Source organism: Nerophis ophidion, linkage group LG25 (genome assembly GCF_033978795.1).
Source record: "Nerophis ophidion isolate RoL-2023_Sa linkage group LG25, RoL_Noph_v1.0, whole genome shotgun sequence".
NCBI lineage: Eukaryota > Metazoa > Chordata > Actinopteri > Syngnathiformes > Syngnathidae > Nerophis > Nerophis ophidion.
The window spans coordinates 21,821,552-21,878,198 of NC_084635.1; the positions used below are offsets into that span (position 1 = coordinate 21,821,552).

Here is a 56,647-nt window from a genome sequence, read left to right on the forward strand (position 1 = left end):
AATACCCTGCGTTGGTTTGGTCCAATATCAATCGAAAAATATTTATTTATACAGCCCTAAATCACAGGTGTCTCAAAGGGCTGCACAAGCCACAACGACATCCGCAATACAGAGCCCACATAAGGGCAAGGAAAAACTCACCCCAGTGGGACGTCGATAATAATGACTATGAGAAACCTTGGAGAGGACCGCATAAGTGGGAAATCCCTCCCCACACCCCGCCTTCCAGGGGAGACCGAAAGCAATGGATGTCGAGCGGGTCTAACATGATATTGTTAAAGTCCAGTCCATAGTGGATCCAACAGTTACCCAGCAGCTGGGTAGAAAACTACCCAAATTGGGTAAACTACGCAAATTATGTCGTTTTCTAACCAGCATTTTGTGTAAGGAACCGGCTCCTCTGTGTGCTTACTGTGTATTGGGACTTGTTATTGTCGTCTGTTTGGATTAATTTCCTCCAGATACTACGGCTTCTTCCCACTTCCAAAAACATGCACCTGGGGATAGGTTGATTTGCAACACTAAATTGGCCCCAAGTGTGTGAATGTGAGTGTGAATGTTGTCTGTCTATCTGTGTTGGCCCTTCAATGAGGTGGCGACTTTTCCAGGGTGTACCCCGCCTTCTGCCCGAGTGTAGCCGAGATAGGCACCAGCGACCCCCGCGACCCCAAAGGGAATAAGCGGTAGAAAATGGATGGATGGATGGATGGATGGATGGACAAGAATCTACCCAAAAACTTTTCACAATGGCATCGAAAATAGCGTCTAGATCTGGTGAAACACGCTGTGCCTGTCACTCACTCACATCAAACTCATCAAATCCGTCATTTGTCTGCCCTGTCTGTCTGTCAGTGCTCGATCATTGTTCTTTAAACCTGGCTGTTCTCTGTTCCCATGTAATGATTGTTTATTGGGCACTTCCTAGCTGCACTTATCGCTGTTCCTGTGCACTCCCCTAGCTGCACGTATTTATGTTTAGTTGTTAAATATTATTTTACTTGCCTCCCGCTGATGTCTTTGCATCTCTGGGGTAACGCTCTAAGCACAGCTTCCCGCCACTCGTTACAGAATAATAAAGCCAATGAATGACTTCATTCCGTCAGCCTGGTGATGACCCATGCTGTTGAGCAGAACACCACCATGGGCCACAAGACTGGACTGCTCTGTTCCTCCTCAAGCTCTCTCCCATCCATTCCTTTTGTCTATGGGCCACTCTGGGGATGTCTGCCATTCGCCCCATTAGGGCGGGGCAATGAGTTGCTGTGCTATGGAGGGCGCACAGCTACTTCCTGTGGTGGTGACCTCATCCACGACACCGCTCCCAACTCTTGTTCCTGTTCCAATGAGGTTGTTTACGGTGCCATCGGCATGCCCGCCTGCTGTGGTGACGTCATCGTTAGTGCCGCTACCGGCGCTATGTCCTGCACCTGTGATGTCGTTCACGGTGCTGTCAGGGTGCCCACCTGCTGTGGTGTCATCGTCCGAGATGCCGCGACTGGAGCTACGCCCCGCTCCGATGACAATATCCAAGATGCCGTTGCTCGTTCCTGTTCCAGCAAGGTCATCCAACGACTCTGCGGCCAGGACCCCCTGCCTCCGTGGTATCATCGCCCCATCTCCCTAAATCGTGCTTCCCGCGCTCAACCTCCACTGCGGCACAGGCACACTCGCTTACCTCCACACTAGCTTCGGCGTGCCCGTACTCATCTTCCTTGTCAGTGGCAGAGGTGTGTTCACCTTTCTCAGTAGTAGCAGAGGTGCGCACCCCGCATAAGTCTAACTTGGGGGCGTCCTGCACACCAGCAGCAGCAATGCCTATAGGACTTGTCTGTGGACTCCCCCGGCTGCTGGCTCTACCATCAGAAACTTGTCCGCATCTGTCTTACCAGTTGTGGCGATGTTATTCTTACTATCGACACTTGACTCTTTCCCGCTGGCTTCGGGGACAAATGGCTGTTGTTCCGGCTAAGGGCTGTGGGCGCACTAAGTCCTCCTGCCACAATCCCTTGATTACGGACTTGTATTTTGTCTTTTTTCCCCCTTATACGACTGAAATCTGTTTTGTTTAGTGGACCATCCTGTCATACTGTTTTGGACTTGTGTTTTTTTTTTCCCGTATGTGTGCTGTGTACGTTCCTGTCCAGTGTTCCAGTTTTGGCACTGAGTGCTGGCTCCCACGCCTGTCATTGAATGGCAACCGGGACACACCTGTTCCTGGTTGCCAGCCTCTTTGTCAGTCCTTGTTCATTGTTCTTTGTACGCAGTTGTTCTTTGTTCCCACATGAGTGATTACTTTGTTTTTTGTGCACTTCCTAGCTGCACTTATCGTTGATCCTGTGCACTTCCTAGCTGAACACATTTACATTTATCCATCCATCCATCTTCAACCGCTTATCTGGAATCGGGTGGCGGGACAACAGCTCCAGCAGAGACCCCCAGACTTCCCTCTCCAATTAGCAGCTTCCTCCTGGAGGATCCCGAAGCGTTCCCAGGCCAGAGAGGAGATGTAATCCCCCATCTGGTCCTTGGCCTGCCGCGGGGTCTCCTCCCAGTGGGACGTGCAACGAGGACCTCCCTAGAGAGACGCTCGTGAGGCATCCGCACGAGATGCCTGAACCACCTAAGCTGGCTCCTTTCCAAGCGAAGGAGCAGCGACTCTACTCCGAGTCTCTCTTGGGTGACTGAACTTCTCAACCTATCTCTAAGGGAGATGCCAGCCACCCTTCTGAGAAAACTCATTTCGGTCGCTTGTATCCGCAATCTTACTCTTTCGGTCATGACCCACATTAGATAACCATAGTTGAGAGTAGGAATGTAGACCGAGAGCTTTGCCTTCTGGCCCAGCTCTCATTTCGTCACAACAGTGCGGCAGAGAGACTGCAATACTGCCCAGCTGCTACGATTTTCCGTCTGATTTCCTTCTCCATCTTTCCCTCACTCGTGAACAAGACATTACGATATTTACGTTTAGTAATTGAATAATATTTTACCGACCTCCTGGCTGCAGTCGTTGCATATCAGGGGTCAAGCATGGATTCCGTTACAATTAGATTACTAAAAAAAATCTGCCCATGTTGCCAAATGTGTACCCCCTGCGACCGAATCAAATATACAAATGTGTCATGTCATCTCTTTATGATGACATGATGGTCTTAACCTATGTCTCTGCTCCAGGACCGCCATTGCAGAGTCGATTAAATTCACCTCCATCACAACCACCAATTTATTTTCCTCACCACACACCTCCGTTTGTCCTTGACCGTCATCTCCATCCCTCTACTTCACACCATCCCTCTTTCCCTCTGTTTGTCTGGTTGTCTTTTGCCTCTTGTCTCATCACATCTTTCTCCCCTCCTATATTTTCATCCATCACATTTTTCCTCTCAGTTGGTTTCCTCATATTTCCCCAAGGATTCTCTTGTCAGCCTGTCTTGTGTTTTTTCTCTACGGATGATGGGTTTGGAGTGGCGGATACTGGAGTATAATACTTACAAAAAAAAACAAAAAAAAGTGTTGGATGACATTGGCTCCTGTTCGGCGATAGATTCCAATAACCTCGACAAAGATATTACCAAACCCCGTTTCCATATGAGTTGGGAAATTGTGTTTGATGTAAATACAAACGGAATACAATGATTTGCAAATCATTTTCAACCCATATTCAGTTGAATATGCTACAAAGACAACATATTTAATGTTCAAACTGATAAATTTTTTTTTTTTTGCAAATAATCATTAACTTGAATATCCATAATATCATCAAAAGGTTCAGAGAATCTGGAGAAATCACTCCACGTATGCGGCATGACCGGAAACCAACGTTGAATGACCGTGACCTTCAATCCCTCACTGTATCCAAAACTGACATCAATCTCTAAAGGATATCACCACGTGGGTTCAGGAACACTTAAAAAAAAACACTGTCACTAAATACAGTTGTTCGCTACATCTGTAAATGCAAGTTAAAGCTCTACCATGCAAAGCGAAAACCATTTATCAACAATATCCAGAAACGCTGCCGGCTTCTCTGGGCCCGAGATCATCAAAGTGTTCTGTGGTCTGACGAGTCCACATTTCACATTCGTTTCTGGAAATATTCAACATTGTGTCATCCGGACCAAAGGGGAAGCGAACCATCCAGACTGTTATCGACGCAAAGTTCAAAAGCCAGCATCTGTGATGGTATGGGGGTGCATTAGTGCCCAAGGCATGGGTAACTTACACCTCTGTGAAGGCACCATTAATGCTGAAAGGTACATACAGGATTTGGAACAACATATGCTGCCATCTAAGCGCCGTCTTTTTCATGGACACCCCTGCTTATTTCAGCACGACAATGCCAAGCCCAATTCAGCACGTATTACAACAGCGTGGCTTCGTCAAAAAAGAGTGAGGGTACGTTCCTGGCCCGCCTGCAGTCCAGACCTGTCTCCCATCGAAGTGTGTGTGTGCGCATTATGAATACGACAGTGGAGTTTCCTCAGTTCCCAAACGTTTATTGAGTGTTGTTAAAAGAAAAGGTGATGTAACACAGTGGTGAACATGCCCTTTCCCAACTACTTTGACACATGTTGCAGCCATGAAATTCTAAGTTAATTATTATTTGAAAAAAATAAAAATAAAGTTAATCAGTTTGAACATCAAATATCTTGTCTTTGTAGTGCATTCAATTGAATATTGGTTGAAAAGGATTTGCAAATCATTAATCAATAATCACTTCCCCAACTTGACCCAATACTCAAAACACCTCTGTTGATCTAATTCTAACCAACGCTCCCCATAAGTACACTGGTACTGGCGTGTTTGTCAATGACTTGAGTGATCATTGTACAATTGCAGCTGTAAGAAACTGCAAGCTACCAAAATCAAAACCCATTATTACATGCAAAAGAGATATTAAAAATGTTTGCCTCCCAGCTTTTATATACGACTTAGCTGCCTTTGAGTGGAACAGAGTTGCTTTAATTGATGATATTGAGATAGCGTTAAAATACTTTTGTAACGAATTTCAACGTATAGTCAATAAACATGCTCCCTTTCGAAAATTTAGAGTTAAAGGTCGAAATAATCCCTGGTTTACCGCTGCAATTGGAAACCTTCTCAAAGAGAGAGATGTTGCTTGGGCCAGGGCTCGAAAATCAAAGACAGAGGTTGACTGGTTTAGCTTTCGCCAGCTTAGAAATAAATGTACTTCGCTTGTTAAGAGAGCCAAGTCTGATTTTTACCTGCATGAATGCAAAAAACATATAAATGACTCCAAAAAGTTTTGGCAAACCATAAAAGCTTCTTTAAATCATGTGAAAACAAATGACTTTCCATGTCCTTTGATTACTCAATCTGGTACTTTGTCTGGTAAGACAACTATATCAAATTGTTTTAATGAGTATTTTATTTCTGCTGGATTTTTGTTTGAGTCGTTGAATCCTCAATCGTCAAATGTTGGTTTAACTAATGTTAATATCCCAAATACACCACAGGCTGTAATTAGACGCAGCACCTGCACTTTTGACTTCACACCTGTATCAGTATCTGAGGTATACAATGCACTAAAGAGCCTGGACACAACTAAAGCAGCAGGACCTGACCAAATTGAACCCTTTTTCTTAAAATTGGCTGCTGATTTTATTGCTAAGCCTCTCTCGCATATTTTTAACCTCAGTCTAACAAGTAAAAGCATTCCAAAAATCGGAAAATCAGCCTTTGTTCTTCCCCTGCTAAAAGGGGGTGAACCCACAAATATAAATAATTACAGACCAATTTCTAAATTATGCATTTTAGCAAAATTGTTTGAGAAAATCATCAGTAACCAGCTAAATTATTTTTTAGAATTAAACAATATTTTATCCCCATTTCAATCTGGTTTTAGAAAACAGCAGAGCACTATTACAGCTGCTCTTAAGGTCCTCAATGATTTAATCAAGGCTGTGGACGGCAAAAAATACTGTGTCGCCCTTTTTATTGATTTGTCAAAAGCATTTGACACAGTAGACCACAGTCTGCTCATTGAAGCTCTCCATCACGTTGGATTATCTAAAAATGCAGCTGCTTGGTTCACAGACTATCTTTCCAGCAGAACACAACGTGCACAGGTGGCTGGGAGAACCTCTTCATTATTGGACATTACCAAAGGAGTTCCACAAGGCTCAGTGCTGGGGCCCATTTTATTTTCTATCTACTTAAATAATCTTTGCAATAATCTGTCAAATGCAATGTACCATTTTTATGCAGACGACACCATTATTTATTGCTGTTCAACCTCCATCACTCAGGCTTTTGAGTTTTTACAAGCTGCTTTTGATGTCATCCAGGCTCGCTTATTTGATCTTAAATTGGTTTTAAATACAGATAAAAGCAAGGTAATGGTTTTCTCTCATTCAAGGGTGCTACTGGAAAATATTCCAAATATTGTAACATCAAATGGAAACCCTATAGAGCAGGTCTTAAATTACAAGTACTTGGGTTTTACTCTTGATCAGGAGCTTTCATTTAAAGCCCATATTAACACTTTGGTCTCCAAGCTTAGGGTAAAGCTTGGTTTCCTTATTAGAAATAAAAACTGCTTCTCTCTTAAAGTCAGAAAGAAATTGGTGACAGCGACTATTTTGCCCGTAATTGATTATGGAGACATGCTTTATTTTAGTGCTTCATCTAAATGCCTCCAGTCCTTGGACACTGTTTTTCACTCAGCACTAAGATTTGTTACTGGCTGTCGTAGTCTCACCCACCACTGTCAACTGTATATGAAGTCAGACTTATCCTCATTGAGTGCACGCAGATACACACATTGGCTGACCATCATTTATAAAGCTCTTTTAGGTTTAATACCTCTATACTTGTGTACTTTGTTACAAAGAAAAAACAGCTCTTATGCGTTACGTTCTAACAATTTGTACGTTTTAACTGTTCCCCATGTACGAACTGAATTTGGCAAAAGAGCTTTTGGGATTGCTGCCCCTATGGCATGGAATGCATTGCAGACGAAACTGAAACTCACTGAACTAATTCCATTTGGAGCATTCCGTTCTGTCCTGAGGGACAGAGAGCAAGAGACTTTTGCTCAGTGCCTGTGTTTTTAAAAGGTGTAAATCTTTATTGTTTTACAGTTCTCTTTTATGTATTTTAAAATGTATGCCTTAATGTATTACTTTTTTGAAACTGCTCTGTGACATGTGCTGTTGACCTCTTGGCCAGGTCACCCTTGTGAAAGAGATCTTGATCTCAATGGCTTTCTTATCTGGTTAAATAAAGGTTCTAATCATTGTATTCCGTTTATATTTACATCTAACACAATTTCCCAACTCATATGGAAATGGGGTTTGTACTATCTTCGATACTAATCTTTTTTGAGTATGAATATTCAATATTCAAGGCAGGTGACATCGTCAAACTCCTCATTGGTGAATGAATCCCTGCATTACATAGTAAGGGAAATAAGTATGTCATTACTTGCTGATTTCTCTCGCAGCAAACTTATATGACAGTGACCGCGTTGGTAGACTGGCCCTGCCTGCAACTTGAGGGTTCTTAGTTCGATCCCCGGCTTCTCCAATCCTAGTCACGCTTGTGTCCTTGGGCAAGACAACCTTGCTCCTGATGGGTCGTGCATGGTTAGGGCCTTTGCACGGCCTGGCGGCTCCCGCCATCAGTGTGTGACTGGGTGAATGTGGAAATAGTGTCAAAGCGCTTTGATTACCCTGAAGGTAGAAAAGCTCTATACAAGTATAACCCACTTACCATTTAGTACAGTTCATATGTGACACAGTGAAATGATTAAAGACACATCCAAATAGAAATAGGGGGATTCATGCGCACCACATGCCTCAGTGTAGGAATCATGTCCATTGATTGGCAAATGCAATGTGCAGCGATAATGTGTTTAATTGTCGAATTGTCTTTATGCAACACACCTCGCACACTGACACGTTTGGAGCAAAACATTTTTTTAAGAAATATACAACTTTATTGCCGTTATTTGTCAGTGGGGGCGGCTTAACAGCTTAAAGGCGTTGGATTGGTGAGATATTTACATTCTGTAAGTATTCATCTTTACGCTTGGTGAGAGATTTAGCGCTCACATTTAGATTTGAATTTAAGATTTAGGTTTACATTTACCATTTAGGTTTAAATTAAACAATTAGGTTTAGATTTGACATTTAGCACTCACATTTAGGATTTAGTTTTAGATTTGCATTTAGTGCTCACATTTAGATAGAGGTTTGGATTTAGCATATAGGTGTCACGGCCAGGGCGCATCGGAATGCACCGGCTTCAGCACCTCGGCCACCTCCTCAGCTGCCCTCCTCGTCTCCGGCTTTGATGACGTCTGCTGCTTCCACACCTCAGACAATGTCTGCTGCTGTTTTCAAGCCTCTGACGTCATCCTCTTTGCTTCCAACGTCTCTTCCTCTCTTTCTGATTTCCCCTCCGTGTTTCATTGTCGTGTCGTTTCGATCCTATTGCAGACCTTCGTTCCCGTGTTTGACATTGCTGTGTGTCTCGTCATTCCTCGTCGTCGTTCCCCGGCTTCCCGGACTGCCTCTTGGATCTCGACCTCCCGCTTGGACACAAACTTCTCTCGCCCCTGCACTTCCTCGTCTCTTGTTCAACACTTGGTAAAACACACTTCAGCTGACCACACACATAGTCTTACGTTATAAAGTAGACACTCTTAGATTTTGTCACACTCCATTTCTTTAGTTTATTAAATAGTATTGTTTATTATTATTTATATATATATATATATATATATATATATATATATATATATATATATATATATTGACTATAGGCTTCAAGGTGGAAGAGGGGTTAGTGCGTCTGCCTAACAATACGCAGGTCCTGAGTAGTCCTGGGTTCAGTTCCAGGCTTGGGATCTTTCTGTGTGGAGTTTGCATGTTCTCCCTATGAATGTGTGGGTTCCCTCCGGGTAATTCCGGCTTCCTCCCACTTCCAAAGACATGCACCTGGGGATAGGTTGATTGGCGACACTAGATTGGCCCTAGCGTGTGAATGTGAGTGTGAATGTTGTCTGTCTATCTGTGTTGGCCCTGCGATGAGCTGGCAACGTGTCCAGGGTGTACCCTGCCTTCTGCCCGATTGTAGCTGAGATAGGCACCAGCGACCCCAAAGGGAATAAGCGGTAGAAAATGGAAGGATGGATATTAACTATACATATACAAACCCCGTTTCCATATGAGTTGGGAAATTGTGTTAGATGTAAATATAAACGAAATATAATGATTTGCAAATAATTTGCAACCCATATTCATTTGAATGCACAACAAGACAAGATATTTGATGTTCAAACTCATAAACTTAATTTTTTTTTGCAAATAATAATTAACTTAGAATTTCATGGCTGCAACATGTGCCAAAGTATTTGGGAAAGGGCATGTTCACCAATGTGTTACATCAACTTTTCTTTTAACAACACTCAATAAACGTTTGGGAACTGAGGAAACTAATTGTTGAAGCTTTGAAAGTGGAATTATTTCCCATTTTTGTTTTATGTAGAGTTTCAGACGTTCAACAGTCCGGGGTCTCTATGCTGTCGTATTTTACGCTTCATAATGCGCCACACATTTTCGATGGGAGACAGGTCTGGACTGCAGGCGGGCCAGGAAAGTACCCACACTCTTTTACTACAAAACCATGCTGTTTTAACACTTGTCTTGCTGAAATAAGCAGGGGCGTCCATGATAACGTTGCTTGGATGACAACATATGTTGCTCCAGAACCTGTATGGACCTTTCAGCATTAATGGTGTCTTCACAGATGTGTAAGTTACCCATGCCTTGGGTACTAATGCACCCCCATACCATCACAGATGCTGGCTTTTGAACTTTGCGCCTATGATAACTGGAATGGTTATTTTCCTCTTTGTTCTACAGGACACAACGTCGTCTGTTTCCAAATAAAATTTGAAATGTGGACTTGTCAGACCACAGAACACCTTTCCACTTTGCATCTGTACATATTAGGGGAGCTCGGGCCCAGCCAAGCCGGCGGCGTCTCAGGATATTGTTGATAAATGGGTTTGGCTCTGCATGATTGATTGATTGATTGATTGATACTTTTATTAGTAGTTTGCACAGTACAGTACATATTCCGTACAATTGACCACTAAATGGTAACACCCGAATAAGTTTTTCAACTTGTTTAAGTCGGGGTCCACGTTAATCAATTCATGATAGAGCTTTAACTTGCACTTACAGATGTAGAGACCAACTGTAGTTACTGAAAGTGGTTTTATGAAGTGTTCCTGAGCCCATATGGTGATATCCTTTATGCACTGATGTCGGTTTTTGATGCAGTACCGCCTGAGGGATCAAAGGTCTGTAATATCATCGCTTACAAGCAGTGATTTCTCCAGATTCTCTGAACTTTTTGATGATTTTACGGACCGTAGATGGTAAAATCCCTAAATTCCTTGCAATAGCTGGTTGAAAAATGTTATTCTAAAACTGTTCGACAATTTGCTTTCAAAGAGGTGACCCTCACCCCATCCTTGTTTGTGAATTACTTAGCATTTCATGGAAGCTGCTTTTATACCCAATCATGGCACCCACATGTTCCCAATTAGCCTGCACACCTGTGGGATGTTCCAAATACGTGTTTGATGAGCATTTCTCAGATTTATCAGTATTTACAGCCACCTTTCCCAACTTCTTTGTCACATGTTTCTGCTGGCATCAAATTCTAAAGTTAATGATTATTTGCACAACATTTTTTTTTTATCAGTTTGAATATCAAATATGTTGTCTTTGTAGCATATTCAACTGAATATGGGTTGAAAATGATTTGCAAATCATTGTATTTCGTTTATATTTACATCTAACACAATTTGCCAACTCATAGTGAAACAAGGTTTGTAGCTTGTTGTATGCTTGCATGTTCGAAATAAACTCAAACTTGAATTAATTTCATTCGTTTTGTTTTACATGTTTTCAAGGTACCAACTGTGTCAGAGTCACAGAAGCAATTCATCTATTAAAGTCATATCCCGAGGTACCACTGTGGTTATTTACAAAACTATTTAAAAAAATTTGAATATTTATTTTATTTTTATTTTTTTTGCTTGTGAAAGTCAGGCCCCCTGCTGAAGGAGACAAACACACCACCCATCTTTGAGGTGCACAAAGAGACAACTGAAACCTGATTAAAAAAACGAGGACATGGAGGCACCAACAGCTTCATCATCCTCCGCTAACAGGATTATAGCCTCTTGTGCAAAGTCACATTGACGAAATATGGAAACTTTGCACACATGCTGAGCTGTGCCTCCCATTTTAATTAATCAGAAAGCGGGGGAAAATATGCCCAGCAGCATGAGGTACATAAGCTAAACTTACAAATCCAATTAGCAAACATAATGCATGTTTTTTTCTAGGTCAGTTCTTGCTGCTATTTGGCACTTATCACCTTAGCTTCATCTCCCAGTCTTTAGTGGCAAGTCTTTCATACCTTCCATACCTATAATTAGCCACCCTGTAGGTTGGGAGCCATATTATTGCATTTGCCACTAAATACTATTTTAATTACCTTCTTATTTGTCTTAAACCATTTTTTCATTCAGCACACACCTTTTACTGAACCGTTCATATCCTATATAAAAAAACATGTTTACAAGCGATTTTACAAACCCTGTTTCCATATGAGTTGGGAAATTGTTTTAGATGTAAATATAAACAGAATACAATGATTTGCAAATCATTTTCAACCCATATTCAGTTGAATATGCTGCAAAGACAACATATTTGATGTTCAAACTGATATTTTTTTTTTTTGCAAATAATCATTAACTTTAAATTTTGATGCCAGCAACACGTGACAAAGAAGTTGGGAAAGGTGGCAATAAATACTGACAAAGTTGAGGAATGTTCATCAAACGCTTATTTGGAACATCCCACAGGTGTGCAGGCTAATTAGGAACAGGTGGGTGCCATGATTGGGTAAAATAACAGCTTCCCTATCACAAGAAAGGTACACCCCTTTGTCCACAACTGCGTGAGCAAATAGTCAAACAGTTTAAGAACAATGTTTCTCAAAGTGCAATTGCAAGAAATTTAGGGTTTTCAACATCTACAGTCCAAAATATCATCAAAAGGTTCAGAGAATCTGGAGAAATCACTCCACGTAAGCGGCATGGCCAAAAACCAACATTGAATGACTGTGATCTTCGATCCGTCAGACGACACTGTATCAAAAACCGACATCAATCTCTAAAGGATATCACCACATGGGCTCAGAAACACTTCAGAAAAATACTGTCACTAAATACAGTTGGTCGCTACATCTTTAAGTGCAAGTTAAAGCTCTACTATGCAAAACAAAAGCCATTTATCAACAACATCCAGAAACGCCGCCGGCTTCTCTGGGCCCGAGATCATCCAACATGGACTGATGCAAAGTGGGAAAGTGTTCTGTGGTCTGACAAGTCCACATTTCAAATTGTTTTTGGAAATATTCGACATCGTGTCATCCGGACCAAAGGGGAAGCAAACCATCCAGACTGTTATCGACGCAAAGTTTAAAAGCCAGCATCTGTGATGGTATGGGGGTGCATTAGTGCCCAAGGCTTGGGTAACTTACACATCTGTGAAGGCACCATAATGCAGAAAGGTACATACAGGTTTTGGAACAACTTGTGCAGCCATCTAAACGTGGTCTTTTTCATGGACGCCCCTGCTTATCTCAGCAAGACAAAGCCAAGCTACATTCAGCACGTGTTAAAACAGCGTCGCTTCGTAAAAAAAAAAGTGCGGGTACTTTCGTGGCCCGCCTGCAATCCAGACCTGTCTCCCATCGAAAATGTGTGGCACATTATGAAGCGTAAAATAGGACAGCGGAGACCCCGGACTGTTGAACGCCTGAAGCTCTACATAAAACAAGAATGGGAAAGAATTCCACTTTCAAAGCTTCAACAATTAGTTTCCTCAGTTCCCAAACGTTTATTGAGTGTTGTTAAAAGAAAAGGTCATGTAACACAGTGGTGAACATGCCCTTTCCCAACTACTTTGGCACGTGTTGCAGTCATGAGATTCTGAGTTAATTATTATTTGCAAAAATAATAAAAATTAGAATTTGAACATCAAATATCTTGTCTTTGTATTGCATTCAACTGAATATGGGTTGAAAAGGATTTGCAAATCATTGTATTCCGTTTATATTTACATCTAACACAATTTCCCAACTCATATGAAAACGGTGTTTGTATTTCCTTTGGGCCAACACCTCTTGTAGTTCTCACTGGTACTTGACAAAATGAATGCTTTGTTGGCATGTAAATGTTGATGTGTAAAATTATTTCAGCAGTACAACAAGTCTGTTTCAGTAATTTGTACTTATGTAAAGGCTCTGGTGGCAATGAATGATTAGCATTTGTCATCGTCGGCATCTGCAGCAGGGGATGTTTTGTTCTCTCTACCGTGTCACTGAGCCCACTGTGTACTGTAGCTATATTTGGTGTGTCAGGCTGTTCCATAAAAACAGACCTGATAATGAAAGTAGGGCAGCCCTCGGTGACAGAAACCTCTGTAACCTCAAGCAAAAGCCTTAGCTGCTTTGGAACTGTTGCATACATTTTAACATTTTTAGCCACTCACTGCAAAATACGTATCCTGTATTTGCAACTTTGCCCCATTAACTATTTATTGCAACACACACATTTTCACAAAGCAAAAGTTTAGTTCAGTACAGAATTTGGCATTTGCGCCCAAGAAGTTATGGAAAGTACCAGATTTACTGCTCCACAATATACAGTGGGGCGAAAAAGTATTTAGTCAGCACCCGATTGTGCAAGTTCTCCCACTTAAAATGATGACAGAGGTCTGTAATTTTCATCATAGGTACACTTCAACTGTGAGAGACAGAATGTGAAAAAAAAATCCAGGAATTCACATTGAAAGAATTGTAAATAATTTATTTGTAAATTATAGTGGAAAATGAGTATTTGGTCAACCATTCAAAGCTCTCACTGATGTAAGGAGGTTTTGGCTCAAAATCTCACGATACATGGCCCCATTCATTCTTTCCTTAACACGGATCAATCGTCCTGTCCCCTTAGCAGAAAAACAGCCCCAAAGCATGATGTTTCCACCCCCATGCTTCACAGTAGGTTTGGTGTTCTTGGGATGCAACTCAGTATTCTTCTTCCTCCAAACACGACGAGTTGAGTTTATCCCAAAACATTCTATTTTGGTTTCATCTGACCACATGACATTCTCCCAATCCTCTGCTGTATCATCCATGTATCCATTTTGGTATAAACTCAACTCGTCGTGTTTGGAGGAAGAAGAATACTCAACGGCAGTGACCAGGATGGCGGAAGTGGGGTACACCCTGGACAAGTCGCCACCTCATCGCAGGGCCTCCCAAATGAATTAAAAGGCGAGGGGAGTGGGAGAAAGGTTTCAGGGTGAGTTGGAGCCTGTAACTGACAAACTTTACCCAGGTCACTCTCCTCGTATGAGAAAAGCAATCACTGGTTTGTCTTCTATTCTCTGTTTCTGTGTCCATATAATGTCTCATGGTATTTGACCCTGGCATCCTCCACCTGAGGAAATACAAAAAACAGGAATTACAAAAAGTTCAGGGCAAAGGTCAGAGTTAGTGAGCTCAGGGCTAAATTTGGACGAACTGGCACCAGCTGAGTAGAGATCCAGGGTTTAAGTCTGGTGGCTGATTAGCAACAGGTGGGCTCGGATGACTGGCAGCACACCTGGAACTGATGACAGGGTAGGAGACTTACAGACACAAGAGGGGAGGGGAGTAGGAAAACAAGAGGTAAAAAAAAGCAGGAGAACTGCCTTCATGACAACAGTCATCTATATATTCATATACGAACCTTATTGCTCTTTTATCCTGCACTACCAGTAGCTAATGCAATGAAATTCCGTTCTTATCTGTACTGTAAAGTTCAAATTTAAATGTTTATAAAAAGGAAGTCTAACTCTAGTCTTAATGAGTAGCTATAGCCACAAAATAAACATTTGTGACACAACACATGGCTCATGATAGCAATATGTTGATGTTGCTAATCTTACCTTAACTTACTGTTTCTGTGTGTGTAGCCCACACAAACAAAGATAATGGATGTCTAACAAGTGGGTCCACTCCATTTATTTAATTCTGCTATAGATAGCCCAAAAATTATGGGTGGGATGTAATTAAACTGTCCAAAAATGTCTAAATTGGGACACGTGCTTACATTTTTGGGCTGATTTTAGATCATTTATTCCAGGTCACCTTATGTTTACGTTACAGGCTTCAAATAGAATAGAATAGAATAGAATAGAACAGAAAATATCTTTATTGTCATTGCACAAGTACAACGAGATTGATTTTTTGGTACAGGTCCCGCTAAGAGCAGACATACGTTACAGGGGAGGACAAGACGAGTCCGCCAACGGATCAGCCACTTACGGCGCTCCTTAAAAAGGTGAGAAAAGGGTGACATTGGGAGAGAAGGGGGGAGTAAAAAAAACATCAGTCTACGGCTAAACCCTCAGGAGGGGTCCAGACTGATTCCAAGGAAAAAACCTCACATAGCATGGTACACATTTAGACATGGTACGTATACCACACCAACTTGCAACAGAAGGAGGGGGTGGGTTTGAGGAGACTTGCTGCCGCTGTATAGCGCTGTTCAGCCATCCACAGCCCCAGAGGAATTAAGCAGTAGTGAAGGCGTTGATTTCAAGGGTGGGGGTCATGTGTGCATATATGCCCAATTAACTTGGTAGAGATGATGAATGTTTTTGTCTGACAAAGTTCGACTGCAGGTGTTGTTGACGAAAATGAAGGTCAAAAGCATTTATCTTTTAGGAGTCCTCGGGAGATTTTCTTCAGAACAGCCTGTTCCTGTGTCAAAGTCATTCAAGGGAGTCCAAATCGTAGATTAAGAAGTTATTTTTCTTCGAGAAGACAAAAATAGTGACTTATCTCCTCTGTTTGTCCATGCTGGATTTCTTCAATTCCAATTAAGTATTCCTTCTCTGCAAACTTTTCCAAGATGAGATCCATTTTGCGATTCAACTCAGAAATCGCTCCAGACTGTGTTCCCACAGCCCGACCCAATCCTTCCATTGCGTTGAACAGCCGTTGGGCCCCTTGAGTGGCTGCCATCGTCTTCCGAATTTGTCGATACACCAGAGCAATGCCCAGCCCAATCAGCAAGTGCCCCGTGACCACAGCTCCAAATAGGTAGATATCTTCGACCTCCTCGATGGAAAGGGTTGAGAGGCACATCATCCTCCATGTATTCCAGGAGTCCCTCACGTACCCCGCAGCGATGGTTCCATCAGGGCAGCCAGGCTCCCCCGAACCTCTTTTTCATGTCAAAAAGACTGTCATTTGCGTCAAGAGTCCAGCTGATCATATTCATATTGATATTTGGATTAGAGAACAGCGCAAAGAAAGAGGCTTTAACAAAGTTCAGACAAAGAAAAGACGCAGAGAGCACGCAGGGAAGGAGGGAACGGTGAGAATTGCGACCGCCCTCACTAGAGGCAAGCTTGAAGATACTGTGTGTATATACCAGGGATCTGCAACCCATGGCTCTGTAGCCACATGCGGCTCTTTCATGCCTCCAGCCTGGCTCCCTTTGGCTTTTAATACATGTAAATAAATAAAGGGCTATTTAAATTGTATTTATTTTATTCAGTTAGTCAATTTTAATGTACTCCTCTCTGAGCTGCTACCTTACCGTGGTAGAGGAGTTTGCGTGTCCCAATGATCCTAGGAGCTATGTTGTCTGGGGGTTTTCATGCCCCCTGGTAGGGTCTCCCAAGACAAACAGGTCCTAGGTGAGTGATCAGACAAAGAGCAGCTCAAAGACTTCTATGGAATTACAACGAAATGAACCCAGATTTCCCTCGCCCGGACGTGGGTCACCGGGGCCCCGCTCTGGAGCCAGGCCCGGAGTTGGGGCACGATGGCGAGCGCCTGGTGGTCGGGCCTGTTCCCATGGGGCCCGGCCGGGCACAGCCCGAAGAGGCAACGTGGGTCATCCCTCAAATGGGCTCACCACTCATAGGAGGGGCCATAGAGGTCGGGTGCATTGTGAGCTGGGCGGCAGCCGAAGGCAGGGCACTTGGCGGTCCGATCCTCGGCTACAGAAGCTAGCTCTTGGGACGTGGAACGTCACCTCACTGGGGGGGAAGGAGCCTGAGCTAGTGCGCGAGGTAGAGAAGTTCCGGCTGGATATAGTCGGACTCACCTCGACGCACAGCAAGGGCTCTGGAACCAGTTCTCTCGAGAGGGACTGGACCCTCTTCCACTCTGGCGTTGCCGGCAGTGAGAGGCGACGGGCTGGGGTGGCAATTCTGGTTGCCCCCCGGCTCAAAGCCTGTACGTTTGAGTTCAACCCAGTGGACGAGAGGGTAGCTTCCCTTCGCCTTCGGGTGGGGGGACGGGTCCTGACTGTTGTTTGTGCTTACGCACCAAACAGCAGTTCAGAATACCCACCCTTTTTGGGTACACTCGAGGGAGTACTGGAAAGTGCTCCTCCGGGTGATTCCCTTGTCCTACTGGGAGACTTCAACGCTCATGTTGGCAACGACAGTGAAACCTGGAGAGGCGTGATTGGGAAGAATGGTCGCCCGGATCTAAACCCGAGTGGTGTTTTGTTATTGGACTTTTGTGCTCGTCACAGTTTGTCGATAACAAACACCATGTTCAAACATAAGGGTGTCCATATGTGCACTTGGCACCAGGACACCCTAGGCCGCAGTTCCATGATCGACTTTGTAGTTGTGTCATCGGATTTGCGGCCTTATGTTTTGGACACTCGGGTGAAGAGAGGGGCGGAGCTTTCTACCGATCACCACCTGGTGGTGAGTTGGCTGCGATGGTGGGGGAGGATGCCGGACCGACCTGGCAGGCCCAAACGCATTGTGAGGGTCTGCTGGGAACGTCTGGTAGAGTCTCCTGTCAGAGAGAGTTTCAATTCACACCTCCGGGAGAACTTTGAACATGTCACGAGGGAGGTGCGGGACATTGAGTCCGAGTGGACCATGTTCCGAACCTCTATTGTCGAGGCGGCTGATTGGAGCTGTGGCCGCAAGGTTGTTGGTGCCTGTCGTGGCGGTAATCCCAGAACCCGTTGGTGGACACCAGCAGTGAGGGATGCCGTCAAGCTGAAGAAGGAGTCCTATCGGGTTCTTTTGGCTCATAGGACTCCGGAGGCAGTGGACGGGTACCGACGGGCCAAGCGGTGTGCAGCTTTAGCGGTCGCGGAGGCAAAAACTCGGACATGGGAAGAGTTCGGGGAAGCCATGGAAAACGACTTCCGGACGGCTTCGAAGCGATTCTGGACCACCATACGGCGCCTCAGGAAGGGGAAGCAGTGCACTATCAACACCGTGTATGGTGCGGATGGTGTTCTGCTGACTTCGACTGCGGATGTTGTGGATCGGTGGAGGGAATACTTCGAAGACCTCCTCAATCCCACCAACACGTCTTTCTTTGAGGAAGCGGTGCCTGGGGAATCTGTAGTGGACTCTCCTATTTCTGGGGCTGAGGTCGCTGAGGTAGTTAAAAAGCTCCTTGGCGGCAAGGCCCCGGGGGTGGATGAGATCCGCCCGGAGTTCCTTAAGGCTCTGGATGCTGTGGGGCTGTCTTGGTTGACAAGACTCTGCAGCATCGCGTGGACATCGGGGGCGGTACCTCTGGATTGGCAGACCGGGGTGGTGGTCCCTCTCTTTAAGAAGGGGGACCGGAGGGTGTGTTCCAACTATCGTGGGATCACACTCCTCAGCCTTCCCGGTAAGGTTTATTCAGGTGTACTGGAGAGGAGGCTTCGCCGGATAGTCGAACCTCGGATTCAGGAGGAACAGTGTGGTTTTCGTCCTGGTCGTGGAACTGTGGACCAGCTCTATACTCTCGGCAGGGTTCTTGAGGGTGCATGGGAGTTTGCCCAACCAGTCTACATGTGCTTTGTGGACTTGGAGAAGGCATTCGACCGTGTCCCTCGGGAAGTCCTGTGGGGAGTGCTCAGAGAGTATGGGGTATCGGAATGTCTTATTGTGGCAGTCCGCTCTCTGTATGATCAGTGTCAGAGCTTGGTCCGCATTGCTGGCAGTAAGTCGGACACGTTTCCAGTGAAGGTTGGACTCCGCCAAGGCTGTCCTTTGTCACCGATTCTGTTCATAACTTTTATGGACAGAATTTCTAGGCGCAGCCAAGGCGTTGAGGGGTTCCGGTTTGGTGGCCACGGGATTAGGTCTCTGCTTTTTGCAGATGATGTAGTCCTGATGGCTTCATCTGGCCGGGATCTTCAGCTCTCACTGGATCGGTTCGCAGCCGAGTGTGAAGCGACCGGAATGAGAATCAGCACCTCCAAGTCCGAGTCCATGGTTCTCGCCCGGAAAAGGGTGGAGTGCCATCTCCGGGTTGGGGAGGAGACCCTGCCCCAAGTGGAGGAGTTCAAGTACCTAGGAGTCTTGTTCACGAGTGGGGGAAGAGTGGATCGTGAGATCGACAGGCGGATCGGTGCGGCGTCTTCAGTAATGCGGACGTTGTATCGATCCGTTGTGGTGAAGAAGGAGCTGAGCCGGAAGGCAAAGCTCTCAATTTACCGGTCGATCTACGTTCCCATCCTCACCTATGGTCATGAGCTTTGGGTCATGACCGAAAGGATAAGATCACGGGTACAAGCGGCCGAAATGAGTTTCCTCCGCCGGGTGGCGGGGCTCTCCCTTAGAGATAGGGTGAGAAGCTCTGCCATCCGGGAGGAACTCAACGTAAAGCCGCTGCTCCTCCACATCGAGAGGAGCCAGATGAGGTGGTTCGGGCATCTGGTCAGGATGCCACCCGAACGCCTCCCTAGGGATGTGTTTAGGGCACGTCCAGCTGGTAGGAGGCCACGGGGAAGACCCAGGACACGTTGGGAAGACTATGTCTCCCGGCTGGCCTGGGAACGCCTCGGGATCCCCCGGGAAGAGCTAGACGAAGTGGCTGGAGATAGGGAAGTCTGGGCTTCCCTGCTTAGGCTCCTGCCCCCGCGACCCGACCTCGGATAAGCGGAAGATGATGGATGGATGGATGGAATAATAATTAACTCAGAATTTTATGGCTGCAACACGTGCCAAAGTAGTTGGGAAAGGGCATGTTCACCACTGTGTTACATCACCTTTTCTTTAAACAATACTCAATAAACGTTTGGGAATTGAGGAAACTAATTGTTGAAGCTTTGAAAGTGGAATTCTTTCCCATTCTTGTTTTATGTAGAGCTTCAGTCGTTCAACAGTCCGGGGTCTCCGCTGTCGTATTTTACGCTTCATAATGAGCCACACGTTTTCGATGGGAGACAGGTCTGGACTGCAGGCGGGCCAGGAAAGTACCCGCACTCTTTTTTTACGAAGCCACGCTGTTGTAACACGTGCTGAATGTGGCTTGGCACTGTCTTGATGAAATAAGCAGGGGCGTCCATAAAAAAGATGGCGCTTAAATGGCAGCATATGATGTTCCAAAACCTATATGTACATTTCAACATTAATGGTGCCTTCACAGATGTGTAAGTTACCCCATACCTTGGGCAATAATGCACCCCCATACCATCACAGATGCTGTTTTTTTAACTTTGCGTCGATAACCGTCTGGATGGTTCGTTTCCCCTCTGTTCAAAAACAATTTGAAATGTGGACTCATCAGACCACAGAACACTTTTCCACTTTGCAACAGTCCATCTTAGATGATCTCGGGCCATGTGAAGCCGGCTGCGTTTTTGGATTTTGTTGATAAATGGTTTCCGCTTTGCAAAGTAGAGCTTTAACTTGCACTTACAGATGTAGCGACAAACTGTATTAAATGATAGTGTTTTTTCTGAAGTGTTCCTGAGCCCATGTGGTGATATCCTTTAGAGATTGATGTTGGTTTTTGATACAGTGCCGTCTGAGGGATCGAAGGTCAAGGTCATTCAATGTTGGTTTGCCGCTTACATGGAGTGATTTCTCCAGATTCTCTGAACCTTTTGATGATATTATGGACCGTAGATGTTAAAATCCCAAAATTTCTTGCAATTGCACTTTGAAAAACGTTGTTCTTGAACTTTTTGACAATTTGCTCACGCAGTTGTGGACAAAGGGGTGTACCTCGCCCCATCCTTTCTTGTGAAAGACTGAACATTTTTTGGGAAGCTGTTTTTATACCCAATCATGGCACCCACCTGTTCCCAAGTAGCCTGCACACCTGTGGGATGTTCCAAATAAGTGTTTGATGAGCATTCCTCAACTTTATCAGTATTTATTGCCAACTTTCCTAACTTGTCACGTGTTGCTGACATCAAATTCTAAAGTTAATGATTATTTGCAAAAACGAAAAAAAGTTTATCAGTTTGAACAACAAATATGTTGTCTTTGTAGCATATTCAACTGAATATGGGTTGAAAATGATTTCAAAATCATTGTATTCCGTTTATATTTACATCTAACACAATTACCCAACTCATATGGAAAAGGGGTTCTAATTATATGTTTGTGTTGATGGATTGTTGTACTCACTTGCTGTAATGCATCACAGATTGAAAATCGTAGGGGGTCTCTAAGTTATTTGTCGGAGATTTGATAAAGTTGGATTCCAATCCTACAAAGAATGAGAGAGCAGAACATTAATCGCAACCACAAATTAAGCAAATCTATTCCCTGAGTCGGGACATTTGGGTACACGTGGGTGGCATTTCAAAGTGGAAGGAACTGAAAGCTGACTGCAATGTTTTATTACGAAATGCAACTATCGAGGACTGGAAAAGATGTGTCGGGCTGACCTGGTCTGATGTTGTCAAAATGAATGGTGACATGGTCGTCTCTGTCAGATCGAACATGCTCATGGTGGAATCCAAGTGCATGGAGAGCCTCGTGCTGCATGATATCCGTGAATAAACAACCGGATTTCTTCAAGGAGATTTGCTGTTTGCCTCCCACCCGGCCAAGGTAGGACCAGCACCTGGCAAGCACATGAACAAAGCCATTTATGTTATGAGACTGATGACTGATATTTGTGATTGGACACAAGTAGGGGATTTTATTTTTTTATGTTTCATTGCCATGCATATCTTAGAGCAGGGGTCGAGAACCTTTTTTGGCAGAGAGAGCCATGAAAGCCACATATTTTAAAATGTATTTCCGTGAGAGCCATATAATATTTTTTAACACTGAATACAAGTTTGGAGAGGAGGAGCTGGCGAATGAACAGCGGAGCAGGGCACACCAGAGCCCGGCACAAGATGGCGGCGAGGAGGCGGGGACAGCGACCGAACGGAGAGGCGGGGCGTGCCGGGAGCGACGCTGCAATCAAGTATCGTATCTCCTCTAAGTGTATAAAAGGGGAGAAGGAGGAGAGAACGAGAAGGGAGGAGTTGGAGAACCCGCAGCACCTTTAGCGCACGAGCGACTGAGAGCAAGACGGCGACGAAGACGCGGCCGACTGAAGATCGACACGGAGGAGCGAGCAGTGGGAGAGACGACGGCCCAAAAGACTTTCTTTCTTTGAAAAAATAAACAAGAGTCAAACCTGAACAAGTATGTCCTTCCTTGGTGGTCCATGGAACCCGCACAACGACAGCGTGAGTCTGTCACAACAACTAAATACGTGCATTATAGGAACAAGCGGTAGATAATGGATGGATGGCTTTTTAAGTAAAACCATCATTTTTATAGTATAATACGTCTCTTATTTTTTTCAATAACATTTTTATTCCGAACCTAACCATCCATCCAATTTCTACCGCTTGTCCCGTTTTTTTAATAACATTGTTATTCTGAAGCTAACCATCCATCCATCTATTTTCTACCGCTTGTCCCGTACCCGGAGGGAACCCGCCCAGTCTCGGGGAGAACATGCAAACTCCACACATAAAGATCCCGAGCCCGGGATTGAACTCAGGACCTTCGTATGTCCTGTCCAACCGTGCTGCCCATAGTAGTGTGTGTGTGAGATGTTCTTATTGAAATATTGATGGAGTGCAGGTCTTGTTGTGAATTCAGTTTTTGAGATGCTCTGCAATAGTAATCACCGTATTTTTCTGAGTATATATAGAGCGTAGGGCGAGACTGTGACTAAATGTTCAGCGCCATGCGTTCTCCTCATGAGCAAAATTGAACTCTGTCTCTGCTTGGTTCCTTGCTTCTTGTCTGATTGAGACACTAGTGATTTAGGGCTATATAAGTAAACATTGATTGATTGATTGATTGATTAATAGATGTAATCAGTGTTTGAACCTGACAGCTGTGGGCTTGAGGCTCGTCCGTTGTGCGTTGGCTGTGTGGTTCTGTGGGCGGGATCGATTGGGACCAAGAGACCTGCGGTGACCCCAGGGAGCGATCAAAAGGCTGAGCGAGACGGAATAGGTTCCGCGAGTGACCGACGACTGGCGAAGAGGGTGGGCGTACCCAATACTTCTACGTGGAACTACAGCAGAGGGTTACGTGTAAGTGTGACGTCAGCCCGGAGAGCGTCTCCGTGGTTTTAAATGATTTTATCCCTGTGGCCTGCCTCCGTTTTTAATTCTGTGTCCAGAAAGACACCGTGGAAGTGGGCGGAGCAGGGCACTGACCCACTACGACTGTCGCGGCTGCACCCTCACCTATAATATTGTTTACCTCATCCTGGACAATATTCATGACAAATTTGTGCTTTGTTTTAAAGATGGGCTATTTGGTTTTACGCTGTATGGACAAAAATTTGAAGAGGAATTTTACCATTGCAACCTCATTATTCTTTTGGCTAAGTTTTATATTCATAAATGTAAAGTTACTCAATACCCGACCTGTCTTTTGTGCCTTTAAATAAATATTTAGAACTCTACATTAAAACACTCTCTGCATCTTACAACAAAAAAGATGTGAAAACGATGATGTTGTGTTCCAAATTTAAGTTATTCACTGAAATTGAGTGAGCCTATGGCTTTTCACTTTGTTTATTATATATATTTTGTATTCTATTTTAGTTACTTTAAATATATAACCCCGTGGCGCTATTTTATTTTGTACTGTTTTTTTACTTATTTAGATTGTTGTTTCTCGTCTGTTTGTAAATGTTGAAATATATTAATACGTTAAAAAAAAAAATATATATATATATATATATATATTGGTATTTTAAGAGTTATCAACTTGACTGTTTTTTTTTATTTGTATTGAAATAAATTGTGAACGAGCATAATTATCTGTCCTTATTTTGGGATGGTTGCGCTCACTATATTGGGTTCTTAATATTTATAATGTTTTTTAGCAAAATTGTATTAGTTTTTAATATTCTACCACTGGGGTCCTTTACATTTCAAAAGAAAGATGTCTGTGTTTTCTTACCCATCAGCAGAGATGAAAGACAAGTAGTCCGTATGTTTCTCCTTCTTCCTAATGAAGCGAATGCAAGTGTTTGTCCTGAAGCCCTTCAGGATTTTTTTTATGGATTTGGCTTCCTTCCTGGCTGCAGTTAGAAACAAAATATTGCACAACTTAAGGTTTCGTCCAAAATCACAATTCACAAATAGCGTAACTTCCCATCTATAACAATGCTAAAAAAAATAAAACACAATACAGGTATATCGATGTTTTTTTACCTCAATTGCTATGATTATTTCGAGGAACGCTTTAGCGTTGATGTGCATGAGTGCACATGTTCAGCAGCGTCAAGAAGCAAATTTTTAAGGGTAGCACATTTTTCCAGAACACAGAATTGTGTTGGATGTAAATATAAACGGAATACAATGATTTGCAAATCCTTTTCAACCCATATTTAATTGAATGTACTACAAAGACAAGATATTTGATGTTCAAACTCATTAACTTAATCATTAACTTAATTTTTTTTTTGCAAATAATAATAAACTTAGAATTTCATGGCTGCAACACTTGACATCTTTGATGATCTCGGGCCAAGAGAAGCCGGCGGCGTTTCTGGATGTTGTTGATAAATGGCTTTCGTTTTGCATAGTAGGGCTTTAACTTGCACTTACAGATGTAGCGACAAACTGAATTTAGTGACAGTGGTTTTCTGAAGTGTTCCTGAGCCCATGTGGTGATATCCTTTAGAGATTGATGTCAGTTTTTGATACAGTGCCATCTGAGGGATCGGAGGTCACGGTCAATCAATGTTGGTTTCCGGCAATTCTGCTTATGTGGAATGATTTCTTCAGATTCTCTGAACCTTTTGATGATATTATGGACCGTAGATGTTGAAATCCCAAAATTTCTTGCAATTGCACTTTGAGAAACGTTGTTCTTGAACTTTTTGACAATTTGCTCACGCAGTTGTGGACAAAGGGGTGTACCTCGCCCCATCCTTTCTTGTGAAAGACTGAGCTTTTTTTGGGAAGCTGTTTTTATACCCAATCATGGCACCCACCTGTTCCCAATTAGCCTGCACACCCGTGGGATGTTCCAAATAAGTGTTTGATGAGCATTCCTCAACTTTATCGGTATTTAATGCCACCTTTCCCAACTTCTTTGTCACGTGTTGCTGGCATCAACTTCTAAAGTTAATGATTATTTGCAGATAAGAAAAAAAGTTTATCACTTTGAACATCAAATATGTTGTCTTTGTAGCATATTCAACTGAATATGGGTTGAAAATGATTTGCAAATCATTGTATTCCGTTTATATTTACATCTAACACAATTTCCCAACCCATATGGAAAAGGGGTTTGTATATATTTTTGCAAAATTGTACAGCTGTATTTTCGACATTTAGATGCTCCAAAAAGTGAAGTGAAGGGAATTACATTTATATAGCTCTTTTTCTCTAGTGACTCAAAGCGCTTTACATAGTGAAACCCACTATCTAATATTTACATTTAAACCAGTGTGGGTGGCACTGGGAGCAGGTGGGTAAAGTGTCTTGCCCAAGGACACAACGGCAGTGACTAGGATGGCGAAAGCGGGGATCGAACCTGCAACCCTTAAGTTGCTGGCACGGCCGCTCTACCAATTGAGCTATATATGTATTGTTGCCTTTGAACAACTGTATTGTTGATAATAGAGGTAAACTATTGGTATTGGTCATGATCAATAGCGCTTTTTCTATTGGTATTTGTATTGCTCCAGTTGTAGTGTAGAGAAAGGTCAGAAAGTCAGGAATACAATGATGATGACTTACAAAAATCAGAGGTGATTTCGTAGGGCACTTTGACATTTTGACCTTTTTTAGGCCATTTGCAGTTGTTGGCGGTGCAGGGGACAGCATTCCTCAAAACACCTCCGTCATTAACCGTTTTCATCATTATGTCCCCGTGTGTCAAGTGACCTACATGAGACAAGATTTGCACAATGAAACATTTCAGACATATTCACAACAGGCATCCAATGGGGTCACGGGTGAGCTGAGGCATTTATTTTTTGTTTTACTATTGGCAAGACTCAGACACAAAACGACCACCTAAAATGCTTGTTTTTAGGAGGAAGCCAGTGTGTGAGGAGGCCGTGGTGCCCAGAAAAAAACCTTTTCTAATTATAGTTAACTTAAAGGCCTACTGAAACCCACTACTACCGACCACACAGTCTGATAGTTTATATATCAATGATGAAATATTAACATTGCAACACATGCCAATACGGCCGGATTAGTTTACTAAATTACAATTATAAATTTCCCGCGGAGTTTCCTCTTGAAAACGTCGCGGAATAATGACGCGTGTTTGTGACGTTATCGGTTGAAGGGGACATATTAGCTCAGCACCACTTATGGCTAAAAGTCGTCTCTTTTCATCGCGCAATTACACAGTAATTTGGACATCTGTGTTGCTGAATCTTTTGCAATTTGTTCAATTAATAATGGAGAAGTCAAAGTAGAACAATATAGGTGGGGAACTTTTGGCCTTTAGCCACACAAACACACAGTGTCTCCTTGTTTAAAATTCCCGGAGGTGAAGTTTTACTATGGATCAGAGCGGTCAAGCGAACATGGTTCCCGATGTGAGGGCTCCTCACATCCTCTAATTGTTTATACTGTAAGCCTCCAGCATCAAGAGCTATTCGGACCAAGAAAGCGACAATTTCCCCATTAATTTGAGCGAGGATGAAAGATTTGTGGATGAGGAAATTTAGAGTGAAGGCCTAGGGAAAAAAAAGTTAAAAAAAAGAAAAAAAAAGGCGAGGGCAAGTGATAGCTATTCAGATGTTTTTAGACAAATGTACTAGGATAATTCTGGGAAATCCCTTATCTGCCTATTGGGTTGCTAGTGTTTTAGTGAGTTAAATAGTACCTTAATTCCCGGAGGTGAAGCCTTACTATGGATCAGAGCGGTCAAGCGAACATGGTTCCCGATGTGAGGGCTCCTCACATCCTCACATTGTTTATAATGTAAGCCTCCAGCATCAAGAGCTATTCGGACCGAGAAAGCGACAATTTCCACATTAATTTGAGCGCGGATGAAAGATTCGTGGATGAGGAAATTTAGAGTGAAGGCCTAGGAAAAAAAGTAAAATAAAAATAAGCGAGGGCAAGTGAGAGCGATTCAGATGTTTTTAGAGAAATTTACTAGGATAATTCTGGGAAATCCCTTATCCGCCTATTGTGTTGCTAGTGTTTTAGTGAGTTCAATCAATCAATCAATCAATGTTTACTTATATAGCCCTAAATCACTAGTGTCTCAAAGGGCTGCACAAACCACTACGACGAGTTAAATAGTGTCGACCGGCAGTTTTCGGTCAGAAAATTGTGGAAATAAGCCAGCGTCCTCCTGCTGCCGTGACTTCTCTCAGAGACTCTCACGTCAAAACACCCATGGCCACACCCCTCCGACTTTAAAGTACTATTTAACTCACTAAAACACTAGCAACACAATAGGCAGATAAGGGATTTCCCAGAATTATCCTAGTAAATTTGTCTAAAAACATCTGAATCGCTCTCACTTGCCCTCGCCTTTTTTTTTTTTTCCTTTTTTTTTCTTAGGCCTTTACTCTAAATTTTCTCATCCACGAATCTTTCATCCTCGCTCAAATTAATGGGGAAATTGTCGCTTTCTCGGTCCGAATAGCTCTTGATACTGGAGGCTTACATTATAAACAATGTGAGGATGTGAGGAGCCCTCACATCGGTGATGTCATCGTCTGCCACTTCCGCTAAAGGCAGGGCTTTTTTATTAGGGACCAAAAGTTGCGAACTTTATCATCAATGTTCTCTACTAAATCCTTTCAGCAAAAATATGGCAATATCGCGAAATGATCAAGTATGACACATAGAATGGACCTGCTATCCCTGTTTAAATAAAAAAATCTCATCTCAGTAGACCTTTAAACTTTAATATTTCTCATGTTTCTGTAGGTCGTCCTCAGACGAGCCTTCCATCGTTGCTTCCACTCATCCCGATTCTCCATACATTTGGCAGTTCCTTGGTACTCTGAGCTCCTGCATCCTTCTTGAGTATGTCCACGTATGTTAGTGTGGGACGTCCGTTTGGCAGTGATTAAAATGTGTAGCTTTGCGCTAAATGTACAGGTATGTGTACCTGAGGCCAGCCAGCATGACTGTGGCAGGTGTATGTTGGTAAGCCTCACTTCAGAACACCTTAAGAGCTTGTGTTGGACATCAAATTGACAGCTCAGGCTATTACCGTATTTTTCGGACTATAATTCGTAGTTTTTTTCATAGTTTGGCCGGGGTGCGACATATACTCCGGAGCGACTTATGTGTGAAATTTTTAACACATTACCGTAAATCAGGGGTCCACAACGCGGTGCCCGCGGGCACCAGGTAACCCGTAAAGACCAGATGAGTCGCCCGCTGGCCTGTTCTAGAAATAGCTCAAATAGCAGCACTTACCAGTGAGCTGCCTCTATTTTTTAAAATTTTATTTATTTACTAGTATGCTGGTCTTGCTTTGCTCGACATTTTTAATTCTAAGAAAAACAAAACTCAAATAGAATTTGAAAATCCAAGAAAATATTTTAAAGACATGGTCTTCACTTGTTTAAATAAATTAATTAATTTTTTTACTTTGCTTCTAATAAATTTCAGAAAGACAATTTTAGAGAAAAAAATACAACCTTAAAAATGATATCTGGATTTTTAAACAAATATACCTTTTTACATTTTAAATTCCTTCCTCTTCTTTCCTGATAATTTAAATCAATGTTCCATTAAATTTATTTTCTTGATTTAATTCTTCATTTTAGCTTCTGCTTTTTCGACAAAGAATATTTGTGAACTATTTCTTCGAACTTATTACGATTAAAATAAAAAAAAAATATTCTGGCAAATCTAGAAAATCTGTATGATCAAATTTAAATCTTATTTCATAGTCGAATAATGATTTGTCTTTGTTAGAAATATAGCTTGGTCCAATTTTTTATATATTTTAACAAAGTGCAGATTGGATTTTAACATATCATCAACATTTTAAAATTAATCTTAATCAGGAAAAATTACCAATGATGTTCCATAAATTTTTATTTTTTATTTTTTCAAAAGATTTCGAATTAGCTAGTTTGTTTGTTTTTTTCGTTTTTTTCGGTTTAATGTTGAATTTTAAAGAGTCGACATTGAAAATTAACTATGTTTCAAAATTTAATTTTCATTTTTTTTGTGTTTTTTCCTCTTCTAAACCGTTCAATTGAGTGTTTTTTTCATCATTTATTCTATACAGAAAGCCTTCCGTAAAAGGAAAAAAATGTATGACAGAATGACAGACAGAAATACCCATTTTTTTATATATGTAGATTTATTTATTAAAGGTAAATTGAGCAAATTGGCTATTTCTGGCAATTTATTTAAGTGTGTATCAAACTGGAAGCCCTTTGCATTAATCAGTCCCAAGAAATAGCTCTTGGTTTCACAAAGGTTGGTGACCCCTGCCGTAAATCATCAAATAATATCATTTATCTCATTCGCGGAAGAGACGAAGAAAATGTCAGCAATGGTCACACACACATCAACCAATAAGAATTCGGCCGGGGAGGGACATGGCAGAAGTGCATTGTGGGTCATGGAGTGCTAACTGCTATATGTTATATTGCTACTGCCGTAGCTATTAAATTATATCATTTCATCGTTGGCGGTAACTTGCAAAAACTGAGAAGGGCTGAACAAAAATGGCACCGAAAAGAAAAAATCATGTACCGCAGATTACAAGCTGGACGTAGTGAAATATGCAGCAGAAAACGACAAGAGGAAGCGGCGCACACCTTTGGAGTTGGCAGAGTTGTTTAGAAGCGACATCGAGGAAGAAGATTTCAGGGGATTTAGCGATGAGGAGTGACAGATTGTTTGGTAAACGTATAGCATGTTCTATATGTTATAGTTATTTGAATGACTCTTACCATAATATGTTACTTTAACATACCAGGCACCTTCTCAGTTGGTTATTTATGCCTCATATAACATACACTTATTCAGCCTGTTGTTCACTATTCTTGATTTATTTTAAATTGCCTTTCAAATGTCTATTCTTGGTGTTGGATTTTATCAAATAAATTTCCCCCAAAAATGCGGCTTATACTCCAGTGTGACGTATATATGTTTTTTTCCTTCTTTATTATGCATTTTCGGCAGGTTCGATTTATACTTCGGAGCGATTTATAATCTGAAAAATATGGTAGTTCAATGGCTAGCGTCCTCAACTCTTATTTGGACGACCCAGGTTCGTGCTCACCGTTTCCTAAGTACAGATTTTTCACAGATTTTTCACAGATTTGAGATAATATCTATACAGTCCCCAAGCCAAGTCTGGGGATTTACTGGGATAGGCTGCAACTCACCAATGACTCTAAACAGGATAGAAACTCAATGATGATTAATGTACAGAAGGTTTTATTGCACACCCAACTATGAGATGATAATTCAAATGTAAAATATAGTCATTAAATTAAATACAGCAGAGGGAAACCTGTCAGTAAAATATTAGAAGCAATCAGTTGATATTGTTATTTGCATTGTTGTTTATTACAAAAAATAGTTTTCACTTACTTAACTCAGTATTAGCATTTGCTCTTGCAATCTTCTCAGAAGTGCTTGAATCTGGAGGACAAATTGAATACATTACCTTTCACTAACAAGGGATATGATGTCATATTATAGTAAAACCTCAAGGTACTGTTGTGTAGGATTTTACTCACCTGTTTCGTTTCCGCCATAATCGCCATTTATAGCAGCCTGAAATTAAAACAGACTTTTTTGAGATCATGTTTTTTTAAGCTTGTGTTTGATCATATCTTTGTCATGACTTGAACTACAGTGTGGTTTGTTTTCCCGTGCTGCAAAGCCATTGGAACGGACATGGCATGAAGGTAAGGACATCTCTTAATTAGTAATTTAAAAAAAAGGTACAAACGAAAGTTGCTCACAGAGGAGGTTTACAGAGGAGGTTCAAAACATGGCTATGAAAATAAAAAACTAGCACTAAGGCAAAACAATAGACATAAAACAAAAACTTGCACTATGGCATGAATAACGAAAAAGGAACATGGATCATTGGCATTGATAGCAAGGGTGTTTCGAGGGCGAGTAGAAGGTGATAGAGGGTGGTAGAGGGTGATGTCGCCAGGCTGGCTGACTGGCAACTACAGGCTTAAAAGGTGACGTGGTGGTTGGCAACAAGTGCATGAGTCCAAGTGACTCAAGTTTATGACATGGGGACAGGTGAAAACTAATGGGTTGGCATGAAAACAAAACAACGGAGTGAAAAAACTGGAACTAATGAAGTCTTGAAGTAATCTAACACAACTAAACAAAACATGATCACAAAGACATGACAATCTTGTTTTGTGAATTATTAGTTCAAATTTTTTTTTTTCAATTTTCTGTTCATAAATGAAATTGTATTTTATTCTATTATTTAAAATTGAATATGATTGAATAGTGATTGTTTCCCCCTAATGTACAATATGATTTTAAAGTAAGATAATCATAATTAGTATTGAAATTGGGCTTCACGGTGGCAGAGGGGTTAGTGCGTCTGTCTCACAATATGAAGGTCCTGCAGTCCTGGGTTCAATCCCAGGCTCGGGATCTTTCTGTGTGGAGTTTGCGTGTCCTCCCCGTGAATGCGTGGGTTCCCTCCGGGTACTCCGGCTTCCTCCCACCTCCAAAGACATGCACCTGGGGATAGGTTGATTGGCAACACTAAATGGTCCCTAGTGTGTGAATGTGAGTGTGAATATTGTCTGTCTATCTGTGTTGACCCTGCGATGAGGTGGCGACTTGTCCAGGGTGTACGCCGCCTTCCGCCCGATTGTAGCTGAGATAGGCGCCAGCGCCCCCGCGACCCCAAAAGGGAATAAGCGGTAGAAAATGGATGGATGGAAGTATTGAAATTACTATCAAAGCACATAGATTAGTTATGAGACAGACAGATTGTCTGATCAAAGAAATTCTGATCCACATTCCTTTGAAGAACACAACGTCAGTGCAACTCTAGCTAATCTCAAACACGCGGTACTCAACTCAAATATTTAAGTAACAAATTATTTTCAATTAATAATTGTGTTTCCTCTTACTATCTCAATTTCATGTTTTTAACTGAGTAATGGCACCACAATAAAAACACACATGCAGTTAAGATTGAAACTAGTCCACTTCATCTTAACTTTGTGTTTGAGACACAACAAAACCATAGGGGTGGGGCTGTTTGTACCATATTTAGAGGAAATATTGTAACCCAGAGTGTCAATTAGTTGTTTTTTTTATCATCTAATTATTGTCTTTAAAATGGATATAAAACAATCATTCCTACTCTATATTACTAATAACAAACCACCACAAAATTTTTTGTTCATTTATTGATGATTTTACGGAATTCCTTTTTGTTGTGTGCACTAATTTTGACTGCTGGATCATCACAAAGGACTTAAAAATGCATGTAGATGTGGTCAATGACAGGCATGCTAAATAACTCAGTCCTATTTTTTGTAAGTTTATATTTTTTCTCCTTTGTTGTGTACGTTTTTTGTAGCAGATGATATTTTTCTTTGTGCATCATTTTAGATGTTTGCAAATTTCAATATTTTCGATTCAATAAATAAAGGGTTTGAGTGTTCTCTACAGCCAACATTATGTATTATTATATTTTTTTCCCATCCAGCCATCCATTTTTTACCGCTTATTTCCTTTTTGGGGTCGCAGGGGGCGCTAGTGCCTATCTCAGCTCCAATCTTGCGGAAGGCGGCGCACACCCTGGACAAGTCTATCTTTTTTGTAACACAGTTAATGAATGAAGTGTTATTTTGTAGTTATTTCCCCATATTTCTGCACAATAACTCAGATATAGTAACACTAGCAAGCAGTGGGGAATATCGAGTTATTTTTGGTCTACAACATGTCTTGCTTTATTAATTATTGACATGTTTCTTGCCACCTTATGTTGTATATTTTTTATTTGAGATTTCCAGTTAATTTTTCATCAATCATTATAGCTAGAAAGTTGGTTTTATTTACTCTTTCAATTTCTATTCCGTTTAATGGTATTTCTGTTTGACTTTCTCTTCTACTGTTACCGAATAATATCATGTTAGTTTTACTGAGATTCAAGGATAGTCTGTTTGTGTTAAACTATCTTTTTAATTTGGTATTTTCTTCTGTTATCATTTTTATTAGCTTTTGTGTGTTCTCTCTTGAACAAAATGCTGTTGTATCATCCGCAAATATTACTAACTTTAAATATTTTGTAACGTAACCAATATCATGTATATAAAAAATTAATTTGTTTCTAGTATTGATCCCTGGGGTACACCACAGGATAAATTTAGCGTTATAAACTTTTGTTCGCCTAGCTTTATGTATTGTTACCTGTTGGTTAAATAGCTTTTAATCCATCTTAAGACCATGCCATATAGTTCTATTTTTTAAATGAAATATTATGATTAATTGTGTCAAAAGAATTAGTTTGATCCATCCATCCATCCATTTTCTACCGCTTATTCCCTTTCGGGGTCGCGGGGGGCGCTAGCGGCTATCTCAGCCACAATCTTGCGGAAGGCGGTGTACACCCTGGACAAGTCGCCACCTCATCGCAGGGTTTGATGAAAGCCATTTAAGTTTAAATTTTAGCTCTGTATCCGTATTGGTTCTCAGCAAGTATAATATATTTGTTTATCAAACTCTCCCATCTGGTATTAAACAGTTTGTCAATGATTTTAAAAAATTGTGTAAGTAATGAAACAGGTTTATAATTTGTATATTGGTGTTTGCCTTTAGTCTTATGAATTGTTACAACTTAGCTATTTTCATTTCGTTTGAGAAATTGCCTGTTTAAAATGATAGGTTACTGATATACATCATTGGTCCTGAGATCTCTCTAATAACTTTTTTTATCTATTCCATATCAATTCCGTTACAATCGATTAAAGTGTTGGATTGGCATTTTTTCACGATTTTAATTGTTTCCTTTTGTGTCACTTCGGTGAGGAACATTGAGTTGGGATTTCTATCTATGGTATCATTATAGTCCTCAGTTAAACTGGGTCTGGAATCCTTTCCTCCAATTTTGGTCCAATATCCACAAAGTAATTATTGAAGCTTCCTTCATTATGTCATTATTTACCTTTCCGTCTAAGAAGTATTGGGGGTAATCCGTATTAGCCCATTTTGAATAATGCTATTGAGGATGCCCTATGTTGCTCTCATATTTTTTTTTTGTTCCAGTCTAATAATTGACTGTAATATTCTTTTCTACATAGTATGTTAGTTAGATTGTATGTATGCTTTAAAAAAAACATTTTCTGCCTCTGTAGTTCTTTTTGTTAGACATTTTCTACAAACCCCATTTTCATATGAGTTGGGAAATTGTGTTAGATGTAAATATAAACAGAATACAATGATTTGCAAATCATTTTCAACCCATATTCAGTTAAATATGCTACAATGGTAAATGATTTGTACTTGTATAGTGCTTTTCTACCCCTTTTTAGGAGCCCAAAGCGCTTTGACAATATTTCCACATTCGCCGGTTCACACACACATTCACACACTGACGGCGGGAGCTGCCATGCAAGGCGCTAACCAGGACCCATCAGGAGCAAGGGTGAAGTGTTTTGACCAAGGATACAAGGGGCGCGACTAAGATGGTAGAAGGTGGGGATTGAACCAATAACCCTCAGATTGCTGGCACAGCCACTCTACCAACTTCACCATGCCGCCGCCACAAAGACAACATATTTGATGTTCAAACTGATAGACATTTTTTTTCTTTGCAAATAATCATCAACTTTAGAATTTGATCCCAGCAACACGTGCCACAAGAAGTTGGGAAAGGTGGCAATAAATACTGATAAGGTTGAGGAATACCCATCAACCACTTATTTGGAACATCCCACAGGTGTGCAGGCTAATTGGGAACAGGTGGGTGCCATGATTGGGTAAAATAACAGCTTCCCAAAAAAATGCTCAGTATTTCACAAGAAACGATGGAGCGAGGTACACCCCTTTGTCCACAATTGGGTGAGCACATAGTTAAACAGTTTAAGAACAACGTTTCTCAAAGTACAATTGCAAGAAATTTAGGGATTTCAACATCTACGGTCCATAATATTATCAAAAGGTTAAGAAAATCTGGAGAAATCCCTCCATGTAAGTGGCATGGCCGGAAACCAACATTGAATAGCCGTGACCTTCGATCCCTCAGACGGCACTGTATCAAAAAGGGACATCAATCTCTAAAGGATATCACCACATGGGCTCAGGAACACTTCAGAAAACCACTGTCACTAAATACAGTTTGTCGCCACATCTGTAAGTGCAAGTTAAAGCTCTACTATGCAAAGCAAAAGCCATTCATCAACAACATCCAGAAACGCTGCCGGCTTCTCTGGGCCCAGATCATCTAAGATGGATTGATGTTCTGTGGTCTGAGGAGTCCACATTTCAAATTGTTTTTGAAATATTCGACATGGTGTCATCCGGACCAAAGGGGAAGCGAACCATCCAGTCTGTTATCGACGCAAAGTTCAAAAGCCAGCATCTGTGATGGTATGGGGGCGCATTAGTGCCCAAGGCATGGGTAACTTACACATATGTAAAGGCACCTTTAATGCTGAAAGGTACATACAGGTTTTGGTACAACATATGCTGCCATCTAAGTGCCGTCTTTTTTATGGACACAATTTCCAAAATCATATGGAAACGGGGTTTGTATATAATGTATTCCTTTTATTGCAAGCATTTTTAATCATTTTGTCATCCATGGTTGATTGTTCCTTCTCTGCTTTCTCCTGAGTTTTTTCCATGTACAATGTTTGCCGTAAAGTATTATGAACTTGTTTAAAAATTGACCATATGTTTTATCAACATCAAGTTCATTCATGTCAGCAATTAACTTCAAATGTGAAACTAATCCATAATATTAACTCATTACATGCAAAGTGAGCTATGTCAAGCCTTTGTTTTTTTTATAATTTTGATCCTCATGGCTTTTGAAACCCCACATTTTGTGAGATTTTCAATTCAAAGTTTTCATAAACTGTAAGCCATAATCATCAAAATTATAATGTAATAAGTTAATATCAAATGTCGCTAAATGTTAAGATTTTGTGAGTTTGCACATGACTAAACTCTATAAAAGAATATTAATTTTGTGTGTGTATTTACCGTATTTTTCTGAGTATAAGTATAAGCCGCACCCGCCGAAAATGCATAATAAAGAAGGAAAAAAAAACATATAAGTCGAACTGGAGTTTAAGTCGCATTTTTGCCTGGTATGTTAACGTAACATATTATGGTAAGTGTCATTCAAATAAATATAACATACAGAACATGCTATGCGTTTACCAAGCAATCTGTCACTCCTAATCGCTAAATCTGATGAAATCTTAAATGTCTAGTCTCTTCCGTGAATGAGCTAAACAATATTATTTAATATTTTACGGTAATGTGTCCGGGTACTCCGGCTTCCTCCCACTTCCAAAGACATGCACCTGGGGATAGGTTGATTGGCAACACTAAATTGGCCCTAGTGTGTGAATGTGAGTGTGAATGTTGTCTGTCTATCTGTGTTGGCCTTGCGATGAGGTGGCGACTTGTCCAGGGTGTACGCCGCCTTCCGCCCGATTGTAGCTGAGATAGGCACCCCCCCCCCGCGACCCCAAAAGGGAATAAGCGGTAGAAAATGGATGGATGGATGGACGGTAATGTGTTAATAATTTCACAGATAAGTCGCTCCTGAGTATAAGTCGCACCCCCGGCCAAACTATGAAAAAAACTGCGACTTAGTATAGTCCGAAAAATACGGTAATGAAAAACTTTTTATTTTTCTTATATGCTACATATGTGGCTATTGAGACCTTACTATATAGGCTTTGTAAGGTCACATTAATTGATGCTAATCCACCCATTTTTCTCTTCTTTTTTTTCCCAAATAAGATTCGATTAGGGAACTGTTAAGGAACCGAATTGTTAAGCAGAATCAAAGTGGAATCCATCCATCCATTTTCTACCGCTTATTCCCTTTGGAGTCACGGGAGGTGCCTATCTCAGCTACAATCGGGCGGAAGGCAGGATACACCCTGGACAAGTCGCCACCTCATCGCAGGGCCAACACAGATAGACAGACAACATTCACACTCACATTCACACACTAGGGCCAATTTAGTGTTGCCAATCAACCTATCCCCAGGTGCATGTCTTTGGAATTAGGAGGAAGCCGGAGTACCCGGAGAGAACCCACGCAGTCAAGGGGAGAACATGCAAACTCCACACAGAAAGATCCCGAGCCCGGCATTGAACCCAGGACTACTCAGGACCTTCGTATTGTGAGGCAGACGCACTAACCCCTCTTCCACCGTGCTGCCCCAAAGTGGAATCGTAATTCGCAATTCCATCCATACCTCCTTGTAATTTTCTGTACAGCACTTTGAATGCCTTGTAAACAAATAGCACTTTATAAATAAACTTGCCTTGCCATAAGCTTGAACTTACCGGAGAAACGGCTGTAAGAGGCACAAGGAGCACAATCACAAGGAATTGATGCATGCTGTGTCTTTCGCTGTGGCCTTTAAAAAAGAAAAGGAAAAAAAAAACACCTGGCAGGACTGTTACTGTATGTGTTTGTGATACCTGGTGCTAATACCTGCTGTGTTTATAGACCAGCCATAAAGATTCCACCTTTGCTGTCAATCAAATTTTCTGTAAAGTCTTTTCGAACGGCCCTATAGAAGACAACAGCCACTTAACAGCTGTGTGAAAAAAAACATAGAGTGCATTCAAAAAATTCCTTTGTTGTTTAAAACCCAGAACAGGAACTGAAATTCATTTGAACGTCATAACAAGAGAACTGCATATTATAATTCCTGTTGTTCGACAGTTGTGTCATTAATTTTGATGGGTGAACCTGTTCTTGGTCACAGAAGATAGGGCATATCTCAGCTGACTTTGAGCGAGAGAATAGGAACATCACAGATCGGTACTTATCCGCTAGTATCCAAAGACAATATATGCAAGTCCTTGCACAACAAGAACATGAACAGAGTGGTCGAGGCAAAAATATTAACCCAAACCTCATGGCTTTGAAGATAACACTATCCACAACTGCACATTCAGCGGATGTATTTTCAAGTTTCCAGACCCTATTGTAAAGCAATTTATCCGTCAATTCAGGTGTGGCTTCTCTCTGCTATACAGAGTACAAACCCTGTTTCCATATGAGTTGGGAAATTGTGTTAGATGTAAATATAAACGGAATACAATGATTTGCAAATTCTTTTCAACTCATATTCAATTGAATGCACTACAAAGACAAGATATTTAATGTTCAAACTCATAAACTTTATTTTTTTTTTTACAAATAATAATTAACTTAAAATTTCATGGCTGCAACACATGCTAAACTAATTGGGAAAGGGCATGTTCACCACTGTGTTACATCACCTTTTCTTTTAACAACACTCAATAAACATTTGGGAACTGAGGAAACTAATTGTTGAAGCTTTGAAAGTGGAATTCTTTCCCATTCTTGTTTTATGTAGAGCTTCAGTCGTTCAACTGTCCAGGGTCTCCGCTGTCTTATTTTACGCTTCATAATGCGGCACACATTTTCGTTGGCAGACATGTCTGGACTGCAGGCGGGCCAGGAAAGTACCTACGCTGTTGTAACACGTGCTGAATGTGGCTTGGCATTGTCTTGCTGAAATAAGCAGGGGCGTCCATGAAGAGGACGGCGCTTGGATGGCAGCGTATGTTGTTCCAAAACCTGTATGTACCTTTCAGCATTAATGGTGCCTTCACAGATGTGTAAGTTACCCATGCCTTGGGCACTAATGCACCCCCATACATCACAGATGCCGGCTTTTGAACTTTGCGTCGATAACAGTCTAGATGGTTCGCTTCCCCTTTGGTCCAGATGACACCATGTTGAATATTTCCAAAAACAATTTGAAATGTAGGGCTTCACGGTGGAAGAGGGGTTAGTGCGTCTGCCTCACAATATGAAGTTCCTGCAGTCCTGGGTTCAAATCCAGGCTTGGGATCTTTCTGTGTGGAGTTTGCATGTTCGCCCCGTGAATGCGTGGGTTCCCTCCGGGTACTCCGGCTTCTTCCCACTTCCAAAGACATGCATTTCTGTGGTTTTTTGATTGGCAACACTAAATTGGCCCTAGTGTGTGAATGTGAGTGTGAACGCTTTGAGTACCTTGAAGGTAGAAAAGCGCTATAAAAGTACAACCCATTTAATGTTGTCTGTCTATCTGTGTTGGCCCTGCGATGAGGTGGCGACTTGTCCAGGGTGTACGCCGCCTTCCGCCCGATTGTAGCTGAGATAGGCGCCAGCGCCCCCCGCCACCCCAAAAGGGAATAAGCAGTAGAAAATGGATGGATGGAATTTAAAATGTGGACTCGTCAGACCACAGAATCAATCCATCTTAGATGGTCTCGGGCCCAAAGAAGCCGGGGTCGTTTCTGGATGTTGTTGATAAATGGCTTTCGCTTTGCATAGTAGAGCTTTAACTTGAACTTACGGATGTAGCGACGAACTGTATTTAGTGAAAGTGGTTTTCTGAAGTGTTCCTGAGCCATGTGGTGATATCCTTTAGAGAATGATGTCGGTTTTTGTTACAGTGGCGTCTGAGAGATCGAAGGTCATGGTCATTTAATGTTGGTTTCAGGCCATGCCGCTTACGCGGAGTGATTTCTCCAGATTTTCTGAAACTTTTGATGATATTATGGACCATAGATGTTGAAATCCCTAAATGTCTTGCAATTGCACTTTGAGAAACGTTGTTCTTAAACTGTTTGACTATTTGCTCACGCAGTTGTGGACAAAGGGGTGTACCTCGCCCCATACTTTCTTGTGAGAGGCTGAGCATTTTTTGGGAAGTTATTTGTATACCCAATCATGGCACCCGCCTGTTCCCAATTAGTGTGCACACCTGTGGGATGTTCTAAATAGGTGTTTGATGAGCTTTCCTCAACTTTATCAGTATTTATTGCCACCTTTCCCAAAAAAATCAGTTTGAACATCAAATATGTTGTCTTTGTAGCATATTCAACTGAATATGGGTTGAAAAGGATTTGCAAGTCATTGTATTCCGTTTATATGTACATCTAACACAATTTCCCAATTCATATGGAAACAGGGTTTGTATTTATTGTAAGAAGCCAAAATTAGAAGCTGGGAGACCTTTGTAAGCATGCCCAATTTCAATGGCACATGTATCAAACGTGTTGCCCTGTGGTCATCGGTCACTCTCTCAAGCCAAGGATACCACGATCCACATGTTCTTTGCAAAGTTTGTTGGCTGTGACAAGAATGCTCGTGACAGAACACATGTTTTCATTTTCAACAACACTCCAGTTTGTCTTGCTCTGCCAACATTGCACACAATAAATAATGTGCATCCAAATGTTAGCTCGCTATTATCAGTCAATAAGTACGACTCCCTCATGCATATTCACTAACTCATCATCTGTCAGGATTCATCTGGACAGTTGGACTGCTCGGTTTGTATGTTTCTGAAATCATCACAAACTGTAGTTACAACTCTTGTGCCCTGTTTTCCACAGTAAACAGATTAACAAACCCTCTAATTTTTTTTCCAATAAAACTCATTTCTACATCTAAGTGCAATGAGTTTGCTACCACTGATGTAGCCTATTAGAAAGTGTTTTAAATGCAGATAAACAAAAATCAGAACATGACCGCTTGAAAGCATAACAATTAGCTGAGGGACAGCCTTATCTCAAAAAACTCTTAACTTGAGGCACTCTTAAATTAAGGTAGAGCTATAATTCTTTTGTATTTACTACTAAATATTACATTTAGTCTATGTGTGTCATTTAGATTTCAAACGTGTTGATGAAAATAAACGATAAGGATATACAAACCCCGTTTCCATATGAGTTGGGAAATTGTCTTGGATGTAAATATAAACAGAATACAATGATTTGCAAATCCTTTTTAATCCATATTCAGTTGAATACGCTACAAAGACAACGTATTTGATATTCAAACTGATAAACATGTTTTTTTGTTTTTGTTTGCAAATAATCATTAACTTTAGAATTTGATGCCAGCAACATGTGACAAAGAAGTTGGGAAAGGTGGCAATAAATACTGACTAAGTTGAGGAATAATCATCAAACAGGCTAATTGGGAACAAGTGGGTGCCATGATTGGGTAAAAAAACAGTTTGAACGACTGAAGCTCTACATAAAACAAGAATGAGAAACTTCAACAATTAGTTTCCTCAGTTCCCAAACGTTTATTGAGTGTTGTTAAAAGAAAAGGTGATGCAACACAGTGGTGAACATGCCCTTTCCCAACTACTTTGGCACATTTTGCAGCCATGACATTCTAAGTTAATTATTATTTGCAAAAAAAAAAATAAAGTTTATGAGTTTGAACATCAAACATCTTGTCTTTGTAACGCATTTAATTGAATATGGGTTGAAAAGGATTTGCAAATCATTGTATTCTGTTTATATTTACATCCAACACAATTTCCCAACTCATATGGAAACGGGGTTTGTACTTCCAAAACAAAAACCTGTTTTCTTCCTAAAGCACTGCGTGCAGATACTGTATGTCAGGTCCAAAGGTAACAATTATGTCAGAATGTGAACTGACAACATTTTCTTTTTACTCATGATGGAAAAGAACATCATAATCAGAATTTGCCTGGGGGTAATACACAATCCATTACAAAATGTGTTATCTATTCACTATGTAATAAACATTTTTGTGCACGGCATACAGTTGTTCCGTTGGTCATCCGCTATCAGCGTGTTAATGAGTGTGTGAACGGGTGAATGCAATGTATATTGTCAAGGACTTTGGGTATCATTCTAGGTATAGTCAAGCGCTGTATAAATAAAGACCATTGACAATTTTTCAAACATTAATGTGATCTCAACTCAGGAAGCGTCTGTACCATAACGGCACCGGTGCAAAGTTGTAACCAGACGGAAAAACTACATTGATATTAGTGTTTCATTTTGGTGCTAAAATAAAAGTAACTATTACATTAGTGGCACTGAACACTGAAGTGAAGCGAATGAGATATACTGTGGTTACCCCTGAGTCAACTGTTGTGGCAGTGTTTTGCTTGATGTTACCTTTTCTCGTGCACAGACGACATTGGGCCCCATTCAGCAACCGTTTTTTGCTGAATGGGGCAACATTTTTTGTTTTTAGGCCCACGAATATTTTAAGGACATTTTTGTATTCACCAATGGTTTTTTTAGCTGGGATTTGTTCGTAAGTAAGAACAAAATCTACGAGTGCTCAAAAGCACTCTTAGGGTGGCCTAGTTGTTCTTAAGTGTGACAAGTTCCCTTACTTCTATTGTCTAATTTTAAGCTAATATCATAGATAGATAGATGGATGGATAGATGGATAGATAGATAGATAGATAGATAGATAGATAGATGGATAGATAGATAGATAGATAGATAGATAGATAGATAGATAGATAGATAGATAGATAGATAGATAGATAGATAGATAGATAGATAGATAGATAGATAGATAGATAGATAGATAGATAGATAGATAGATAGATAGATAGATAGATAGATAGATAGATAGATAGATAGATAGATAGATAGATGGATAGATAGATAGATCGATCGATCGATCGATCGATCGATCGATAGACTGGTCTAAAAGGCGGGTGTATTTAAAGACTAGAGTATACAAATGAGTTTTAAGATGGGACTTAAATGCTTCCACTGAGGTAGCATCTCTAACCGTTAAAGGGAGGGCATTCCAGAGTACTGGAGCCTGAATAGAAAACACTTTATACCCCACAGATTGTTTGCTTGGTGCTGCGATACACTGAATGCGTCATCATTTGCCACCTCAGTAGAATGCATGTCCACCTCTGGCACAGTCACTGCAGAAAAAACATTGTGAGTTGTGTATTTTTCTGGGAGAAATGCTATGTATGCAGGGATTTTACAGCCCAGCGCTGGCTAGTTCTAGCTTAACTGACTCCTAACAGATACTGTAATTGCCTGTGACCGAGTTTGGTCTAGTGTAGTTAGTCAAGTGTGACTCAAACAATAATCTATGTTCCTAGACAGTGTAATAATGTTCAAACAAAAGGGTATATTCCAATGAATAACTTTACTGAGAGATTTGAGCAGGATATAAGCACAAGACGAACACCTTTTTTGGACTCCCGAAAACATAGTAACCAGGCTAGCAAAGCACCTCCTTTACGGCAGCTGTCGCAACGTTCTTAAAGCAACCGCAGCACATACATATTTATATACACAACATATATGCCAGACAGGATGATGGCGCCTTCCTGGTTAGGGTGAAGGCCGTCCTTCTTCAGCAAGCCTGGTTTGCCCTAGAAAGAAGACCTAATAATCAATAAACATAGGTCCTTGTTGTCTACAAAAACTAGCCAGCCACTTGTTAAGCGAGACTAATCTGCTATACCTCTCATTATTGCCTCTCGCAGACAGGGGGCCAGAGACAAATACTCGATGCCTGGACATCTTTCTAGCGAGATTACAAGTTCTTGCTATGTTCCTCTATGTAATCTCTGACTGTCTCATCCTAGTGTAATTGGAGCCAATGTATACAACTATGTTTGCATAGCTAGTGGTGCAATTAGCCTGTCGTACGTGTTTACTAGGCCTGTTGTGAGTTAGCTCCCAAAGATTAGCTTCAATGTCAGGTGCTCTGGCCCCGGAAATACACTTAATTGTGGCTGGTTTGCTAAGCTTTATGTTTCGTGCACTGAAAGTTCTGTAAAAAGTGGAACTTTTTGTGAATGTAATTTCATGTTGGTGATTTTATTACTTAGTTTGATTTGTATTAATGAAGTATTTAAATGACCATTATGTTCGGCTTGCATGTCACAAAATGATTTAAATATCAATAGCATAAACATATTTTCTATATTTTGTAAGTACCAGTTCTTGCACATATCAACACAAGTTTACAACTTCATCCTGAACTCTTACACCTTTAATTGCAAACTCTTTATGTACTGTATGTCCATTGCACCTTCAGTATTTGTATTTTTAGATGTATTGCGTTACACTTCAGTTGTTATCCTCATCGGACTTTCAGTATCAATTTATTCACAGCATTTTTTTAATATCCTTTCTCTGTTTTTAGTGCAATTATCATGTTTTTGTCTTTGTGTTTATCTTGTGTCTTTTTGTCTGCCTCGCACAGTGGCTCTTATCTCGCTGTAATCCCCCAGTGCAATGACAATAAAGGTGAATCTGAATCTGAAACGTACCGATTTGGCATCTGTATTACCCAATTCTCAACATGACTTGATATCTCATCATGAAGAAAAATGAATAGTTTGTTTTTATTTTATACAGCTAGGATATTATATCACATTCAGTCAATGTTATGTAAAATACAGCTAAGAGCTGTATTAGTGCTGACATTGTCATTGGAATCTTATTGTTTCATGGACATAGTCACACTCATGTTGATGTATAGTAGACTTAAACAATTGCCGGATAGAACAAATTGTATAGGGTGTCAGTTTTTTTCCACTGTTCCAGACACAGATGAATCATGTATCGCCTAAAGATGACAGGTGCTGCATTCCATGATGTCATTTATTTTTCTGTGATACAAACCGGCTGGCTCATATTACTGTTGGATTAATTGTAAATAAGTTATCTCATTTTATTCAAATGTGATTGTTTGCTCAGGCATTGTGTAGACAAGCTGAAGAGAAATTAAACTTGGCGTTAGATTGAAATTAGGTTGACCTACCAACTTCAAAGCGGAATTGGCAGATGGCACAGAGCAACGCAGGAAGTTGCTGTATCCTCTGTACTCTGTATATGCATGTGTTAAATTCTCACCACAGGTGTTAGGTTTCCAACACAGCTGCAAATACCCCCTCCTCCTCTAGTGCACCTGTGTGTGTGTTTGTATTGTAGGGCTTTCACAAATGAATTAAAAGGCGAGGAGTGTGCAGAAAGTTTTCAGAGTAAATTAGGAGCCTGTAACTATCTCCAGTTACTCTCCTCGTATGAGAAAAGCAATCACTGGTATGTCTTCTATTCTCTCTTTCTGTGTCTTTATAATAGATAGATAGATAGATAGATAGTACTTTATTGATTCCTTCAGGAGAGTGTCTCATGGTATTTGACTCTGACATTAACTTGGTCCTTCGAGCCGGATACCAATATACCTGAGGATTCCAGCGGGCGTCAGCGGAGATCCAAAAAGACCGTGGCCACGGCAGGACCTCTCTAGGAGGATTCCTAAGTAACCCTTTTCAAAGGCTGGTTGTCAGCTCGTCAGTTGGAATCTAACGGTTGACGGTATTCCGCAGAAGAGGTTAAGACAGCCAGTGGGTGGGATCATCTTTTTCTTGCTGAAAAAGACTGTGTGACTGAGAGGCTGTTAAACTTGTAAAACCTAGGTAAAATAGAGGGACAGCGGAGTCCATGTAGAGAATTTCGAAGGTACTGGAATTTGGTCTACAGAAGGTACTTGTAGATTTAAAGGCACCTTGTTGTGTCAAGAAACTGAAATGTCCGCAAAACTGCAGTCTGCAGGTCGACAGAAACTGCGAAAACTGACATTTCTGCGTGTGAATGGCGTGAACGTGAGAGTGATTGGTAGTGATTACCACTTGGTTTTTCACTCCATATTAAAAGTTGTAAGAAGTAAATAGTGGGTTATTTGTGGTTACTTTAGGTAAGACACCTCTACTGGGGAATAATCTCCTTTAGAAGCAACGTGTACCACGATAATATATTTTAACCACTATCTTACAACGTGACAACAGTAATCCTTATAAGTGTGGCCCTCTAGGGCAGTGGTTCTCAAATGGGGGTACGCGTACCCCTGGGGGTACTTGAAGGTATGCCAAGGGGTACGTGAGATTTTTTTTTAAATGTTCTAAAAATAGCAACAATTCAAAAATCCTTTTTAAATATATTTATTGAATAATCAACAAAATATGAATGTAAATTCATAACATGTGAAAAGAAATGCAACAATGCAATATTCAGTGTTGACAGCTAGATTTTTTGTGGATATGTTCCATAAATATTGATGTTAAAGATGCATTTTTTTGTGAAGAAATGTTTAGAATTAAGTTCATGAATCCAGATGGATCTCTATTACAATCCCCAAAGAGGGCACTTTAAGTTGATGATTACTTCAATGTGTAGAAATCTTTATTTATACTTTAATGACTTTTTTTATTTTTCAACAAGTTTTTAGTTATTTTTTATATTTTTTTCCAAATAGTTCAAGAAATACCACTACAAATGAGCAATATTTTGCACTGTTATACAATTTAATAAATCATAAACTGATGACATAGTGCTGTATTTTTCTTCTTTATCCCTTTTTTTCAACCAAAATGCTTTTCTCTGATTAGGGGGTACTTGAATTAAAAGAAAGTTTACAGGTGGTACATCACTGAAAAAATGTTGAGAACCACTGCTGTAGGGGATGACGGATTACTCCAAATTGATTAAAATGGGAAAAGGACACAGTAAAAATAAACCTCAAGATGAGCTAAAATGTAAAGATTGGAAAGTAATCGAAAAACAGGATCCTGATAGAATCAAATGTTTAAATAAATGGATAGACGATTACAAATTTGAGGGACAATTAAAAACAACCAAATTAGTAGAACTAAGAGGCGCCATAAAAGCAAAAACGAAAGGCAATCTTAAAAAGATGAAGGAAGAAGGCGATGAGGATGTAGAATTTTGGCTAAAAGTGGCCAGGGCCAGAGAGAAGGGAGAGAGAGGGAGAGAGTAAGGGGGGCGTGAATGTGTTTTATTGCAGGAAGGAAGATGATGAGACGGGACACTGCAATAGGCAGAAGAGAGAGACAGAGGAAAAAGTAAATATTAAATGGTTATAAAAAGGTAAAAAGAAGGTAACAAGGAGGTAACAGAAGGCAAAAAGAAGGTCAAAAGTAGATATAAGATGGTTAAAAAAGACAGCAACAACAACGACAGCAGTTACACCCTACTGCGTGTCGGCGTTGTGGCAGAAAAGGACATTTTGCAAGAGACTGTCCTGAAAAAAAACAAAAAAAACAAGCAAAGTAACTCAGTTAATTATATTTATATAGCACTTTTTCTCTAGTGACTCAAAGCGTTTTACATAGTGAAACCCAATATCTATTTTTTACATTTAAACCAGTGTGGGTGGCACTGGGAGCAGGTGGATAAAGTGTCTTGCCCAAGGACACAACGGCAGTGACTAGGATGGCGGAAGCGGGGATCGAACCTGCAACCCTCAAGTTGCTGGGACGGCTGCTCTACCAACCGAGCTATACCGCCCCCGTATCACTGTTAAAAGAAGACACCAATTAGTCATGTTGTCATCGCTGCAAATTTGTCTGTTTGTTTGTTTGTTAATGTGTGTTTAAGTGTGTATCTTTCCAGGTACAAATTGTGTAAAAACCCTAGAGGTTGAAATAAAATTAAAATAGGAAAAAATCTCAAAGTGCTAAAGTGAGATAAAAGTAAAAATAGATGAAGAAATGAGAAGAAATCAAGAAGATTTAATGCAAAATGGAATAAACTAGTGCGTACGACAGAGATAATGTGTATTGACATAAGGTATGAAGAAAATGTAGACTGACGATATGCATGTATGTTTGGGTATATAAACAGCCCTGTTATATATGCAAATATATATGTATATTTTTAAAATCATGAAACAAATAAAAACCTAGATTAATAACTATAATAAGAGTTGATATGTACAGGATGATAAAGTGGGATACATGTTTATTAGCTGAGGAAAGAAAAAAAAAAAACGGTCTTCAAGTGTTGCTGACCATTGCCCTTAGGAGTGCACTCACGCACTCACACACAACTGTGTGTGTGGGGGAGGTGTGAAAATGAATATATCACATGTAAGTTTAAAGTAGGTTTAACTTTGATGTGCAGTATAACATCCATCCATCCATCCATTTCCTACCGCTTATTCCCTTTTGAGGTCGCGGGGGGCGCTGGCGCCTATCTCAGCTACAATCTGGCAGAAGGCAAGGTACACCCTGGACAAGTCGCCACCTCATCACAGGGCCAACACAGATAGACAGACAACATTCACACTCACATTCACACACTAGGGACCATTTAGTGTTGCCAATCAACCTATCCCCAGGTGCATGTCTTTGGAAGTGGGAGGAAGCCGGAGTACCCGGAGGGAACCCACGCATTCACGGGGAGGACATGCAAACTCCACACAGAAAGATCCCGAGCCTGGGATTGAACCCAGGACTGCAGGGCCTTCGTATTGTGAGGCAGACGCACTAACCCCTCTTCCACCGTGAAGCCCAATTTCAATACTAATTATGATTATATCACTTTAATATCATATTGTACATTAGGGGGAAACAATCACTATTCAATCATATTCAATTTTAAATAATAAAATAAAATACAATTTCATTTATGAACAGAAAATGAAAAAAAATATATATTTTAGAACTTCTAATTCACAAAACAAGATTGTCATGTCTTTGTGATCATGTTTTGTTTAGTTGTGTTAGATTACTTCAACACTCCATTAGTTCCTGTTTTTTCACTCCATTGTTTTGTTTCCATGCCAACCCATTAGTTTTCCCCTGTCCCCATGTCATGCACCTGAGTCACTTGGACTCATGCACCTGTTGCCAATCACCACGTCACCTTTTAAGCCTGTAGTTGCCAGGCAGCCAGCCTGCGACATCACCCTCTACCACCCTCTGTGTGTTGAGCTAAGATAAGATAATAATATAACATAGAATAAATAAGGAGACATGGCAATCAAAACAACTATCAGTTAGCGATAGATAACTGTTTTCTTTGAATATTGTTGAATACTAATTGCAAATAAGAAATATAAACAATTGGAAGAATGTAAATTCTGAATATAAAAGTATAGAGTAAGTGGCGTATCGACAGTTAAGTGAGTTCAAAATGTTACTTAAAAAATTACATAAAGTAATACGTATAACATTTGAATTAGGAGAAAAATAACATTAGCTTTATTAAATCATCTACATAGTGAAGGACATTGAACAGTTCTGCTCAGGGATGGAGGGTCTGAGGAGATCTTACAACCTGATAGGGACTGAAGTCCAACAAATTTGGATGACTGCTCTGGGACCAGATTGGCGTTTAATCAGAGGGGACTAGATACCCAACAATGTTCGTGATCAACCCTTACCCTATGACAGCTTAGAATTACACAATCAAGTAGAAGGGTTGATTAACCGAGCACGCAACAGATACAGAATGAGAGCAAATTATACAGAAATAGGAAGAACAAAGCAAAAAATGATGAAACTTTTGATGAATATCGAGTGCGCATGACAAAAGTGTTTAAAACCCACAGTGCATTGGTGGAAGATAATGCACCACAAGGTGCTTATCAGCAACAATTAAAAAACGCTCTTCACGCTGGGTCTAAACCAGCTATACAAGCATGGGTAACCAAACATTACATAGCAATGGCAACAGGCACATTAGAAGAATATATAAACCATGCACTTCATGCAGAAAAATTAGTGAAAGAGAAAAAAAACATGTGAAAGCAACAAAAGACACTTTCCTGTTAGATCAGGACAGTGACACGTTTTATCAAAACACAGGCAGAGGTGGGGGAGGTCAGAGAGGACGAGAACAGTTCAATAGAGAAGGCTTTAAAGGCCGGGGATGACGATTTGCATATCGCAACCAAACAGGGTGCTGGAGTTGTGGGGAAGACGGTCACATTGCACGTGACTGCCCAAAAAGACCAAAAACAAGCATGACTAGGCCAAATTCGAACTAAACCAGATTCTCACATGACAGAGTTGGAACTTGACTGTCAAAAAGAAATAGAAGTCAGTTTAAACATACAGGAAATATTTGCATTAGACACAAAAGGCCCACAGATCGAACTAAAGGTAAACGGAAAGCAAATCACTTTCTTGTGTGATTCCAGAGCATGCAAGACAGTTTGTAAATAATTAAAGGTTCTTATTTGTCAAGACACATGGTGGGACTTAAAGCTGCAAATGGACAAGTAAGTCTAGTCAGTGAATCTGAGCCAGTTTGGATAAGAGACCCTGAGGGAGAGGCATGCAAATTGCCAGTTTTACTATACCCAAATTGTCCAATTAACTTATTGGGAAGAGATGGCTTGACAAAATTGAAATTGGCACTGATAACAGATCCTAGTGGAAAGCTAGTGGTAAAAAGACAATTTGAATTATTAGAAAGTAATGCAATGGTTTTCCAAGGTGCAGGAGAAACATTTTATTACTATGCCTTGGCGGTGCCTGATAAACAGCCAATGAAAGCCGCGGAAAATCTGCTAGTGGGGCAAAAAAATAATTTAGTCAGCCACCGATTGTGCAAGTTCTCCCACTTAAAATGATGACAGAGGACTGTAATTTTCATCACAGTTACACTTCAACTGTGAGAGACAGAATGTGAAACAAAAATCAGGGAATTCACATTGTAGGAATTTTAAAGAATTTATTTGTAAATTATGGTGGAAAATAAGTATTTGGTCAGCCATTCAAAGCTCTCACTGATGGAAGGAGGTTGTGGCTCAAAATCTCACAATACATGGCCCCATTCATTATTTCCTTAACACGGATCAATCATCCTGTCCCATTAGCAGAAAAACAGCCCCAAAGCATGATGTTTTCACCCCCATGCTTCACATTAGGTATGGTGTTCTTGGGATCTTGGGATGCAACTCGGTATTCCTCTTCCTCCAAACACGACGAGTTGAGTTTATACAAAAAAGTTCTATTTTGGTTTCATCTGACCACATGACATTCTCCCATGTGCTCTCTGGAAAACTTCAGACGGGCCTGGACATGCACTGGCTTAAGCAGGGGGGACACGTCTGGCACTGCAGGATTTGATTCCCTGTCGGCGTAGTATGTTACTGATGGTAATCTTTGTTATTTTGGTCCCAGCTCTCTGCATGTCATTCACCAGGTCCCCCCGTGTGGTTCTGGGATTTGTGCTCACCGTTCTCATGATCATTTTGACCCCACGGGATGAGGTCTTGCGTGGAGCCCCAGATCGAGGGAGATTATCAGTGGTCTTGTATGTCTTCCATTTTCTGATAATTGCTCCCACAGTTGATTTTTTTCACACCAAGCTTCTTGCCTATTGTAGATTCACTCTTCCCAGTCTGGTGCAGGTCTACAATTCTTTTCCTGGTGTCCTTAGACAGCTCTTTGGTCTCGGCCATAGTGGAGTTTGGAGTCTGACTGTTTGAGGCTGTGGACAGGTGTCTTTTATACAGATAACGAGTTCAAACAGGTTCCATTATTACAGGTAACGAGTGGAGGACAGAAGAGATTCTTAAATAAGAAGTTACAGGTCTGTGAGAGCCAGAGATCTTCCTTGTTTGAAGTGACCAAATACTTATTTTCCACCATAATTTACAAATAAATTATTTAAAATTCCTACAATGTGAATTCCTGGATTTTTTTCACATTCTGTCTCTCACAGTTGAAGTGTACCTATGATGAAAATTACAGACCTCTGTCATCATTTTAAGTGGGAGAACTTGCACAATCGGTGGCTGACTAAATGTTTTTTTGCCCCACTGTAGATGAAAGGAACATTTCCCTTACAAAACCTGAGGAAAAGATGAAGTCGGATGAATTACATGTCACTACCTGGTACAAAAAGTCCCCAAGGGCTGACCAATCGTACTACGACACTCTTATGATGGTGTCACCAGTCAGAGCCACAGTTACATATCTGTACTCGGATACTGAAAGTGTGACAGCAGCAGCAATAACAATACCAGAGGAAGTTAATCAAAAAATAAATAGAATGTGGTATCCGTTACACATATCATTATTTCGAAACGAACATATGGAATGGAAAGATGTAAGGACATTTGTAGAAAAAGGAGAGAAAGCCACTGACTGGGTAGCGACATCTGTAAACACATGGAAAAGTGAGCAAACTGGATTGACACGGAAAGCACTGTACTGGGCAGTCCAATTGAAAGGGGAAATTTACATGAGAACAGATAAAGATATATGATCTATATTTCTAACCCAAGAGAAGGAAGGATTTTTGACAGAAATTCCTCCAGAGCTGTGGTCCCATGGACCAAAAAATAAATAGAATGTGGTATCCGTTACACATATCATTATTTCGAAACGAACATATGGAATGGAAAGATGTAAGGACATTTGTAGAAAAAGGAGAGAAAGCCACTGACTGGGTAGCGACATCTGTAAACACATGGAAAAGTGAGCAAACTGGATTGACACGGAAAGCACTGTACTGGGCAGTCCAATTGAAAGGGGAAATTTACATGAGAACAGATAAAGATATATGATCTATATTTCTAACCCAAGAGAAGGAAGGATTTTTGACAGAAATTCCTCCAGAGCTGTGGTCCCATGGACCAACGTTGGATTAATAAAAGGAGTTCTGCCAGCAATATTTAGACCTAAAACAGAATAAAGACCATGCATTATGTGACGCTTAGCTGGAATTGTGGTGATGCAGGTCCGTTCTCTCAATTGTGCAGGCGGACTGGACACAGCGTGAAGGTAAGAAATGATTTATTTATACTAAAGAACAAACTAAGAACAAAAACACTTGCACAAGGCACTACAAACAAAACTAGCATGGGAGCTAGAAAGAACCAAAAGCGCTAGCATGTGAGCTAGGGACAAGCAACGAAATAGCGTGGAAGCTAACAAGTACAAAAAGTGTTTCACCACAAGCGGGAGTCAGTGACGTCACCTGTTGCATCGAATACAAACTAGACTGCGAGACTTAATGAACAAAAAGGGCAGGCTTAAATAAAGGAGATAATCACAGAACAGGTGCGCGTGAAAAACAAGATGCAGGTGACACTAATATGTGACTATGGCAACGGAAACACACAGGAAGTGCCACCAGGAACTAAGGGAGACAAATACTAAACAGGATGTGAAAAGACGGAACAAAAACAGAATATGACATGATCCAAGTAGTGAATCATGACACATTAGACAATACCCATTGAAAGCAGATGCTGTGGAAGGCATACAACCAGTAATACAGGATTTAATACAAGCAGGAGTGATTGTGAAATGCGATGACTCACCCAAAGGCACCCCCCTCCACAGGATGGAGGATGGTGCAAGATTTACAAGCAGTAAACAAAGCTGTCATTCAAAGAGCTCCATGCCTTCCAGATCCCTATACTTTATTAAATTCATTAAGACCTGATGCTAAATATTTCATCGTAGTGGACATTAGCAATGCATTCTTTTCTGTGCCAATTGATAAAGGAAGTCAGTTTTGGTTTGCATTCACGCATGAGGGGCAGAGATATACTTATACCAGATTACCACTAGGGTATTGCGAAAGCCCTACTATTTATTCGCAAGCCATGAATACAAGCATGTCCACTCTTCAACCTACAGGTGGAAGTCAAATTTTGTTATATGTAGATGATGTGTTATTAGCATCACCCGATGAAGAAAGTTGCAAAAAAGATACTAAAGAATTGCTTAGACATTTGACAATGGAGGGACACAAAGTAAACAAAAACAAAGTGCAATTATGTAAAACAGAAGTGAAATATTTAGGCCATAATTTGAGCGCAGAAGGGAGAACTATCGTTCAAACAGAAAGATTGCCATTTTAGAAGCACCAAAACCAATGACAAAAAGGCAAATTATGTCATTTTTGGGTTTAACAAATTATTGTCGAAATTGGATACCAAAATATGCCGAAATTACAGCACCATTGCAGAAATTAATGTATGAGGAAGATATTAAAATGAAATCCCCAATTACATGGTCAAAAGAAGCAGAAGAGGCATTTTGTTTGATAAAACAAGTATTGGTGTCAAGTGCAACATTAAGCACTACCAAATTATGCTAAACCATTTATCCAGACTGTGGATTGTAAAGGACCTTTTATGACATCATTGTTGATGAAAATATTAGGGGATAAACATCAACCGATAGCTTATTTTTCAGCTAAGTTAGACAGTGTAGCATGTGCATTACCACATTGTGTAAGAGCAGTAATTGCAGCATCTATGGCACTAGAAGCAAGCGGCAGAATAGTGTTATTTCATCCATTAACACTTTTTTTTTTTTTTTTTTGTCCTGTACAGCTTGATGTAGATGTCCATATCGGCTGTTCAGATTTACTTTACAAAAGAGAAGTGTAGGATACTTCTCTTGTTGCCTTATTTGAATTTGACTTTATTAAATGTATTTATATTATCATTTGGTGCAGCGGGCCGGAGCAGGAGGGGATAGAAAGAGAAAAAAAGGAAGACACAGGCGGAAATTGTGGCTGATTAGACAGAGAGACAAAAACAACAACAGCAAACACAACAAAAACAAAAAAAACAACAACAACAATAAAACAACACCAGCACATACGATATGTACAAATATGATCGTAAAAGTGATAGCAAAGAAACAGTTAGTGAAATAAATAATATAGGAATGACAATGAGCATTTTTACACTACAACTGGAGCAATACAAATACCAATAGAAAAAGCGCGATTGATTATGAACAATACTAATAGTTTACCTCTATTATCAACAATACAGTTGTTCAAATGCAACAATACGTATACAAAATGATAACTAGAAAGATAAAAAAATAAAAAATAAATTAAAAAAAAAGAATACCAAAAGATGGAGGGGAAGAGAGAGAAGCAACCTATATTAATCTTGTAGATTGTTATAGTAACAATGAGATAAGCTTTGTCAGTATGCCATGTGTTACCCAGTTTCCCCTAGGGCAGGGGTAGGAAACCTATGGCTCTAGAGCCAGATGTGGCTCTTTTGATGACTGCATCTGGCTCTCAGGTAAATCTGAGCTGACATTGCTTGACACGATAAGTAATTAATAATTCCACTTGTACTCACAGTGTTAAAAATAATGTTGAAAATATAAAACATTCTCCTGTATTTTTAATCTGTTTTCTACCGCACCTGTTTAAGAAGTTGTGTTAATGGTAAAAAGTTATTTATTTATATTTGGTTAGTGTGGGGCTTGCTGTCCTGAGGGGTTCTTCACATCACCAAGCACCAACATGAGAGCCTGTTTCAGGGTTACAATATTGTTTCATTTTTCAATAGTTTCCAGCAGTCGTTTTTTTCTCTTTCGTTCTCGCTCGCACACTGGCTCCAGCTCCAACCCCGTCTCTCCTCGTGGCTGCTGCTTTTAACAGAGCGACAGATGATTAGATAACAAGGCCCAGGTGGGCCGTCCACGCACCTGTCGCTGATTTCGAGGCCGGTCCTGGCACACCCCGCTTCGCTGCAGGCCCGCAGGACACGCCCCCTCAACAGTTAGCTTCAGAATAACAATGTTATTACAAAGAATAAGAGAGCTATTATACTCTAGAAATGTTGGTCTTACTTAAAAATGCACGCGTTTAGTGTTGAAAAAAATATTATATGGCTCTTACGGAAATGCATTTTAAAATATTTGGATTCTTGGCTCTCTCAGCCAAAAAGGTTCCCGACCCCTGCCCTAGGGCAACAACGTTGATATATATTTGATGAAACGTGATCATGTGCATGAGTATATGTATGTATATGTACTGGTATATGAACAGAATGTGTATATGAATGTTTGTACAGTAAATGTATATGTACAGTATACGTATGTTTGTACAGTGAATGTATATGTACAGTATGTGTATATGTATGTTTGTACCGTGAATGTATATGTACAGTATGTGTATATGTATGTTTGTACAGTGAATGTATATGTACAGTATGTGTATATGTATGTTTGTACAGTGAATGTATATGTACAGTATGTGTATGTTTGTACCGTGAATGTGCGTGTAGATGGACAAACTTGGAATATGTAGGTATGTACTCTATTTGTGTATGTATGTGGGAGCGTATGTATGAATAACGGTGTGTGTGTGTGTGAGTATATGTGTGTTTGTATGTACAATATATTTGACTCCGAGTGTGCGTGGGAGCCAGAGTACGGCCCCAGCCGCCCAGAGAGCCCAACCCAAACAGCAGGTGTGGCGCCAGGGGAACCAGGGACCACCGGCCCCACGCAGCCAGGCCGCCCAGCGACGGGAACCCCAGAGCCCGGCCCACAGCGCCGCCCTGAAGAGCCAGCAGCTGGCCGTAGACACACGCGTCCGGCAGAGGACAGGGCACGAGAGAAGCACCGGACAGCCAGACCCCAAGCCAGCGAGAGACAACCACCCACCCGGGCAGAAAGAGGGGACGCCCCGCCCGGGGGAAACCCAGAGACTCCCCACAGCCGGACGGGGAGACCACCCCCGCCCCACCAGCACCCCGACCCCAAAAAACCC

The 56,647-nt window shown here is 40.9% G+C and overlaps 1 protein-coding gene and 1 long non-coding RNA gene across 2 annotated transcripts in view; one reads left to right on the plus strand and one right to left on the minus strand.

Moving 5' to 3' along the window:
* Positions 1 to 1,239: 1,239 nt before the first annotated feature.
* LOC133542824 (hatching enzyme 1.2-like) lies at positions 1,240 to 38,393 on the minus strand. Its single transcript, XM_061887015.1, has 10 exons — positions 37,841 to 38,393; positions 31,051 to 31,087; positions 30,902 to 30,952; positions 26,096 to 26,242; positions 24,306 to 24,426; positions 21,764 to 21,942; positions 21,501 to 21,582; positions 6,995 to 7,028; positions 1,676 to 1,792; positions 1,240 to 1,620 (listed from the first exon to the last, which is right to left on the minus strand). The coding sequence occupies exons 1-10, from the start codon at positions 37,892 to 37,894 to the stop codon at positions 1,240 to 1,242; spliced, it is 1,203 nt and encodes a 400-aa protein (XP_061742999.1). The 5' UTR covers positions 37,895 to 38,393.
* Positions 38,394 to 45,231: 6,838 nt separating this feature from the next.
* The window catches only part of LOC133542959 (uncharacterized), an 18,523-nt gene continuing 7,107 nt past the window's right edge, over positions 45,232 to 56,647 (plus strand). Inside the window, exon 1 of the long non-coding RNA XR_009804267.1 lies at positions 45,232 to 45,391. This is a non-coding gene — a long non-coding RNA (uncharacterized LOC133542959). The remainder of the gene's footprint in view (positions 45,392 to 56,647) is intronic.

Bases quoted from the DNA above. Each gene is read 5' to 3' on its own strand.
- LOC133542824 (XM_061887015.1), bottom strand. From the start codon at position 37,894: ATGCATCAATTCCTTGTGATTGTGCTCCTTGTGCCTCTTACAGCCGTT. The intron at 26,243-30,901 runs GTAAGTGAAAAC...TGTCTCATGTAG, and splicing joins AAATGCTAATACTGAGTTAA to GTCACTTGACACACGGGGAC. The intron at 1,793-6,994 runs GTGAGTTTCAGT...GCTGGTGTGCAG, and splicing joins CTCCAAATGGAATTAGTTCA to GACGCCCCCAAGTTAGACTT.